At 54.7% G+C, this 55,070-nt stretch overlaps 1 protein-coding gene across 2 annotated transcripts; it reads right to left on the bottom strand.

The window, feature by feature from the left end:
* Window positions 1-3,380: 3,380 nt before the first annotated feature.
* On the bottom strand, window positions 3,381-34,201 carry COL2A1 (collagen type II alpha 1 chain). 2 transcript variants are annotated; one of them, XM_006729282.3, is made up of 54 exons: window positions 33,936-34,201; window positions 29,738-29,944; window positions 28,319-28,335; window positions 28,092-28,124; window positions 27,942-27,974; window positions 27,790-27,843; window positions 27,521-27,622; window positions 26,459-26,536; window positions 25,788-25,832; window positions 25,635-25,688; window positions 25,169-25,222; window positions 24,332-24,385; window positions 23,867-23,920; window positions 23,686-23,739; window positions 23,330-23,374; window positions 22,757-22,810; window positions 19,646-19,690; window positions 19,152-19,205; window positions 17,676-17,774; window positions 17,323-17,367; window positions 17,132-17,230; window positions 16,881-16,934; window positions 16,403-16,510; window positions 15,971-16,024; window positions 15,791-15,889; window positions 15,586-15,639; window positions 15,075-15,173; window positions 14,639-14,692; window positions 14,200-14,253; window positions 13,826-13,879; window positions 13,516-13,569; window positions 13,258-13,302; window positions 13,001-13,099; window positions 12,681-12,788; window positions 12,336-12,389; window positions 11,994-12,047; window positions 11,590-11,643; window positions 11,211-11,264; window positions 10,817-10,924; window positions 10,153-10,206; window positions 9,664-9,717; window positions 8,818-8,979; window positions 8,513-8,620; window positions 8,159-8,266; window positions 7,785-7,838; window positions 7,501-7,608; window positions 7,238-7,291; window positions 6,973-7,080; window positions 6,665-6,718; window positions 6,207-6,314; window positions 5,558-5,846; window positions 4,913-5,100; window positions 4,466-4,708; window positions 3,381-3,967 (listed from the first exon to the last, which is right to left on the bottom strand). In XM_006729282.3, the coding sequence occupies exons 1-54, from the start codon at window positions 34,018-34,020 to the stop codon at window positions 3,821-3,823; spliced, it is 4,464 nt and encodes a 1,487-aa protein (XP_006729345.1). In that variant the 5' UTR covers window positions 34,021-34,201; the 3' UTR covers window positions 3,381-3,820. The 2 variants fall into 2 exon arrangements, with proteins under 2 accessions (XP_006729345.1, XP_006729346.1); XM_006729283.3 differs by lacking the exon at window positions 29,738-29,944.
* Window positions 34,202-55,070: the final 20,869 nt, after the last annotated feature.

Below are 55,070 nucleotides of genomic sequence, written 5' to 3' on the forward strand. Positions count from 1 at the left end.
TTTCCTTAACATATATTGCATTATTTGTTTCAGAGGTACAGATCTGAGATTCAGCAGTCTTGCACAATTCACAGCGCTTACCAGAGCACATACCCTCCCCAGTGTCTATCACCCAGTCACCCCATCCACTCTGGAAAACTGTATGGAGGTTCCTCAAAAAGTTGAAAATAGAGCTACCATATGATCCAGCAATTGCACTACTGGGTATTTACCCCAAAGATACAAAAGTAGGGATCCGAAAGGGTACGTGCACCCCGATGTTTATAGCAGCAATGTCCACAATAGCCAAACTGTGGAAAGAGCCAAGATGTCCATCGACAGATGAATGGATAAAGAAGTGGTATATATATACAATGGAATATTATGCAGCCATCAAAAGGAGCCTGCTTATTTTTAAAGTTCCAGGTATTAAGCTCCTGCTGATTGTAAGAACTACAAAGTTTTGCCCGTGTGGTTTTCAAAGCCAAATGTTATGGGAATTTGTTTTCCCTTTGCGCGTTCCCCACGCCTGGGATTTCTGATGTGAGGGTCTGTTCTCTCCCGTCTCCATGCCCCTGGTGTCCCTTCCTCCCATGGACAGTCCTGTAAATCTGTTTAGCTCTGGACCACATCTTGGCCCTTTCTACCGTTTCTGATGTGGCCTCTTTACATTTAGCTATGGAGAGTCTCTTCTACTACTATTTGTGTCCTTTTCTGGGTTATTTACAGTGATGTGGGTGTTTCTAGATTATCTGTGGGACAGGGTGAGCTTAGGGTCCTCTTACTCTGCAGTCTTCCCCAGAAGTAACTGTAAGTAAAATCCTTCATCACCTTGACAGCACTCTTAACCTTCTCTCTGTGTTCCTTCACATGGTCAGAAGGGGACCCAATTTCAGAAGTTGTGATTTACCCAGGATCCTGGTGACTTGAGGAAATCTGAGCTCCAGCTCCTAGTTAAAGCCTTTAACGCCATACATTTGTATGGATATGAGGGATCTCATTTTATTTTTTTTTTAAAGATTTTATTTATTTATTTGACAGAGACACAGCGAGAGAGGGAACACAAGCAGGGGGAGTGGGAGACGGAGAAGCAGCTTCCCACCAAGCAGGGAGCCCGATGTGGGGCTCGATCCCAGCACCCTGGGATCATGACCCGAGCTGAAGGCAGATGCTTAACGACGGAGCCACCCAGGCGCCCCGAGGGATCTCATTTTAGTAAACCAGGTCTGTCCACTCAGTCCTGCTGGGGTCAAGGGAGGCTATTCTCAGCAGAGAGAACTTTTGCCTTTCCTGGGGCATCAGGGATCACAGGAATTAGTAACAAAGCTGGTTATTCTCACCTTCCCCCCTCGGCTAAGTTGGGACAAGGGAGCGGAGGTAGGTAGCACAGCACTGGCAGCCAAGGTTGTACGTTTCGCTTTGACCACCAAGGAAGCCGCTGCAGCCTTTCAGCGTGCATTCCTGGAGGGAGCTACAGGGCGGAGCCCAGTTCCACCACTCAGCTCCACCTTTGTCCAAGGAGTTTTCAGAAGCAGCTGTATACCCCACGGTTCTCCCCTTGCCCGCATCAGCTCTCTTGGCAGATGGAAGGGTTATTTTAAATTATGAGATAGCTTTTCTTTTTTTTAATTTGAATTTTATTATGTTATGTTAGTCACCATACATCATTAGTTTTTGATGTGGTGATCCACGATCCGTTGTTTTCGTATAACACCCAGTGCTCCATGCAGTTTGTGCCCTCCTTAATTTTACCCATCACCGGGCTAACCAATCCCCCCTCCCTCCCCTCTAAAACCCTCAGAGTCCATAGTCTCTCATGGTTCATCTCTCCCTCCAATTCCCCGCCCCCATTTTCCCCTTCCTTCTCCTAATGTCCTCCATGCTATTCCTTATGTTCCACAAATAAGTGAAACCATATGAAAATTGACTTCCTCTGCTTGACTTATTTCACTTAGCATAATTCCTCCAGTCCCATCCATGTTGATGTAAAAGTTGGTTATTCATCCTTTCTGATGGCTGAGTAATATTCCATTGTATATATGGACCACATCTTCTTTATCCATTCATCTGTTGAAGGGCATCTCGGCTCTTCCCACAGTTTGGCTATTGCAGACATTGCTGTGAGATGGCTTTTCTAGTTAGGTATTTTTACTTATGTTTTCATCTTACTCTTTTAGTTTGTCATGAATTAGCCCTGATAAGATAATTTTTTTTAAAGATTTTATTTATTTATTTGACAGAGAGAGAATGAGAGAGAGAGAACACATGAGAGGGGATAGGGTCAGAGGACGAAGCAGACTCCCCGCCGAGCAGGGAGCCCGATGCGGGACTCGATCCGGGGACTCCGGGATCATGACCTGAGCCGAAGGCAGTCGCTTAACCAACTGAGCCACCCAGGCGCCCCCTGATAAGATAATTTATTGAACAGTTTACACTATGAGTTGAATATTAATACAAACAAGTCCAACAAAAATGTCTTAGGTATTTCTATTTTTGTTGTTTCTTTACTGGGAAAGCCATCTACCTTCCTCTGGAGGAAGGGAGATGCAGCGACGGGAGACAGGGGCAGAGAAAGGGATGGCCCTCTGGTTTATCAGCAGTGCCAGGTATCTTTTGAAATGTGTTTTATAAATTAGTACCATTGTTGATTTTGACTGGTTTTGTGTCTCCTGCCCACTTCACACATCACCATCACCGTGCCCTCTGGTGGGGAAGGTGACCGTTTCCTCGTTGTGCCACACAGGAGTCATTGGAAAGCAAGGGACCCCTGATGGTAGGGAGAAATGGGAGGCTATCCATTCATAAGGCTGGTGTTGAGAGGAAGCTTTAAGTGCAGGCCCAGGAAGTAGAGAAGGGAGGGCCAGAAGAGGGGGCAGGAAAATGGAATAAGGGGTAGGGACAAGCATGTAACACTTCCACCTCTCCTTGACCTAAAAATCTTAGAGAAGGACACAGACGAATAGATCACCAAGACTGGCCGATTGTGTGCACTTATCACGGGTCCCTGCGGACTTGCTCCCCGCCCCACCTTCCCCACCCTCCCTCAGGAGCATCTCTGAGCTCCCCTGTCCAGGAAGAGATGGCCCACACACTGTCCCATCCCCATGCCCTAGAGTTGTGTTTTGTGTTACTCAAGAACAAGGCCATGCCTATATTTTCTGCCCCCCTTCCCAAATCTTGGCCTCTGGTCCCAGTTCCCTCCTTGGTTCCATGCAGTGCGAAGGTTACGAAAGGAGGCAAGTATGTGTTTGTGTGAGGTCACTAAACCAGGCAGCGTGACTCTAGTGTCCTCCCTCCTGGGTGAAAAGTCAATAGACGAAGGCCTTAAGGTGGCCATTTGGTCATGCCTACAGAATCAAAGAATAAGGGAAAATAAAGAACAAAAAGCACAGGTCAATATGTACTTTCCAATAATTTTTTTGTTTTTAATATCAATTGATGTTTTAAAAAATACAGAGGTGTTTGACACAGAATAGCACCATTGTGTAGGACACACACAGTTCCTGCGCCCAGCACCTGAAGGGGACTCTTCTGGCCTGGGCTGGGGACAGTCACTCAGGGGGCGTTTGACTCACACCAGTTAGTTTCCTGCCTCTGCCTCGACCCAAAGGTCTTACAGGAAGACAATAAATAAATAGAACACCGAGATTTTATTTTGCAGTCTGCCCAGTTCAGGTCTCTTAAAAAGAGAGGGGAGAAAAGTCCACACTGTGAGCGGGTGGGATGAATGGACATCAGGTCAGGTCAGCCCTTCAGTGCAGAGCCCTAGAGTGACTGGGACTGGAAAGTACTTGGGTCCTCTGGGTTGGCAATGGATTGTGTTGTTTGTGGGTTCGGGTTTTTACAAGAAGCAGACAGGCCCTATGTCCACACCGAATTCCTGCTCGGGCCCTCCTATGTCCATGGGCGCAATGTCAATGATGGGGAGGCGCGAGGTCTTCTGTGACCGGTACTCGATCAGAGTCTTGCCCCACTTACCGGTGTGTTTCTAGGGGAGAAAGAGAGGAGACACTGTCCAGCACCAGCCGCCCAGGACCCCAAAGCCTAGCCTCATAGAGCACAAAGTACAAAACGTGCTCAGGGGCTCCCCCGACCTCTCCTTGGCTTGCCAGAGCCCTCTCCACCTCAACTCCTGGCCTTGCCAGCAAAGGCCCCCTCCACGCTGCCCTCCCCTCCTGGCTCCCTCCCCCACAGCGAGCCTCTCTTCCCTCCAGCCTGGGGGCCGGCCCCCACACTCGACATGGATACACTCCTCCAAGGGTAACTGGACGTGCTGGGTAGGGCTTCTTTCCCCTGAGCCAAGGGAGGGAAGAAGACGGAACAGCACCCCTCCCTCACCTGTCACTCTGCCTGTCGTCTCTACCTAACCCCTCCCGCTCACACCTCTGAGGATCCGTCCCTTTAGACCTGACACCAGCTGTGGGCCCGCCCTCGGCCTCAGGCAGCTCATCTCTCCCGAGGCTCCCATCCCCATGCCCTGACTCACCGTGCAGCCATCCTTCAGGACAGTGTATGTGAACCGGCTGTTGCCCTCAGCCCGGATCTCCACGTCATTGGAGCCTTGGATGAGCAGGGCCTTCTTGAGGTTGCCGGCTGCTTCGTCCAGGTAGGCAATGCTGTCCTTGCAGTGGTAGGTGATATTCTGGGAGCCCTCGGTGGACAGCAGGCGTAGGAAGGTCATCTGGACGTTGGCCGTGTTGGGAGCTAGGTTGTCATCACCGTAGCTGAACTGTTCAGGCAGAGAGCAGTGGGGTGAGGCCCAGGGGCAGCATCCAGCGGGATCACAGTTCAAACTACAGTCCCTCCCCTTTCCTTCCTCTTCAGCCCCAAGGAAAACGGGTGAGAGTATGGGTGGGGTGCCATCAACTCGGAGGGAGAAAGAAGAGAAAGGCTTCAAGATGGCGTCTCTGGCCTAGGGCAGCCAGGTACTCACGTGGAAGCCACCATTGATGGTTTCCCCAAACCAGATATGTTTCTTGTCCTTGCTCTTGCTGCTCCACCAGTTCTTCTTGGGAACGTTCGCTGGGTTGGGGTAGACGCAGGTCTCGCCAGTCTCCATGTTGCAGAAAACCTTCATGGCGTCCAAGGTGCAGCCCTGGTTGGGGTCAATCCAGTAGTCTCCTGCAAGGGGAGGAGGCGACACCCCATCGGGGCTCAGACAGGCAGACACAACTGCCTGGGAGAGACAGAAAGGCCGAGGGGGATGCAAGGGGCAGAGGCACAGGTCGTGAGGGCCACGTGTGGCCAAAGGGAGGGGAGACGCAAGGACCCAGGAGCAAGGAGACCCGGGCGGGAAAGTCCAGTGCTAAACACGGGTGCAAGCCAAAGGGCAGGAGCAGGGCCTGCCTGGTGGACGGAGCTCTCCCCTGACATCACATCTGCCACGTGGCCATGGCACGACAGGAACCAGGGTTGGGCTTTCTCTGCTGTGAGATGGAGGAGTGGCCATCTGCCAGAACCTTCCAGGCCCGGCTCTGCCCTGTGCTAAGCGATGCCTCCTCCCTTGTTCTGCAGGGGCCCCGTCCGGTGGGCTGACTTCCTGCTCTCTGGGGCCAGGGGTCCTGCCTGGCAGGCTCACCGCTCTTCCATTCAGGGTGGCAGAGTTTCAGGTCCCGGCAGGTGCGAGCAGGGTTCTTGCGTGAGCCCTCGGGGCTGCGGAGGCTCTCGATCTGGTTGTTGAGGGACTTGAGGGTGGCGTCCACCTCGGCATCATGCTGTCTCAGGTCGCTGGCTGCCTGGTCAGCCCGCATGTACTGCAGGGGGTCGGGGCCCTTCTCTCTCTGACCGAGGCCAGCAAAGGCAGACATGTCGATGCCAGGGCCAGGGGGACCTGGAGGGCCAGGGGGTCCAGGGTTTCCAGGAGGGCCCTGCATCAGGAAACACAGCAATCAGCCGGGAATTGTGGGGATAGGCCCCTCCTGGGTACATCTCCACCTGCTAGAATACACTAGAGTGTCTTCTTCCAGTCCCGTGGGTGGGGGAGGGGTGCAGCAGGCCAAAGACCAAGAAAATCCTAGCACCTTCCCTACTTCTGCATCAGCCCCTCTCTTCTGTGTCCCAATACCAAGCATGGGCCCTTTGAACCTCCTGGGAAGACCCAGGATAAAGGATGCCATCATCATTAGCTGCAGGCTGATGCCCTGAAAGAGGCCCTTGGCCCCAGAGCACGCGAGCCTCCCGGATGCTGGGGACAGGCCAGACCGCAGGGAAGGAGTCAGGACACTTACCGCAGGGCCAGTTTCGCCTGAACGTCCACGGGGACCAGGGGGTCCAATGGGGCCAGGGATTCCATTAGCACCATCTTTGCCGGAGGGACCGACAGGGCCAGGAGGACCCTGCGGGCCAGGAGAGAAGAGCCATCACGGAAGGGGCGGTCGGGAGTGGCCGCTCAGGGGACCGTCCTGACATGAAGCCCCGCAGCTTCATGCTTCTCTGTCACAGAGCCCAGCCCGGTCTCTGCCTCGCGGCTCTCCTACCATCCTAAGCTCCTCCTTGTCAAATCCATTCCCAGGGGGCCCCTCTGACAGCCGGGGGCTGTTGTCATGTTCACCCAGCCTGTGGACTCAGGTGTTTTTCTGGTCCCGGTCACCCCGAGCCAGTCCTACCTCCGCTGCCGGGTGAGGCCCCCTGAGCCCGAGGCTTCCCTCCCCGTTCCCTGAGGAAGGGCTCACTCCAGCTCACTTACTCTAGGGCCAGAAGGACCAGCAGGACCAGAAGCACCTTGGTCTCCAGAAGGACCCTGTGCAAAAGGAAGAGGCGAAGGTCAGAGGTCAGCACGGACAGGGCCCCATCTTCCAGGGTGGGAGGCCTTCTTGAATATACATATGACATGTCCTACTCCCATTCCCTTCCCACTTCCTCAGGGTCGGAGGGAGGAGCAAGTCCTGAAAATTTCCTAGGAGGATCCCAAGTTGACTTAGCAGCCTGGGACACCCGAGCGGGCTCTGAGCAACGGGAGGCCCTGGGGAGCCATGCATAGACGGCAACACTCACAGGAGGACCAGGCAGACCCTGCAGACCGGTGAAGCCACGGTGTCCCTTCAGTCCCCTCTCGCCAGCTTCCCCAGCTTCTCCTTTGTCACCCCGGGGGCCTTGAGGGCCCTGGGAACAAGACAGACACAGGCCAGGTCAGGTTGGCCAGGGCGAGAGCACGCTGCTGGCCTCACCTGAGCCACGGAGTCCCGGGATCCACAGGGTCCCCACTGGCCTCCACACCTGCCCCTGTTGGGAGCCCCACAGAGGACACGCAGATACTCACTGGGATTCCCCGGGCTCCTGCCGGTCCTGCGGGACCCATGGGGCCTTGTGCGCCCTGTGAGGGGGAGTGTGGGGACAGCGTCAGAGCAGAGCCAGGACAGGGAGGGCCCTCCTCTGCATCTGATCCAGGCTGGGCACCGAGGTTGCTGCTCCCACAGCCCAGAGACCGCCAGGGCCCGGGGACCAGGCCGACGGTGGGTGAGCTCCTAGCTCACTTGGCCACCCTCCTCCACTCCCAGCTTTTACTGAATTAAGGATACTCACAGCTTCTCCTCGGTCTCCCTGCTTTCCAGTTGGGCCAGCGGGGCCGGGAGAGCCAGGGGCCCCGGGGGCTCCGGGGGCGCCCACGGCACCAGTCTCACCACGATCACCCTGTCAGGAGAGAGGACTCAGGCTTAGAGAGAAATGTTCCAGAAGAGACCTGGAGAAAATGTCCTTCCCAACTGAGACAAGAACTCTGACCCCAACCTGCCACCCCAGGCTGAGCTGTTAGGCCCGACAGAATGTCCTTCCTGTCCCACTGCACACAGAGACACCCCGATATTCACCTTGACTCCAGCCGCGCCATCTCTGCCAGGGGGGCCGTCAGCACCAGGGCTTCCCTGGGCAAGGGGAGACAAGATGCCATGAGAGCTGCCCCTGCCCGTCTCCCACACTGCTCGTCCACCCTGCCCTCAGGAGCCCCAGGCTTGCGCCCTTCCATCCAGCTGCAGCTCCGGAAGCTCCCCAAGCTTCCTTCTGCCTTCCTCCCCGTGACCGGTTCTGAGTCTCCGCGCCCTCCCTCCCCCATCACAACCTTCCCATCCCAGCCAGCCACTTGGGCCTATCAGCCCATCCTGCCATCCCCTCCTCTGGGGCACCAGGACTGGGCCGGTCCGCCTCGCCCTGGTAAGGGCCACCCACCACAGGTCCCGCTGCTCACCTCTCGTCCAGGTTCGCCAGCAGGACCGGTCAGGCCAGGAGGACCCACGGGGCCGGGAGGACCTCGGTCTCCAGATGCACCAGGAGCTCCCTGCTTGCCGGGCTCACCCTGGAAAGACAGCGACAGGGACAATGAGTGTGCATGCCTAAGAATCCCAGCCCCAGACCTGCTGAGCCTTTCCAGAGAAAGGGCTGTCAGAGGGAGAGTTCGGAGGGTGCGGAGTGGGTGGAAGCCTCAGAGAGCGGCAGTGTTTCTGCGGAGGCCAGGCCACCGCACCAAGAGCATGGCATGCAGAGCCCTGGCCTGAGCCAGACTGGGCCCGGCTCCCCAGAGGACGGGGTGTCCTTCACTCACCGATGGGCCTGGCAAGCCAGGAAATCCTCTCTCACCACGCTGCCCAGGTAGACCGACGATGCCCCTCTGACCAGCCAGACCTTGGGGACCTGGGGGACCATCGGGGCCCTAAGAGAAGGGAGGCAGGGGTGAGAGCGTGAGCTCAGAGCTCGAAAGGCCCAGCCAGCCACACCCAGCCTGGTGGCCGCTCGCTCACCAACCCCAGCCCTCTCCCCACCCCAACAGCATCCCCTCCCAAGCGGCCCCTTCACCGTGGGCTCTGTGAGCTCCGAAGACCCCCTGGCCCAGGGCCGTGACAGACTTACAGAGGGTCCGTCCTCTCCAGGCTCCCCCTTCTCGCCGGGGGGTCCGGCAGGACCTTGGAGACCAGGGTCACCGGCACGGCCAGGGGGGCCACTGTCTCCTCGAGCGCCTTTGGGACCATCTTTTCCAGAAGGACCAGGGGGCCCCGGGGGCCCAGGGTTTCCCTAGAAGAGCAAATGCAAGAAATGAGGATTCCTCTCACCCTGCTCCATCCAGGCTGCCAAAGCCGTTGTGGCCCCAGGGACCGGGGCTCCGTCCACAGGAAGGACAGCCTGACCCCCGCCCCGGTGCACCTCTTCCATCCTCTCTCTCCCCTGGGGGAGCTGTGAGCAGCCAGCCCTGCCTTCTTCCGCCCTGCATTTGCCTTTTCTGATCTACTTCTTCTCCTGCCGGCTTCCTCTCGGCTCCATCCTACTGTTCTCGAGGAACCGCTCAAACCTGGCCCCTCTGACCCTCTGCACTCGGGGGCGGTCAGCTGGGTGACTTTCCACCACCTCTCCTCCCTCCACGGCAAACTCCCGAGGGGCGAGATGCAGAATTTGTACAGGCCGGGAACACAGGACGTGCTCAAGAAACGGGGCAAGGCAATTGTGCCCGCCTGTCCGGCCCCCTGAGCGTTCAAGCCCAAGTCAGCAGGGAGGGTTGCGCTTGGCCAACAAGAGGGCCACAGCCCCTGCTCCCAGCTGTTTGAAAGGAGAACAGGTCCCCGTGATCAGTTAACTACTACTCGTCCCAGGAGGGGGATCGGGTCCGAAGGGATGGGAGCCAGCCTGTTGGAGGTGCCAGACCAGCCGTCCGTGCCTCTCTTGCCAGGAGGGTGGGAGGAACCAGCCCGGGATGTCACTTACATTGGAGCCTGGGGGTCCGACGCGGCCAGCAGCTCCAGGGAATCCAGTGGCTCCCTGTGTGAGGGGAAGAGCGGCCGTGAGTCCCTCAGGGGGCCCGAGAATCCGAGGGGGGCGGGGGTCTCCGAGGCCGGTGCCGAAAGGGGCAAGGAGAGCTAGCGAGGGGGGGAAGGGCCCATGGGGTCTGGCCCTCGGTCAGGAAGCTGTAGCTTCCCTGCCTCCAGCTCCGGCAGGGGGCTGTCCCCAGCCAGAGACGTCCCAGGACCACAGCACGCCAGCAGCGAGAGCCCCTCCCCCAGTGGCTGTGGGCTGGGCTTAGGCTGGGGGCAAAAGCAACGCTGGGAGAGAAGGAGGCGAGTCGATCCCAGAACACCAGCGCGGGAGCCTCTGGCCAGGCCTTCTTTGTGAGCTGAGGCCAGAGTGGAGGCACAAGAAGCTGCCGCCCCCACAGTACCCTCCACCCCACCTGGTAGGAAAGGGGACCTCACTCACCGGGGGGCCTTGAGCACCTCGGGCTCCTTTAGGACCAGTCACACCAGTAGGACCCTGGGAAGGAAGGAGGGAGGGACCCAGCGAGGCCCGGTCACCCAGAGGAGGGCTATGGGCTTCTGGGCATAGGGCCTGTTTGACACCCACCCCCAACAATGGACTCCCGAGAGCTAGGTTTTCAAAGATGTAACCTTCTTGGCACTAAAATCCCAGCCTGGAGAAGCCGTCACAGAGGGGCCTGTGCCACCCCTGCCACGAGAGACTCACGTTCTAGGAGACCTCAGGGAGGAAAGGCCCATCGGGCATCTGCAGAGCTGGACCAATGTCTCCCCAGTCCCCCCCCCAGGAGCCTGGCTGCTCTGTCCCAGGCTCTCTGTCCTCAGCCTGCACCCTGTGTCTGCTGGCCCCACACCCCAGCCCCAAGACAATGAAAGTCAATTTAGCTACTTTAGAACCTTTGTCCCCCAGTAGAGCTTCCTCCCCACGGCCTCTTCTTTCTGCGGCTGGGGTGGTGTCTGCCAGGCCGAGAGGCTGAAACTCGGCGGAGGTGGGGGGCGCTACACACCACAGGCCTGCTGGCCATTCTCTACCTGTCCACACCCCTCCCCTGGCACCCAGCCATCCCTGCCCATGGGAACAGTTCCTGGGGGAGCTCACTGCTACTCACCTGAGGCCCAGGAGCTCCAGAGGGGCCCTGAGGACCTGGGGCACCAGCATCACCTTTCTGGCCAGCCTCTCCTTGCTCGCCCTTGGCACCTGGCTGGCCATCAGCACCCTGTCCCAGGGAGGAGGCGGAGGAATGAGAGTCAAGCCGAATACTCCAGGTTCTTCCAAAAGGGCCAGAGGCTCTGGGTGGGTGGGTGGGTGAGCGACTGTGTGTCCACCCTGGCCTGAAGGCTGCTCTAAGATGGGTCTGTGAGGTCAGTGTGGAGGTGCAAGGGGAGAAGGAAGAGGCCACTCCCGTCTTTAAATTCTGTCCCTCCCGCGCCCAAAGGCTGGGAGGTGCCGCCAGGTTTCGAGCTGGCCTGAGTGGAGGGCTGGGAAGGAGGGTAGACACTCACGGGAGGCCCTGCAAATCCAGCGGGCCCAGGGGGTCCAGTCTCTCCGCGTTCACCCTGTGAGAGAAGAGGCCCAGGAGAGGTAAGGCCCCACGGCCGTCTGCTTCTGTCCCCTCCGGTAAGCCAGAGCCCTCTGGCCCAGCCCTTGCCCAGCCTCCCCAGAGGGAGGACCCCCAAAAGTAGCCTCCGGGAAGCCCTGTCCTAAAGACAAGGGGCCCAAGTCAGAAAGCCTCTCTTGGTCAGAGGATCTAGCAACCCGAAGGCCCTCCACCTTGACCATACCATGGGGAGGACAAGCCTTCTCCCTTCCTTTCTCATCCCTCCTCGCACCCCCACACCCAAAGGGCCAGGCTGAGGGCCCGGTTCCGGGGCAGATACTCACTGGGGCACCGCGAGCACCAGCAGTTCCTGCAGGACCGGGAGGTCCAACTTCTCCCTAAGGCGGGGAGGGGGGACAAGAGCCATGGATAAGGGATGGGGGTCCAGGTGGGGCCCTTCAAGAGCCAAGTGCATGCAGGAGGCCTCACAAGGGAGGGCCTGTTTTCTCCTTGTTGCTTCAGGCCCGCCTTCCTGGGGCCTCTGCTGAGCGCAGGTCTACCGCCCGCCCCGCGCCCCACAGTGGCTCCGCTGCCCGGGGCACACAGCCAGAGACTCTGCTCTTAAGAAGACTCCCACCCCTCACTGCTTGCAGCCCCCCGTGGGCAGGAGGGTACCAGGTGTTAAGTGAGGAGGAGAGACCGCAGTCTTTGGCGTGATGGGGGAGGCGAGCCAGAGAGAGGAGCTCACCTTCTCACCGTTGGCACCAGCGGGCCCAGGGGGGCCAATGGGACCAGTCAGGCCCTGGGGAGAAGACACAAAGGTGAGGGAGACAGAAGAGTTGACCAGGACTTGGAGCCCAGCAGGGAGTCTAGGACCTCACACCCGGTGGACCCTGGCACACCCTCCCCAGGCCCCCAGAACGCCCCCACCCTGCAGCCCCGGTTTTGTTGGGAGAGTGCCCAGAGCTGCCCAGTCTGCACAACTGAGGTAGGACCAGGGGCTGCACTCACACACCGCCCTCCTGTCCCCAGAGTGCAGGGCTGGAGACCCATGGGGCCGCCAGGGTGCCTGCACCCAGCATTCACTTACTCGTCCACCGTCCTTCCCGGGGGCTCCCTCAGGGCCTTTCTCGCCAACATCACCCTGGGGGATAGAGCAGACGGGCCACCTCAGGAGGGTACTCCCGCTCAGTCCCACCCTCACTGAGGCCCTGGGCAGAGCTCAGCCCCCAGCCCGACAGGATCTGCTGTGGGCTCAGGGTGAGAGAGAGGACTGAGATGGAGGGAAGGGGGGAGGGTGTCACTAGAGGGCAAAGAGAAGGCCAGAGGGGTCTCCAAGGTCCTCAAGAGGGTTAACGAGGGACCTCCCCAGCCAGGTGCCGTAGGGAGGCGGGAGGGGTGAGTGTGGAGGAGGCGCGGCCAAGCCGGTACTCACCCTGTCTCCCTTGGGCCCTGCGATGCCTGCCGCTCCCCTCTCTCCGGGCATGCCCTGCAGACCTGGAGGGCCCTGAGCCCCAGGGGGGCCAGCCGGGCCAGATGCGCCCTGCGGGGGAGGGGAGGGAGTCTGTGGTGGGCAGCACCTGCCCAGGACCCCAGCGCCCAAGCCCCTCCTCAGGCAGACCTCCTTGCCGTCTTGTCTTCGAACGTCTGCCCTCCTCCTATCTTCATTCCTCCTGAGCCCCTCCTGCCCCCCACCCTGCCTCCCCTAGCAGGGCCTCCCGGGCTGGCCCCCACAACCCCAACAGCCTCACTTACTTTGGGACCATCCGTGCCAGGAGTGCCGGGGAGGCCACGGGGACCCTGGAGGCCCTGGGCCCCGGGAGAGCCACGTTCTCCTGGGAAACCTCGTTCGCCCTGTCGCAGAGACACCATGGAGCAATCAGATGAGAGAGAGGGGGCAGAGGCCCCGGGAAAAGCAGGGGCGTGGCGGGCAGAGCACTACGGAGTGCACTTGCAGAACGGCACAGGGAGAGGGCAGGCCCGGGGGGCCACCAGAAATGGCCAACACTCACCCTGGGACCCACGAGGCCGGGGGCTCCAGCCTCACCGGGGACACCCTGGGGAACAAAGAAGGATATGTGAGAGAGGGAAGCTTTTCTGTCCCCCAGCCAGGGGGGAGCAGCCCTCGCACTGGACTGGAGGCTGAGCTGGGATGTGGCCCCAGACATTCCCGGCCTCCTGGGGCCCCAGGAGCTCTCCTGCCCTTGCCTCCTGGGCAGCAGAAGAGATCTTCCCTTCTAAACTGCAGGTTCAAAGAGCCCCGTACTCACCTGGTCACCTGGTTTTCCACCTTCACCTGGGGGACCAGGAGGGCCAGGAAGTCCCTAGAGGGCAAAGTGACATGCATTAGCCAAGGAGTGAGTCCACTGCCTCAGCCCTCCAGGGAGCCCCAGCATGGGGACCGTAGGGAAGCCTCGTCCCCCTGTCCCCCTCGGGAGTCTGCACAACCGAGGTAGGACCAGGGGCTGCACTCACACACTGCCCTCCTGTCCCCAGAGTGCAGGGCTGGAGACCCATGGGGCTCCCACAGAGCCCTGGGCATGGAAAGAACTGAAGAGAGGGCCCAGTCCAGCCACCTACCTGGAACCCAGATGGCCCAGGAGCACCCTGTTCGCCTCGTTCACCAGCAGGTCCCTGCAGAGGGAAACAAAGGTGACCTGAGCCAGTGCTGCAGAGAATCGGAAAGCCTTGGCCAGAGGGGACTGCGGTGGCAGCAGGAGGGCTGCCCAGACACCTTCCTGCACTGCCCACAAAAGCTTCCCTCGCTATTCTCCCACCGATGATCTGCACCCCTGAAACAGTGGGGGGGGTCCACACTGCCCTGGCTGAGGGTGGGTCTGGTGTCCCAGAGGAGCCCAGATCCTCATCATGCTAGGTGGGCCTGAGGTGCCTTGGCCTCCGTGCCACCACCCCATGCCCACAGGGCCACCTGGAGAGGCTAGGCAGGTACTTACAGCTGGTCCGGGGGGTCCTGCAGCACCTGTCTCACCATCTTTGCCAGGAAGACCCTAGAGGAGGGAGGAAAGGGTGATGGCGTGACACACATCCTTCAGTTCCGCAGACCCCAGCGCTGAGCAGGTACACTTGGTGGCCCAGAGATTCCAGACCTCCATGATTCCCCAACCCAAATTCCCTTTCTACCCCCTTCTTTCCCTGGGCCCCTTCTTTTCCCAGTCTTTCTCAGCATGGGACTCTTCCTCCTCTCCCTGGACTGCTGACCAACAGCAGCTGGAAGTCTCCCTGTGTGGACCCCCAAAGGGCCCAGAGCAGCGGGACCCCAGCCAGAGGAACCCCCACTGCTGACTAGGACCCCGGGAGCAGGCCGAGGGACGGAGCTCCCCTTGCACGTGTCCAGCTAGCACCAACATGCAGACAGTGAGGCAGGCTACTTACTCTCAGGCCAGGAGCACCAGGCAGTCCCTTCTCCCCAGCCTTGCCAGGCTCACCCTGGAGGAAAGAGGGCAGGACCATGAAGAGGGTTTGGGGTGGGGGGGCTAGAGCGGGCTGGGGAGACTGGGGCTCGGGGCCATAGCCTGATGGGCAGCAAAAGCTCAAGCCGAGTATCTGCACCCTCTCGTGCTCGGGAGTGAGACAGCACTGCCCCATGGAACGATGTCATGGCTGAGGCCCTGAAGCTCTCAGGAACCTCAGGTTTCCCCAGATCACATGCACTCCTGCAGGACACGGAGGCCCAAGCTGCCCATGGCACCAGGGCTCCTGCTCCTAACTGCCCATGGGTTAACTCTACTCAGGAGCCGGTCCTTTCTCTAGGGCCGAGGAGGGAGGTCGCACTGTGTGCAAGGAAATGGAAGGGCAGGTTGTGACTTACATTGGCACCTTTGGGGCCAGGGAAACCCATGACGCCAGGCTGCCCACGAGCACCCTGAGGACCTGGAGGACCAGGGCGGCCATCTTCACCGGGGGCTCCCTGAAACAGAGGACGCCATAGTCAGAACGTAGACACTCCGACCACATTCGTGCATCCAGCATCTACCAAGTGCCCACTGTGCTGGCGGGCACACGGCACGTGGGGTTGATCAAGGTCTCAACCAGCAGCCCACACCACACACACGGACCCTGGCAGCAACAAGGCGCAGCTTAAACGAGGAGCGTAGCCCCTAACAGTGCACGCCAGGCTTTGTCGTCCTCCAAGGAAAGGCCCCAAAGCACAAAGGCACACGAGGATGGCATTTGCAGAGCTCCACACCTGGCCTGATGCCCACCATCTGCCCCCTCCCCAATCCTCAAAATGCACGAGCTACCCCCACCCAAACCCCCATCTCGTCCTACTTGCCTCCCCAGGGATATCCCCTCCCAACTACCCCAGATGGGAGACTTACAGAAGGACCAACTTTGCCTTGAGGACCAGCATCACCAGGGCGACCAGTGAGACCCTTCGTTCAGGAGAGAGAGAGGATGGGTGTCAGGGAAGGCCCCAGGTCCTCTCAATCCTGGCCGCACAGGGCTGGAGGGAGCAGGTGGGGAAGGGCACGAGGACTTGGCTCAGAGCTGGAAGTCAAGAGCAAAAGCAGCTTGGCTACTTACCCGGGCTCCAGGAAGGCCAGGCTCTCCAGGACGGCCAGGGTCACCGTTGGCTCCTTTGGGACCAGCAAGGCCGCTGGGCCCTCGCTCTCCAGGGGCTCCCTACACAAGGGGAGGCAGGGAGTCAGCAGGAGGCCATTTGACCAGCAATGCAGGCGCCCCAGCCCCTCTTCCCCCACTCACCTTTGGACCTGCTAGACCATCCTGACCTGGGAAACCACGGTTGCCAGGAGCACCCTAGAAGGAAGGGGGAGGAGGACAGGTAGTGAGTTAGAATGGCCCCTGACCCAGCCATACAGAGAGCCTCGCCCCGCTTCAGGAGATCAATCCCACCAACCCACAAACCACCATTTCTGTAGGTGGGTAGCTATGCCGGCAAGATTCTGAGAGATTAACTTCTCGGGCCTGTCCTGGGGCGTAGCTCAAACTGTTTCATGCCATCCTGGGGGTGGGGGGCACAAATAAGGAGGGCTCCCTGTCCCCACAGCAGTGAGTGGAGAAGAGAGGAATCGGATACTCAGGCCACAGGACTTGGCCAGAACACAGAGCCGCAAAGACTCAACTTCCACGTCCAGGACACACCCCACAGAAAGTGGGAACTCCCAGCCCACTTACTCTCTCTCCAGGGGGACCGACGGGCCCAGCACCACCAGGCTCTCCACGGGCACCTCTTTTGCCTTCTTCACCAGCAGGACCAGGGGCTCCTTGGGGGCCAGCAGGGCCCTGAGAAGCAGCACAAAAGAGAAACAGGGTGAGTCTTCACCTGGCGCTGGGTCCGTCCCTGGCCTGGCAAGGGAGGGAGAGGCCTTGGCTATTGTTTTAGGGCTGGGGACTGGGGAAGAGGGGCCATAAAGGATCGGCCCAGGGAGAGCAGACGTGGCCCAGTGGGAAGAGAGAGGGTGGAAAGTTGAAACTGTTCAAATTGGTCAAACCAAAGACGCGAGCTTAAGCTGCATCAGCTTCTCAATCTGTTATGTCCCCTCCTCCAGGCACAACCTGAGGAGGCCCCAGATTAGGGGACAGGGCTACAGAGGAGCAGGGCAATGGGCTGGGGGATGGCTCTGGGCCCGAGACCTGGCGGGCAGATACTCACAGGTTCTCCTTTGGGGCCTTGTTCACCTTTGAAGCCAGCAATACCAGGCTCGCCCTTGGGAAAAGAGAGAGGCATGTTCTCACACTAAGTTCTCTCCATGGACCCTGCCCACCTCCAGACACCCTTAAAGGCAGCCCCTTCCTTCCCCCGCCTCCCCCCCGCAAGGACGCCAGTGTGAGCGCAGGAAGGAGGGATGGCAGGGTTTGACTCCAGGGGTATTGGTGGGACTTGGGGTTCACCCTGGGCCTTACCGTCTGACCTTTCGGGCCCAGAGGCCCAGTTGCACCTTGAGGGCCAGGTGGACCACGGGGCCCAGGGAAGCCGGGGGCACCAGCAATGCCAGGAGCACCCTGTCAGCATGAGTAGAAGAGAGGCGCATCAGGAGACGGAGCAAGGAGGGACTGACCCACCTGCACGAGCCAAGTCCCAGGGCCACACTCACAGCAGATCCTTTGGCTCCAGGAATTCCATCAGTTCCGGGGTTACCCTGAAAAAGAAGATGATGTCATTATAAACTAAGAAGCAAAGAATAAGCCCCAGCCGCCCCCCAGCGCTCCCAGGCTGCAGATCCAAGGGCTGTCCATTGCAGACATGGCCCTGCTGGACGTTTCAAGGGGAGGACGAGGTTGGAGGGAGAGGTGTCCCTAGAGCTCAGGATGCAAGTGCTGGGCCAAAATGAAGGTTTGGTGGGTGGGGTTCTGCTTGGGGCCCCACTTCTCTCAGAAATAGACAGAGTCAAGAGCAGCCGGGGCCACAGAACCCAGGTGCTTCAGGCCAAAGGGAAGCTGCACTTACAGAGGCACCAGCCGGCCCGGGGGACCCAGGAGTACCAGGTTCGCCGCGAGGACCTTGAGCACCCTCGGGACCGCGAGCACCAGTGGGGCCAGCTTCACCCTGGGCAGAGACGGAGGGATGGAATGAGAAGACGGGGGGCACAGACCTCTCGCGGGCCAGCCACAGGCACGCACCAGCAGGCTGAGACACACACGCACCCACCGTGTGCAGGCGTGTTCCCCGCGCGTTCCCACAGGCACCGACCTGACGACCTCGTCCTCCCGCCTCCTGCGCTCGCTGTGTCCCCTCGACACCGTAACCGCGCCCCCCCCCCCCCCCCCGGGCAGATGCACGCCTCTGTGGGCCCCATCAGCGCCCCTCGGAAAGGCCCTGCTGGGGGCTCCTGCCCGCAGCGGGCAGCGCCGTGGGCTGATGGGCGGGCAACCGAGGTGGGCAGCCTTTACCTCCCCCGCGTCCACCTAGTGCTTTTCCTGAGGAAACGGAGGCCCTGGGACAGTTCGGCTCCCGGCACCCCTCCACTCGTATCAGGCTGTGGCCCGGGCCGGCTTGAAACGAGCCAGGCAGCCAGGGTAAAAGCAAGCTGGGCCGCGGCCCGATTCTCCTCGGCTTCTGGCAGCCCCCGCAAGCCCCCCAAATGGCCTCTGCTTGTACTCTCCCTGTTTTCCTGAAAGGCACAAGCAGCTCGGCTCTGGGCTGTGTGGCCCGCAGAGGGCCCTGGGGAGGCCGCTGAGCCGGAGGCCGGGCAGGGCCTGCTCAGGTTTCTCCTCGGAGCGCTCTCGCTTCACTTCTGTAGTTATTATTTCTAAAGGTCAGGCCCCCTCACCTTCCGCTGTCCCTCCTCACAATGGGTCTCCTTCACCCAGCTCCCAGGGGCCTCAGACACTGTCTGGTTGCCACGGAAACCCCCGGGAGGGGAAAGGCAACCTGATGCCAGTGACCACACGGAGGCTCCTTATTCATCTCGGGAGAGAATTCCCGGGGAACGTGTGCACCGGAATCCCCGCTTGGGCCACGGGGGCCTTTCCCTGAACCGGCTGGCCTCCCCCTGGCCCCTGTTAACCCTCGGAAGCACTCTGTTAGCACTGCTGGGCCGCGCCGAGCCCCCCAGCTGAAGCAGGGCCCAGGGGAAGCTCGGAGCCATCTCCCTGCCCCCGTCCTCCGGCTCTCCTCCGGGGCTAGAGGCTGCGGAGCTTTGCCTTCTTCCCTTCGGGTCCTGGTCCTCTGCTCCCTCCCAGATCTCTGGTGTCTCCCTGTCATTTTCTGCCTCCCCCCCAATCTCAAGCTGGAACTGTACCCCCAGCTCTGCATCCTGCCGGCTTACTTTCCCTTCCAGCCAGGAGCTGTGAAACGCCTGGCCCTTCCTTGCCTCCATGGAGAGCAGCAGTGGGTGGGGGTGGGAGACACCCCTCAGAAGGGAAGGGGGGACTGTCTGGGGGGCAGTCAGCAAGAACAGGGGAAAAGGGGCAGGGCACATACCTTGGCCCCGGGAGCACCAGGGAAGCCAGGACCGCCAGCGGGACCCACGGGACCCTGGAGGAAGGAAGGAGGGGGAAAGTGAATGCCGTTTCTGGGTAGTATTTCTCCAGCCCCCAGAGTGAGCCACCCCCACACCTCACACTCCTCCCCACCTTTGTACCGATTTGACTTGCATCCCTTGTGGCTCAAAGTCCCTGGATGAAAACTGTCCCCACGGCCAGTGTCCCTGAGCCTGGCTTCCCAAGGCAAAGCATCTAACTGCATATATGGTGAGAAGCAGATGATTCTTTGACCTCCCTATCTGTCCCTCCTCAAAAAAATGCCCAAAGCGTGGCTAAGAAAAATGACCCATCACTTCAAAGCTTGTTATCAACATACTAGGGTAACAGGGAGAAAGCGTTCCTGCTCCTCCGCCTTGGAAGGCCCACCCTGCCCGCTCCGCTGTGCTGCTGAACAGGGCTCAGGAGAACACACCACGGGTAAAAGGCACTTACCGGAGGGCCTGCGGGGCCTGGTTGGCCGTCGTTGCCCCGGGCACCCTGTGAGAGGGGAGAAGGAAGCAGGCACGGTGAGAAGCCCCGCACGGCCAGGCCCTCCCGGTCAGCAGTCCACCCCACAGAAAACTCGGGCAGCGCTGGGCCCCCGGGGCCCCAGGGAGGAGGGCGAGGGTGGCCTGGCGCCAGGGCAGGACAGCCCCACAGGCAGGAACAGCCAGGAACCCCTCCGTGGTGGCTGCAAGGAAGCGCGCTGCCGGGCAGCAGTGGGCAAAGCTTGGGTGATTTCCTCGCTATTCCATCATTTCTGAAATTTTCATTTAGACCCCAAATATCCCCAACTCCAAGGCCAAGTTATCACTTAAAGACTCAGTGAACTGAGCCAAAGAAAAATGAAAGAGCCAAGCAGCAAACCTAACTCAATTCCTCCCACCTGCTCGCAGTGGGAAACACTTTCGGGGGGCTTGGTTAACCTCCTTAGTTAAGGCTTGGTTAAGGCCTCTCCTTGGTTAACTCCAGGATGCCTCCGGGCTCCGCCCCCTTCCCACCCCCTCCAGACAACCAGGAAACACAGATGCCCACAGGATGCACAGGATGTCTGCCTCTGGCCAGGAAGAAGCCCTGTGAGGGGGACACGGCACTGGGCAGAGCCTGAGGACCACATCTGAGCTCATGCCCCTGAGAGTCCTTTACACTGTAAGACAAGGCTGCTAGTTCTTTCTCTCTAGGACTAATTTTTTGTGTGTCTTTTTGGTAAAGATTTATTTATTTATTTGAGAGAGAGAGACCACACGTGAGTGGGGGGAGGGTCAGAGGGAGAGAATCTTCAAGCAGACTCCTCGCTCAGCGAGGAGCCTGACATGAGGCTCGATCTCATGACCCATGAGATCATGGTCTGAGCCAAAACCAGGAGTCAGATGCTTAGCCGACTGAGCCACCCAGGAGCCCCTAGGACTAGTTTTGAGGGTTTTTCCCCCCCAGGTTTGTGGTGAGCATTCCCCAGTTTCTCTCTCAAAGCCCCTCAGGACCTAGAGAAATTTTACCCAAACTCCAGGAACCATTAGGCCGCACGGAGCTAGGCCTGGCCCCTGGTCCTTGGCAGGGGACCAGAGCCAGCCAGAAGGCGACCTTTCCCAAGGTGAGTCCCGCCCGCCTGCCTCTACCTTTTCTGGGGTGCTGAAGAAGGATGCTTTCGGGGGAGCTCAGGTTTTAAAAAAGACTCAAATCTTCTTCCTGGCTATGGTCCATTTCTCCTGACAGAGACTCTCCAGATGGGCATTAAACAGGAAAGCAAGAGGAGACTGGACAGAAAAAAATGTCAGAGGGCACATAAAGCCTCAGCATTGGCCAGAGCCCCTTCTGGGCCAGGCTGGCTGCTTCGGGAAACTCTGGAGCCCCTCCCTCCAGCGGCTGGCCAGAGAAGAGGCCTGGGGCCCAGCATGGGCAAAGGGGAGCTGAGCACTGCTCCAGGAGGCCTGCACTGGGCTGGCGTCCGAGGCTCTGCCTGCAGCACGGCTGGGAGAGGGCACCGTCTGGCCCAAGGGGGCACGTGACCACAGCGGGCAGAGGCCAACCCAGCCCAGGCCTGGGCCCAGCCTTGACAGCAGGCCTGCACTTGGAACGATGTGACGTTGTCAACTTTCTATGCCAGATCCTATGCGAGGCCTGCCAGCCGGACTACTGTGGGGACAGGAACCAGCAAGGAGGAGCAGGAAGCAGGGCCTGCTGTGGCCAGGAAGGAGGAAGAACAGGGATGCAGCTCATCTTTGCTCCTCACAGGGTGCAACCACCGTGGCTTCGAGCCTGGCCAAAAAGCTACAAGCCAGGTCCGAATAATCCGCCGAAATAGCAGTGTTTCTTGGCAGCCCCAGCCCTCTCTAATCCCCTCACACAAAGTGACTCCAGGACAAAGCCCTTCAGCAGCCCTGGCTGACAAATGGGGGTCAAGGCTGCCTGTTATGTCACTGATCTGCTTTTGAGGGAAATTTCTGCCAAACAGATACATTATCTGGAAAGCTGCAGAGTGAGTGAAGCTGATTTACTTAGGCCAGCCTCGCAAGGGCCTGTGAGGAGGGGCCTCAGCGCTTGGGTGGCTGGGGTATGAGCTCAACAGAAAGCATAATCTTTCTTAAACACAGCTTTCATCACATCACCCGCCTGACCGAGCGCCTGCAAGTGCTCTCTACCGCTGAGGGGTCAGAGCTAAACACCTGCATGCTCCTCTGGCTGCAAATGCCCTGCAGATCCCCACGCCCTTCCCTGCCCCCATCAGCAAGAGGCCACCAGACTCTGAGGCTGCCGAGCATGGCTTTAAGCAATTTAACCTTTCTGGGCCTCAGTTTCTTCTTCTCTAAAATGGGGAGAATAGGGGCGCCTGGGTGGCTTAGTCAGTTAGGCATCCGCCTTCAGCTCAGGTCATGATCTCAGGGTCCTGGGATCGAGCCCTGCCTCTGGTGGGGTTGGGCTCCCTGCTCAGCGGGGAGCCTGTTCCTCCGTCTCCCTCTGCCCCTCCCCCTGCTCATGCTCGCTCTCTCAAATAAATAAATAAAATCCTTAAAAAAATAAAATAAAATGGGGAGAATAGACTCTACTGCACAGGACTTGAGGGAAGATTAGATGAGATGAAGCACATGAGGTATCGACCCTAGGAAGTGCCTGAGCCACGGCGGCCACGTACCGCCAGCCACAGCAGCGACGTCAAGTATAAAGGCCCTATGAGGTGACACGAGACTGTGAACACTCTTCTAGAGCATCATCTCAACACCAGAAAGTAGCACGGCACTGTAGCCAATTGAAGTCTGTCCCTAACTTCAAACTGGACTGACTGGGAGTGCGTGGGGGCTGTGAGGGGATGACCGGAATAATCCCAGCTGCTAAGGGAGAGCCCCGCCCCCACCAACCAACCCGTCCACAGTCCACCCCAGTCCTTCAACTGTGCAGACCGGGCCTGGGAATTCGTGACAGGCACACTCAGAATCCATCCCCGCAGGATGACAATACGCTCTACACCTCCCAGGGTGGCTTGGAGGGTCAAGGATAGCCCTATGTGAAAGTGTCTTGTAAACTCCGAAGTATGGGCCAAATGGCGGCTTTGGCCTTGTCATTACTCACTGCAGCACCAGCAGGGCCAGTCCGTCCTCGCTCACCGGGCAGGCCGCGGGGACCCTGGAACACGCCAGAACACAAGCATGAGCTGGCTCAATGACACTCTGCCAGTCCTCCCCAGACACGAGAGCGGGGAGCACGCACATGCCCAGGAGGCAGAGGTGTGGCTGCCGCTGAGCCTGCCTTGCCACTCGTCCACGTCTCCCCACATCACATCCAAGGTGTTTCTGCCCAGGCAGAACCACCAATGCTCCCGTTGCTACTGGGAGCCTTGTCACCGGCACGTCCCGCTTCGTGCCACAGATGAACCCCCGCAAATGTTGAGAAGAGACGGAATTTTTTAAAACTGAAACGCATCTTAACATAGGGCTATGTCAAGGAAATGCTGGGGCAACTTGAACAAATCATCTATTCGATAAATTTACCTTTTCGATCTAATCATAACCAGATCAGATCTGCAAAGCTGAATATCTACTTTGCCCGAAGGGAGCGGTTTCTATAGCAGAGCCATCTGCTAGGCTTTAGGAGCTGCCTGAAGAGTGTCTGGAGGCCCTCCCAGGGGGTGGTATTCATACTCACCATTGGGCCTGGAGAACCATTCTCACCCGGTGAACCACTCTCTCCCTGGGAAAAAGATGCACAGGGTCAGTGAGCAGGTCCCCATTGGCAGCCCCCAGAAAACTCCCAAGGAAGAAGCCAAAAGCTCTGGTCAACTCAGCTAGCACCGAGACCCCCCAAACTTCAGTTCTGCCAGGGACAACTCCCTGAGCTCTCCCAGCCTGCCGTTCTTCCAGCAGGATGTAGGACTGGGTGTTCCCAACCAAAGCTGACCTGATGTGCTAACTCATTGGCTTAATAGGATCTCCTTGACTGGAAAGAAAGGTGTCTCATCATCTCCCTCTGTCCCCCATCCCCATGTGCTCCTCGGTCCTTACCTTCACACCTGGAGCACCAGCTTCTCCCTTAGCACCATCTAGACCTGGGTAGCCCTAGAGGACAAGAGAAAACGTTCCATCACACTTCTGGGAAACCCTATTAGGAAGATTCATGCCCCCAAATGCTTTTCTCTCCCCTGGGCAATAACTTCCTTCCAACACCCTTGTCCATGATACTTACTCTGTGACCCTTGACACCAGGAAGGCCTGGGGTTCCCGGGAAGCCTCGAGCACCCTGCAGTGCAGAGAGGAGATGTTCAAGGCGCAGAGCAGAGGGCTGAGTCAAGGCTGCCCTGCTCTGCTAGAGAACCTTCCGGAGCCAGCTCCCTCAGGCCGGCAGGGCAGTCAGGAGCCCAGCACTTAGGCAGCTCTTGCAGTAGATCCCAGAGCCCCCCCTTACCATGCTTCGCCCCATCCTATGCAAAATGGGTGTAAACAACAGCTGCCCAGCATCCCCCCGTGCCCCCGTGGGCCTGTGTGAGGATCCTACACATCAGCATGAGGGCGGAGGTGTGTAGGGGCTGTTGGAATTCCATTCTAGAAGTGAGCTAGCTGAACTAGACGCGCTGGGTGTGAGGCCACTGCCTCAGCTGCAAAGGAGGGAGACTCGGAACAAGGTTTGAGGCTGGCGGGGGGGGCGCTCTACCTGAGGGCCAGGGGGGCCTCTTTCACCAGATTTTCCAGGCTTTCCAGCTTCGCCCTGAAGGGAGAGAGATGTGTTTCAGCTTCAGCAGAAGACAAGTTAGCGTAGTGGGCACGCTCCAGATCGCATCTCTCCTCCCCATCTTCTATGCCTTTTGCCCACTGCTTATTCATCTCCCTCACCTCCTTGGGATTCCGGACTTTGAATGCCTTTCCTGGGTCATGACGTATTCTTTCGGACAGCTGCACTTTGCATGGGCAAGCTCCTCCATCCCGACCAGCCTGCAGCTTCCCCAGGGGACTCTCCTCTCTCCCCTCCGAGGCTCTGCAGACTGGGCTACGCTACCTTACCCGGCGAGACTTTCACTGTCTAATGTGATTCATAAGAACAGCTCAAGAGCCAACTCTTATCTTTTCACTTCGTTTGCATCCTTTGCAGACATCCTGACTCAGGCTGCGCTTTTCCTAGCTCATTTACAATTAAGATAATGTTGGGCTGTTGAGCGTCTTCCTTTTGTTTTCCCTTCTCAACATCTTTCCCCCTGTGTTTTCCCTCTCTTTCTCCCGTTTCTCAATTTCCCTTCCTGGAGCTAATGATGTTTTAATCATTTCCCTTCCCAGTGGGTCCAAAGCAGTCCCCAGGCACTCGTAAGCTAAGCTGCAAGTGGGAATGTAGATGGTAGACAGAGTCTGTGGCTCTGATTGACCAGTCCTGCCCCTAAGGACACTTCCACCCTGGGCCAGGCTGAGGGCGCTTCTGCATCACTGCCCCAGTACGCACATCCTCCCCACACCCTTTCAAAGGACGCAGCAACTCATTCGACTACTCAGGGATACTCACATCATCACCAGGTTTTCCAGGGGGGCCAGGAGGACCACGGGGACCCATGGGACCCTACAAACGAAGTAAGAAAGTTTAAGAGATGGTTGGAGGGGGATGATACCTAATCAGTGGACAAAACTTCGGGATTGTAGCCTTTGGAATCTAAGTTCTTCCATAAGGAAGAAAGATGGGGGTGGGGATGGGGAAGCCCACTTTGTGCTGAGAGAAAGCAAGAGTGCAGAGCTGATTATCCTGGAAGGCAGCACAGGCCAAGGGTGACCCAGAAAGGGGACTGTTGTGACAGAGCTCTGGTGGTCCTTGCCACCTGGGCTTCTCTGGGAGAGATCCCGGCAGAGCTAAGTGGCATCTCGGGGCCCTCCACTGGGAAAGCTCTGGGCAGTCTTGGTGTCTGCGTGCTACATCACTGGAGACACCCTCCCCCCCCCCCCGCCTGGGGGGAGGGCGGGCCCATGCAGGTACTCACGGAGACACCGGGTTCTCCGGGTTCACCAGGGTTGCCCTGAAATCCTTGAGGTCCCTAAAAAGTAACATGAGGACACCAGGTTAAGCCCACAGACTGACACGAGAGAGCTTGAACACGTCTGCACTGCACGGAGCGGAAAGACCCAGTACTTACGGGAGCACCAGCAGGGCCTGGAGGTCCTCGAGGTCCCATTGGGCCCTGCGGCAAACAGAAGAGGAGGGGGTTCACTGGAAATGCTTCACCAGTGGCCGCCAGCGTGCCCCCGCCTCCCAGCCAGGGGCCCAGACAAAGGACAGACAGTTACTCTGTGGGCAGGGGCCCTACAGTGGCTGCTCCTTCTCATTTCCCACTCCCCACGCAACAATCTATTTATTTATAGGCACCATTTGGATAGAGAGGCTGGCCTTGCTTTCTCCTGGACCACAGCCATGTTTACTAAAGTCTGAGTTTCATTTAGCTTGTGCCAAGCTGGAGCTGCAGGCCTGAGATTTCCTGCTGGAAGTCCTGTGGGTGCTGGAGGACAGTGGCTACTATCTGCATTCTTCAGTTCTCATTCCAAGAGCAATAGCGCCTGGCCTTCCAGCCTCAGCCTAGATGTGTCTCTCCATCCTCATTCTTCTTGGTCACTCCAGCGCGTCATTAGAACTGGCATCCATCACCATTAAAAACCAAATGCTTGGGGCTAACCCCATGGGAGGTTACATAACTGATGGAGAAGAGCTGCTCTAAGCAATTATCTGTAACATGAGGTTGTCAGATTCTCTGGCTCTGCTAAGGGCCACCTCCTGCCATTTTGGCTGCAAAAAACTGGTGTCTTTCCTTACCATCGGCCCTTGCATCACTCCCATCTGGGCGCCACCAGCCTTCTCATCAAATCCTCCAGCCATCTGGGCAGCAAAGTTCTGCAAATAAACCCAACAACATTAGGAGCTTGAGAGGCCCCAGGTTGTTCCTTCTCAACTAGGTAAGCTATAAATTGGGATAGAAAAAAAAAAAAAGCCCTCTATTTTAGATAAACTCTAATTGTTGGAGACTAACCTAGCATTGAACAGAATTGCCAATGATTCCTGAAAAATCGTTCTGGAAATGTGTTACGAGATGCCAGTGGCATAATCATTTCCCTGGAAGATAAAATGCTATTTGGAGGAGTATCAGTTACCCGCATTTCATTGCACAGAATTATTTTTTAAATTCTAAAATAGTAAATACATTGTTCAACCTACATTGAGAAATAGAACTAAAACATCACTTTAAAGTTTGTTTTTTTTTATTTGATTCCCAGGAATTTACTGCCCGGCAAAAGACTAAAATCAGCAGCCTTAAAATATTTCAGCAAGGGAAGGCGTAGGCATATGCAAGCCTCTTAAGTTTAAGAACTTATAACCTAGCAAGCATCAAAACGGCAAACGTGCAAAAAACTGGACAATAATATGATCCGTTGACTGGCTTAATTCCAAAAATGACTTTCGCCACACACCTTCACTCAGTGGGCCTCTTTCATGAGAATGAATAGTAGCTTGGAATGGACCTGGCAAGGACCGGGATTAAATGTTTTCCAAGGACAGTGGTCACTCTGCTTCCAGGTAACTACAAGCGCCCGGTCATCCTCTCCCTCGGCCCCCACGCCCACGCCCAGGAATCAACCGCACAGCACAGATGCCTGGAAGCCAGGTACCTGAAGACTTTCTTTGCAGAAACCCGGTGAGTGAAAAAAGTCATCCCTGAATGCCACGGTCTCAGGCCTAATATGTGACTCCACTAAATTACAGGCCTGGGGAGAAGCCCGTGGACAGGCTGTGGGAGCCGGCCAGGTAAGTGTGAGTAGCAATTTAGAAGCCACAGTTCTGGAAGGACAGCCTGAAGGGAGGGGACAGAAGGATACTTACTCCACCAAGGCCAGGGGGACCAGGGGGGCCAGGAGGACCAGGGGGGCCAGGATTTCCAGGGGTCCCAGGCTCTCCATCTCTGCCACGAGGTCCAGGGGCACCCTTGGCAGAAAGAGAAAGGGGCACCCAAGTGAAGCAGGGCTGATGCAAGAACCACCCAGCCACAGGCTGTCCCTGAGGTGGTGGTCACGCACATGGGGGGAGGGGAAGACGTTCAGAGGACCTGGGGAGGCCACGGGGGGGGGGTCGGGGAGCATTTCTCAACTCACTTTTTCACCTTTGTCACCACGATCACCTCTGGGTCCTTGTTCACCTGCTGGTCCCTGAAGGTGAGGAAAATGTTGAGATGATGGCAAGGCCGGGGGCCTGCAGATCAGTTACTTGAGGAAGAGATGGAGGAAGGGATTTCTCCCTTTCTTACCTGAGGCCCAGGAGGTCCTTTAGGTCCTACAATCTGTGGAGAGAGACAGAGAGAGAGAGAGACGCACAGGATGGCGTATTAGAGGGAGTCCAAGGAGCTGACCCAGTTAGAGCAGGAGAGGCAACTGGTATGAGAATAATGTGTACTTACATCCTTGATGTCTCCAGGTTCTCCTTTCTGTCCCTGAAACAGGGCACAATGTGAGAATGGAGCCACACAAGCCCACCAAGCCCCGAGCACAAAAACCCTGCCCGCAGCCCAAGCATTGAGGTATCCCCTAAAACAGCCCTCTGCTTCTGCCTACCAACCACAGGCTGGGCGCGCATAACACTGCTTCTGAAGAAAGCCCAAAAACAGGAAGAAGAAAAAGCCCTTACCTTTGGTCCTGGTTGCCCTGCAAATGGAAAAAGAGAAGAATGAAAAATTGTGAGATGAAGAAGTACGAGTTCTTGTTGCGCAAACACTCTTTAACAGAACAAACAAGGACACAACCCCGGAAGGGGACAGCTTCCTGTCCCCTCTGCTGGGATGTTAGGGTCACTGGGGTCCTGGGGTTGCTGAGGTCCCTTGAGGAAGGGAGCTGACCCAGACTTTGTTATGGAAGAAGCAGTCAGCATGCAAAAGAATGGAGCAGGGCCTACGAAGCGATCTAATTAGCTCCAAGATAGGAAGCACCAAAAGCTGGCGGGAGGTCCAAGTCTCTTCTCTCTCCACAGAGTAGGAAGCCCTTCCCGCAGCCCGAGCCCTCCCGGAAGAGGAGTTAGGTGGTCAGAGGGGTCTTACGTTCAAGCTGGGTATCCTCGAAGCAAGCACATGAACACAGCAGGGCAGGGGAGTTAGGGCATTGCAACCAGGGCCATCCCAAATCAGTGAGCCCGCCCCCCTCTGTAGCAGCAAAGTGCGGAGGCAATCAACACTTCCTGCACGCGGGCCTCAGAAATGACCCGGAAATCTGGACCAGAAAAGCAGGTCACCAGTGTTGGCGAAGTGCTAAGGAAAGGCAACTCCTTGCTTCACTTTCCACTTTCTTCTCCTTTGGAGTAGGAGGGGGACAGTGAGGGCCACCCAAGGGGCCTAGGCATGTGACCCCCCCCCCATGTGACAGGGAGATGGGGCCTGTGTCCAAGTGCTGGGGAGGGGTCACAGACACACCACGCAGCACTGGTTCTGGCTGGGAGTCAATAAACTGCACCGGAATGCAGCCTGCGGGGTCCTCGCCCAGCCCCACCTCCCAGCACCCAGCTCCGCCTTCTTTTATTAACTCGCATCTTAATTGGCAGTTAACTCCAAAAGAGGTAAACACAAAAGGAAACTGCCAGGGAGGGTCCATATTTCAAAGAGGGAGCCTGCCCTCTGTCTCCCCACTAGCCGGCAGAGATTTCTCCCCACTGAAGACCAGATATTTAGCGGCCTTCTACAGAGAAGATGAGCTGTGGGTCATAGAGGAGTTCGTCTGGAGTCGGGCCCACAGAGCTTGTGCTCTCCATCGTGGCTCCCAGTGATTGGCAGAGATGATTCCAGAGAGGGTACCTCTGTGGAATCACATCTGTCCTTCCAGATGTCGGAAGTGTATCTGGGAGGAGGTTTGGGATGAGGAAGGACCCCTCTAAGTGTCTCAGGCTCATTCAGGGTCAACCTGCAAGCAAGAAGTGGCCTTTCCTTTTGGCCTCCGCTGCTGGGGTCCCATGGATAACCAGTCCCTGTGCTTCGCAGAGAGGACCAGCATCCATGGGAGGGCATGTGCTGCACCTGCGAGTAATTTATTTATGTGGAACAGGAAATAAATAAATTACGACCACTGGCCGTGGCGAGGTCAGTTGAGCAGATGGGGCAGCACTCTCCGAAGGGGGTCTCGGGGCTGAGGCAGTCTTTCATGTCTTCACAGATTATGTCGTCACAGAGCACGGTCCCAGTGTCACAGACACAGATCCGGCAGGGCTCGGGCTTCCACACATCCTTATCATTATACCTCTGCCCGTCCTGCACACAGCTGCCGGCCTTCTCTGCACCAACGGCCCAGCAGGGGAAGCAGGGGGAGCGAAGGGAGGGAGGGGGTGGGGAGCCAGAAGAGAAAAAGAGAAAGAGGTTGCAGTCAACGTGACATCATTCAAATGCTGAAGAATGCGGGCTCCGGCCACCCGAACATGGAGGACTTGAAAATTATTTTTCTAAGCCATTCTTCAAGTTACCTTTATCGAGCACCTTGCATTATGCTCTCTATTCACCACTGAAAATCCAGACCCAGCAGTGAAGGGGAGGGGCGGGGCTACTGCAGCATATTCTCTTCCGGCATCTAGCCTGGGGCAGAGGTGAAGGGGCAGGGGCAAGCTGGAGTGGGAGCAGGGGGTGAGACCCCAAATGGGAACTCAGGAATGCAAAGACAGAGGAGAGGAGAAAACAGAGACACCCCCCCTCCACCCCAGCACAGGTACAGAGGCCTTGTTTCTGCCTTCCTCTAGGAATTATGGGATTTGCTAAATACAACTGACAGGTAAAATGCAGAAGGCATGTAGAAAATTCTACCCACAAAAATTAGAATCTATAAACGGCCAGACTCCAAAAGTGTATATATGGGGTGGGAGTGGTGAAAGGAGGAGCTGTTAGAATCAGGATTATGTCCTATTATTTAAATCCTATTAGAATCAGGACCAATTCGGGGAGGAGGATAGGCCGATTCAGACAATAAATACACTTGGGACCCCAGCAGCCTAACAGAATGCTTGGGCGGCAGGAAGGGCCAAGGGACACCCCCTCCAGCCCCCAAACTCCCCCACTCGTGCTGACCTCCAGCCGTTCCCGTCCCTGGAGAGACCCTAACTTCATCCGAAGACACCTCAATATGGGGGGTGGGGAGGGCGCAGGGTGTTTGAACGCCTGGCCTGGGCTAAGATGAACCAGTCCAGGCCTGTCCTCGTCCAAGAAGGCAGACCAAGAACGGCACGGACCAGTCCCTCTCCACTAGCGCCCTGCCGTCTGGAATTCACCCTGCAAACGAAACCTGTGCTGACAAGAGCGCTCCCGAGAGCGCCAAGGGCTGGGGAGCCCGCACCACGTGCTAGGGAGCGCCCAGCGCTGTTTTTCTCATCAAAATCCCCAAAGCAGTGGCAGCTGCAGGGGATGAATAATAGGAAAGAGCCACAAACCAGGTGGGCGGAGAAAGAAATGGGCCTGCCTGGGGCTCTTGAAGGAGGCTCTGAAAATCTAAAGATAAACCTTTTTTTTTTTTTTTCCTTTGCCACCAGTAGGAACCCGCTCAGCCTTTAGGCCAGATAATCCCGGCGAGGGTAGGGGGATCCCAGGGTGTACACGTGTCCCAGCGCGGGGACACGCCCACCGCTAAAATAGCTGGAACTGCAGAAAGCGGGCGGTGGGGCAGGGGAGGGGGAAGAAGGAGAGGTTCATGGTGTCCCGTCCGGACTAAGGAAAAGCCCACTCTCACCCAAGAGGGCTCAGGGTGGAAAAAAGAAAATGCCGGGAGAAGGGGGTGCACCCGAATGCGGATCGGATTTCGCTGGGAAGGGCGGCCCAGGGATGCGCGGGGGCGGGGCCAGGCGGCGCGGGCTGTGGGAGCCGCTGGGTGACTCTCCCGGCTGCAGCTCTGGACGCGGCTCGCCCACAGACCCTGGGAGGGTGAAAAGTAGGATTAAATGACTGCCCCAGAAAGGAGCCAGCCCCGTAACCGGATCCCCTAGGTGTGGACGGAGGAGCCCAGCGCCTCCATAATTGCTGTTCCAAACGGCTGCCGATAGCATCCCGGCGCGCCTGATCCGGTTCCCCTCGTTACCGCACGCGGTATAAAGTGCTCCTTTGTAGCAGGCCAATTAAAAAGTTACCTCTTTCGGGGAACTGTTTTTGCTCCGCCGCCGCTGTGCGCAGGGCTGGAGCCCGGGAGGCGACGGCGGGCGGGCACAGGGGGGCATTGTGGAGAGGGGGTCGGGGAGTCCGGGGGAACCCACCGGACCTCGCCTCTCATGAATGGGGCTTTTCTCGAGCGCACACAGAGCCCGATTCACAGGTCTCCGCAAGGAACCAGTTTAAATAAATACGGGCAGCATTTCAGCCCCATCTGGAAGCCATCGCTGCCAATCTCCCAACGCAAACAAGCCTCACAAAGGAGGATTGAGGTCTCTCCCCACAGCCGAGGGGCACTTTCGGAGGCGAGGGCTGTGAAATGCAGATGTGGGTCAAAGACGCCGCCTCCAGTGAGTTTCTCCAACTCGTGGACAGATGGGAGGAGGGGCGTGCCCGAGCTCTAGGGTTCTGACATCCCTGACGTCCACGCAGACCGTGCCTTTCCCCCACGTCACTTCTCTGGGTCCACTGATCCGGGGGAGGGGATGCGCCAGGGAGCAAAGTCAACCGCCCCGATGCACTCCCCCCTGGAGAGAAGGAAGATCTGGGCCCAAGAAACTGTGGAATTCACTCACTCCCGGGAAAGCTGCAGCGGTGAGAGCGCTCTGCCACTGAAGTGAGTGCTTCTAATACCAGATGGAGAATTTGGGAATTATTTTAAGGTCACTTAGCTAATTTCACTGTGCACTAAGTTTCCGTAACGGGTGTCCGTGCGAAATGAAGACAAAAATATAGTCAGTCCCAGCCGGGATCACTTATAGACACACCGTATTCCAACAAGTGCCCGGGAGTGCGCGGCCAATTCAGCGCAGCGCCCGACGACTGGCCAGAATCTCCTGCCCCCGCCTCAAAGCCGCTCTAATGAAGGGAAAGTCCTCCTGGGCCCAGAGCCTTCGCAGGAGAGACCAAACAGAGCCTGGTCGGCAGAGGGATTGTGACTCCCCCCCAGCCCCCGCCCCCCAAAAAAAGTTTCCTCTGCGATTGATTTACAATCTGTAACATACAAAGACAGGGCTGGAATCCCAGCCATCGGAAACATGCCCAAACACGTGGGGAAAAAAAAAAGTCCTCTCTACCTAATACACTTTCCAGGCTTCGTTTGTCCTGAATATAATCCCAGACAGTGGGACTTTACCAAAGGAGGCGATGGAAAGGTGCGATCCGAACCACCTTTGGACTAGACTGTAAAACTGCTATCTCTAACTATATTCGGTTGAAATTGTTACAGCAGTCGACCAACTGTGCCCCCCTCCCCTGCCACACAGACACAGACCCACAGCCCGCAGCCTGGCTCAGCGAGCTCCAGAAACTTAGAAGAGTAACTCATTGTAGTACCTCCGGGGTTTGGAGGGGAAGACCGCGGGGAGGGGGCGCTATTTTCTGGGGCGTTTGAAAAGCACAGTCTGGTTGGAATGTTATCGCCTTTCAGATGGCCTCTCCGACGGGAAGTTTCTGCACCCGTTAGAGGCCGGGCGAAAGCCGAGATGAGAATGAGGGCTGCACCTTGCTCCTGCGCCAGCCGGGAGGGGGAGGAAACTGCCAGAGGCGCTGAGGTCTCAGAGCGCCTCTCCGAAGCGTCTTTGTGGCCTCGGATTTCAGCCCACCAGTTTCAGAGCATCTCCTTTGTCTAACTCCCCTTTGAACCCTCCAGCCACCAACCCCTGGACAAGATTGCGAGGTCAGCCCTTTGGCCCTTCCTCACTCCTTCGCTAGTGCCGGTTCCAACTTCTAAGATCGATGGGCCAAGACCTGTTTTTGCTGAACTCCGAGTGCTTCGAGGAGGTGAGTTGTGGGCGTGTGCGCCTGCCTAATTATCAAAGCTGGTGGAAGAGAGTGCGCTTAAATCTGTGCTCAAACATCTCGAACCCCCGACACTTTGCACGTTTCAAATTCCTGCGCAACGTAGAGACCTGCAAATGCCTCCAGCTGCGACCCGCACCGGAGGACTCTCAGGCAGAGCCCCTAACTTGCAGAACTCCGCTAGGTGAGCTCCTGCGCATCTTGCACCCAAGTCTCGGCGCGCCGTGACCCCGGGAGCCACTCTAACCCGGACACACCGGCTCCAGAGCGGGAGAGGGCGCGGGGGGAGGGTGCGGAGGGAAGACACAGAAGGGTGGCAGGCAGGGGCGTTGGGCGACTTACGGACATCCTGGCCGTGACATCGAAGGACAGCGGCGACGAGCAGCGTCAGCAGCACCAGCGTCTGGGGAGCCCCGAAGCGGATCATGGCTCACCGCGGGGCCTGGCAGAGCCGGCCCGAGCGGAGCGCAGCGAGGCGGCAGGAGCACGGCGTGGGTCCGGGTCTCTACCGCGCCCTCATGCAGGAGGCCTTTGGAGCAGGAGGAGGAGGCAGGAGACCCGGCAGCCCAGCAGCGCTCTGCGTCTTCTCCCGTCCGCCGAGCCCGTTATATGCGCCCGGCCCGCCTCGAGACTGGCGAACTCGCCCAAACCGCGGGCCGCCCCCGGCCCCCCGCGGGGCTGTAACCTGAGACCCCGCCCCCGGAGCCGGCCTGGGCCCAGCCAGAGCCCGCACCTGCCTGGACCGGACCCCCCTCTCCGCTAGCCCTGCTTCCCGCCCCCCACCCCCACCCCTAGTGTGCTGAGTGGCCTGATCGGGCGGGGCGCAGAGACGGCTGCTGTCCTCCCCCCAACCCAGAGCTGCGGCGCTGCCCCCTCCGACCACAGGCGGGAAGGGGGGCCTCCGGCCCCTCCCCTCGGAGTTCTGCCCGGATCGGAGGGGCGGGGGGTGTTTGCAGAGGCGCAGGCCGCGAGCCCTAGACCGTGGACGGAAAAGACTTGGGAGGGAGCGGGCAAAGTGGTAGAAAGGAGCAGCGGTGGAGGGTTAGGGGGGCTCCGCGTTGGGACCTTGGGCGGAGGGCAGGAAGGAGGGCACACGGGGAGCTCGCGATGGTATCTGGAATCCTAAATCTTGGAGCCAGTCAGGCAGGACCAGGTTTGGGGAGTTGCCCCGACCTATCTTCTGGCCACTTCCCGGAGTACCTGGCCCCTGGCTCCCACCTGAAGATTCAGAACAACAGCCCCAAACCCATCCCCCATCCAGCTTTGAGAAGAACGAGCCTCATCTGGAGCCTTGGCAGACATTGGCCGGAGCCAATCGCCAGGAAAGGGGCCGGTGTGTTACCGCACAGAGGGAGACCTGTGTGAAGGTGTGGGGGCGGGGGCAGGCCCCGGGAAGGGGGCTCGAGCAGCCACAGAGGACGGAGGGAGCCGAGACTAAACCGTGCATGCTGCCCAGGTGGGGGACTGTCTAGTTCCAGGCTCAGACGTGGTGTCTGCTCTTCCTGGCCAGGGTCCGGGAGTCCCGGGGGGAGTGGGCACTGCTGCCCCAGATTGAGCAGTTCTGGCCAGGGATGGTTGGTCACTGCTGCAGCCCTGTCCAGGGAGCCAGGAGGCTGCTCCAGCTGGACGGAGTTCTGTGAGCCAGGGGAGAAGCCAGACTTTCCTAGTTGGCCCCCTGGCCCTCTGCTGCTTCCCCTCACCTCACCTTCCCCGGTGAGCGCCCTGGGGCACCTTAGCCCGCCCGCTGCCTTCTTCCCGGGGCTCAGCCATGCTCTTCTCTAGGCTCCTGGTGTCTCCATTGATCCTAGAGAGGAAAGGACCCCAAATAGACCTTCTTCCTCTTGAGGTGATGGTCTTCTCTCCCTGAGGACTGTCAGGCCCCTCAAAGAATTTTAGGAAAAGCACAAACTTCCATGAAACTTGGACTTTGGGGTCTGACTTGACCAGATCTGCCCTTCCCGGCAGTGGAGTTTCTGCTGCACTTTCCTGTCGGGAGTTGAGGGCACTGAGAAGAAGCTACTTCTACCCCCCAGGCTTGCGGCTGCCCCACAGGGAGTTCGGGGCTTCTCCTCCCTCTCTCCAATCCCTCGTGCTTTGAAGCTTCTCAGAGTAGAGCCCGGAATTCCAAGCGTGCAGAACTTCTGTGCACGTGTGCTGGCCAGAAAGAGAAAGACGTCTCATTGTTTAAAGAGATGCCTCCATGTTTTGTGCAGCCTGGATGGAGGTGGGTGAAGGATCGAACCACTGCTTCCAAGTGCTCTGCCGGCCATGGGCCTGCCTTCGCTCTTTTCCCAACCTCCTGTACAAGGCCCGGCATGAAGCTCTGAGCCTTCCCTCAGCCCCAGCCTCTGCCAGGAGAAAGCAGGGCTCAGGCCTGCAGTGTCCCGGGCCCTCCTTGGGGTCATGGGTCCTGTCTTCCACCCCACACATTTCTCAAGACCCCCCCAGTGCAAGCCCCCCTGAGAAGCCTTCTCTGTTATCTCTAGAACACAGCATCTCCCTGCCTTTCTGAATCCCTCTGGCATTTGTAGCCTGTATCCAGTTTAATATTCTATGCTGCTTACTTTTTGTGTGTGGTTTTCTTTTTTTCTTTTCTTTCTTTTTTTTTTTTTTTTTTACCTTTGTGTTCATTGGTCTTATCTTAGCAATGAGCCCGGGAGCCCCGCTGGGGACAAGAACAGTGCCTCGCACCATGTCAGCCCACAGGAAGACTTAGGTAAACCCCAATGGACTAGTGCATGTCGATGCAAAATATGATTTCTTTTATGATACAAGCAGTACATAGGCAGCCCCACAAAGCTAGGCAGTCATTGGGTTGACCTCGAATACAAGTGACCATTAAAATTCAACCAAAAAAAAAAAAGTTTTGGTGAAAGCACTAAAATATATGAAAAAAAATCAAAGCCTATTTCAAGGCGATCTAGTTTGGTAGGCAGCTAAGTGCTACATCCTTCGGAGTTAAGCTGCTCTAGATTTCATTCCCTAACTCTGTGATTCCTCTTTGCCAGTAAACTCTTTCTACATATAAGAGTTCTGGATTCTTTCCAGTAATCATGGTTCATCTGTGAATACAATTTTGTTCTCCACCCCCTGTGGGGGAAAACAAAAGTTTTTTAATCAGAGATGAGAATTGACCAAAGCAAAATAAAATTTAAAATTTAAATCGACAAAGCCAAAATAAATTATGGAAATTATTTAAATTCTAAAGTCAACTAAACACCAATATTAGTATTTTACCCATCTGTGAATCCAAACAGCTATCATTTAAACACCTCTAATTTGTTGGGGCGCCTGGGTGGCTCAGTCATTAAGCGTCTGCCTTCGGCTCAGGTCATGATCCCAGGGTCCTGGGATAGAGCCCCACATCGGGCTCCCTGCTCGGCGGGAAGCCTGCTTCTCCCTCTCCCACTCCCCCTGCTTCTGTTCCTGCTCTTGCTAACTCTCTCTCTGTCAAATAAATAAATAAAATCTTAAAAAAAAATAAAAATAAATAATAAATAAATAAATAAATAAAAACCTCTTATTTGTGACTCAGACTAGAATTAAACCTGTATGTGACCAAAAAAAAAAAAGATCACGGATTTGGAGATTACTTATCCAGCAATCTCACTACCCAGAACATAGCCAAGAAGCTGAAAAGAAGAGGAAATAAACCAGTGAGCAGGAGAAGAAGCACCGCTCAGAATTCTGAGCAGCCAGGATTCAGGTCATGTACTAAAGCACATGCATTTTATGCATCCTAGAGTCCCTTTTGCTCGGTGTCTATTGACTCATAGTTTAGTATTCTATTAACAGGTAATGTCATCTGACCTCACCAGTTAGATGCAGAAACATAGAGGTAAGATAGGAGAGCAGTTGTGGGATGAAAACACAATAAGGGGGTGCCTGGGTGGCTCAGTCGGTTAAGCGTCTGCCTTTGGCTCAGGTCATGGTCTCAGGGTCCTGGAATCGAGCCCCGCGTCGGGCTCTCTGCTCAGCGGGAAGTCTGCTTCTCCCTCTCCCACTCCCCCTGCTTGTGTTCCCTCTCTCGCTGTGTCTCTCTCTGTCAAATAAATAAAATATTAAAAAAAAAAAACACACAATAAGAACAGCAAGAAGGGACAAGAAGAGAGGAGACAGAAAAGCAATATGAAGTTGACACAGTGAATAAAAAACATGGTAGCCCAGGGCCAATAGGGTTGGGGTCAAATGCTCTGTGATCCTCAGTGGTTCCAGGGAGTATCCTGGTTTATAGCATCTGCTGCAGTCCTGTGGTTCGTAAAGATGAACTTAAATGTCCAATAAAATGTTCATTGCAGTTTAATACGGTCTCTTTGGAGAAGCAGGGAAATGTGCATTACATTTTAGGAAAGTCTCCATTAAACTTAATGAAAACAAGCGTTTGTTCACTTCACATTAAAAATCTTCTATCCCAGCAGCGCTAAATAGATGAGCAGGCACCGAGACGTGCAGAACTGGACTCGGTGGAAGAAGGGCATCGATGACTGAGGACGAAGCCCCCACGTGGCCTCATCACCCACTCATACCTTGAGAATAGCGCATGCCTCACTGTAGGGAGAACATTGAGCAATCAGACATAATCTGTGCATCTACTCCAGATCCGATCGACTCAATGAGACAGATGGATTCAACCAGTCATTTTGTATTGTGAAAAGAACTGTTCCACTGTGTTTTCCTTTTTAGGGGGATATTAAATTTAGACTTCTGTAGACACAGACTTACTGGGCAAGATATTTGTAGGTAGACTGTAAAGAAAAGATCTTTCTCTTCCTCTGCACAAATTCTGTTTAAAAATAGTGATAAAGTGAGGAAGGATTCACATTCCAGAGAGGTAAACCCAGCCCAAATATGGCAGGTGGTGAATGCACACACTTCACTCGGCCTCCAGCCACACTTCCCCCAGACGGCCGTGGTGGAGGGAGAGCGGGTCGGCTCACTCAGTGGCATTCAGCTTCTGTTGGTTGGGCTCAGTTCAGACATCCTTTCAAGATGTGTTTATGTTTTCCTTTGGCATTTTTGGGGCAGAGTAACAGAATCAGGACTGTCCAGGATAGGGTTGCCAGATTTATGGTGTACATTCCTTCGCATAGGAACATAAATGTGTTACTATGTATTCTCAAACACAAACAGCATCAAGAATCCCATTCACTCCCCTGGATCCTGTCTCAGCACCCTGAGAATCCAGCTTAGCACTCACACTGAACACCTAACTGCCGTATGAAATGGGGAGACAGAGGGGATTAAGAGACTGCCTTTGAGTTTGTAAGGGAAACAAAAACAGACTGTGAAAAATGCTGTAAGGAAGGTACCCTCCTAAAAAAAGGAAAGAAAAGAAACCACAGAGAGAGAGAGAGAAAGAAAGAAAGCAAGAACAGCTTTCTGGAGGCCACAGCAAGCTGGGGAAGGCTTCCTGGGAGAAGTGAGCCTCGGGGATGGGTGGGGTTTTGAAATGCACAGGGATGGCGAGAGCACAAGATGGCTCCCATGACATGGCCAACAGGCCCATGACCCAGAAGACAGGCAAGGGGCCCAGAGCAGTTTGGAGTCAGCCACGGGGCCCCCTGGGAATGAGACGTGGACCCATGGATGAGATCAAGGCCAAACACAGAGGCTGCCATGAACACCACTGGTTGTCACTGAGTCTGGCTCAGACCTGCCTTTCTTACTTCTCCTTTTTCCCTCTTTGGCTTCTCTCCTACTAGATAGGCTTTTGGGAGAAAAAGAGAAAGATGTCTGGGTTTTTTAAAGACTTACTTTTTAAAAAAACATAGAAATGATCTTCCCATTTCACCTTTTTTTTTTAACAAAAGCCTTTCATACAAAATCTTGCATTTTCTTAAAGTGCATGGCATTTGGGCTTTAAGGAACATGCGCCTCTCTCATCAGCTCTTGATGGTGCTGGGGTGAAGGCAAATGCATAAAGGCCTCCATGCAGAGATGGCCAAGCACTCCCAGCAGAGGCCGTGTGGGAAGCAGTCGGTTCCACATCAGAAGGTTGTCCAGCCACAGCCCGTCTCCAAGAGCCAGAGAGCATTTGCTCTGGGCACACGTCAAGCAATGGCCCAGTGCAGGGGCTCCAGGGTCACCCTTTGAGGGGCCAAAACCCTGCCAGACACATGGAAGTGGCTGGCTTCTGCCTCCCGTCTCTCTCCCTCCCTCGAACCCTGCACTTACATACAGCCAGGACAGTGGAGTTGTGCCCTTAGTCATTCGTTCATCGTTCATTCGTCTGTTCCTCAAACTAGCAGAGAAATCCTATGTGAATCTCTTCTCAGACCTCCTTGAGAGCAGGGCCCATAACTTAGACATTTCGAGTCTCCGTAGCACAGTGCTGGAAGTGTGGTCCATGGACAAGCAGTGCCCACCTACCCTGGGAACTTGTTAGAAAAGCAGGATCTACTAAATCAGAATTGGCATCTTACCCAGATCTCCAGATCACTCATGCCCAGTAAGGATGGTCAAGTGCTGGCCTGCATATTGGTGGCTGGCTAGCTATTTGTGGCCCTAGCTAACGGGGTGGTGTGGTCTGCAGTTACAGAGGGCTGGGATCACACGTGACTGCCTCTGCAGGCATGGCGGGGGGGGCGGCGGGGGGAGACGCTGAGTTAAGGGGTGGTGGAATGGAGAAACGAGTTGAGGGAACGGGATGGACAGAAGGTTGTAGGGGAGGCATGACCCGAAAAGCCTGCTGCTGGGGGTGTGAGTGTGTGAACTCTCAAAGGACCTCTCCTGAAGTAGGTGGGAGGCCACTTTTCCTATGTTCCATCTCCCCGATAGGAAATGGGATCAGCGCGAGGCAGAGACCGGGCTCCGTGGGGACAGTGTCAGGACAGAGCGGGGAGCCGAGTGGAGGCTGATGTCCTACGTCTTTCTCAAAAGCCCCTCAGCCCTGCCTCTCCGGGCCTGCTCACCCATGAACTTTTCTGGGGTGGGAAGTATCATGGGAAGCAAGGAGCCATACGGGGATGCTTCCGGGCCTGTCAAGGGCACGTTCACCTTCAGAGAAAGTCAGGTGCCTGGAAACCAAGTTTGTTCTACCCCTGTGGGTGGGATGGGCCTGCCCTCCAGGAAGTCCCTGAAAAGCTCAAGGGAACGTGTGGTAAGCTTCTTGTGGGCTCCCCTGCCAAAAACAACCTCTGGAGGGAGTAGGACAGTGTGTACTGCCCTCTCCACGCTGCAAACCCAACGAGAGTACCTTGTCTGACCTGCCCACGGCACCTGTCCAGGGGGGCAGGAACACCACTCTATTCTGCATGCCCGCACCCCGCTGCAGCCTGCAGGCCTGCTCCTCGGCTCACACCCACCCACTGCCCTCCGCACCCCTCCCTGGCAGACGCTTCTGGACGGCACCCCCCTGGCTCTGTCCTCCTTCCTGTCCCCTCCCCGTTCCTTGTCTCGCCAGCATTCCTTCAGCTCTGCTGGGCTAAGCACCGACAGTGCACTAGGCACCGCTAAGTGGTGTGGGGGACACAGAGAGAGATCTATCCAGTATGGATCCGATCCTCAAGGACATTACCCCCTCGGAGGAGATGCTCACGTAAGAAGCCAAACTAAGAAGTCAATAAGTTCTAATGTGTTGTGATGAGGTACGATGCAGCACGTCTGGAAGCACTCTGTTCTGGCCTTTAACTGGGAGTAGCTCTTCTTCTTCTTCTTTTTTGTCATCTATTTTTTAAATTTTTTTATTTTTTTATTACGTTCAGTTAGCTGCTGGATAGCACCTCGTTCGTTTTTGATGTAGTGTTCAGTGGTTCATCGGTTACGTGAACACCCAGCGCTCATCACAACACGTGCGGTCCTTAATGCTTCTGGACACAGCCTTGGGCAGGGAGGACAGCTTGGCCACACGTGTGCCACGGTGTTACTGATCTCGTTACGATCTCCAGAGATCTGCCTTCTTCCACACCCCCCTGCACCCCCGACTGTAAGCTTCTTCCTCTAGCAGTATAGTTCTGTGACAGGCGAGGCCCCCCCAGTGGCCTTTGCCCCTTGTCGCATGGGAGCCCGGCCCTGGAGTCCTCGGCCGGCGGTACAAGCATTTCCTTCTCCTGCGAACGAGAGTAAGGAATCCCACCTGTGTTGTCAGCTGCGCCGGCCTGTCAAGATGCCAGTCTAGCGTCCTCCTCGAAGTACCTAGAAACACACACATCCTTCCTGCTGTCTTGGGGAAACATAAGAAGAAACGAGGGTTGTCCTTCAACTTGTTCACGTTCAACATGGCAAGGGCACTTCCTAGCTTTTCCCCCTGAGCGAATCACTCAGCTTCCCTGAACCTCCTCTATAAAACAAGGATAACAGCAATCTGCTCCCGGGCTCACTGTCAGGATAAATGAGGTAACGGATGTGGAGCATCCGCAGGGTACACAGGGTACGTTACAGAGGAGGCTCGGAGTCGTGTTTCTTATCCTCGGCACTGCTTTTCTTGGTCACCACCCTAGTTACTGACCCTTGTCCCATCTGCCTGCCACATCATAAAAAAACAACCGCACTTCTCTGTTTTTCATTGAGTCCCATTAACATGTTTGTCTTTTTCCTGTTATGTTTCCACGACTTTGGTTGACAACTGATGGAATCTAGGCCGATCGATGAATATCCTGGAATTTGAAGCTTTCAGTTGAAGACATTTTAATTATTTTAAAATTGGGAACGCAAGCTCTGGGTGCACAGTCTTTCCATACTACCTGAAGAGCATCCTTGGCGCGGGGGATACAGGGACCTGATCCTTGGGCATAGTTTTTCCCTAAGAAGGAGAACGCGAGCTTGTCACATTGTCCTGAAGACAGGGAAGACGAGAATAGCAACTGACCTTCTCAACAGTTATCAGGTTAAACAAAAACACACGTTTAATTGAACTGTGGAAAGATAAAGATTTGGGGGAAACCACCTGCAAGGCTTTTTGATCCGGTTTGATGAGCAGTTTGAGAGGATCTAACTCAAAGACATGAGAGGGAGAAGCTGCTTCTTCCCAGGTCAGGATAGCACCAGTGTGGTATTTCCCAGACCGGGAGAACAATTCAAAATAAATGAAAAAGATGCTTCATCATATCTAGGTGTTTCTGCCTTCAAATCTTGCTTGGAATTGTGTAGTTTTATTTCTAAATTACTTATTCTGATTCTCTGTGATCTTTATACTTAACTGCATTAACAAAGGGTCTTATTTTGTCTGGGAAGATAGACTTAAAAAAAAAAACAACAACAAAAACCTGCATGGGCCAGATTATTCAAACTGTCCACAGATAAAACCAAGTGTCCACCTGGTGGCAGAGGGTTGCAATTGCAGGCAAAGTGCCCAGGAACCCAGAGCGCGACTTGGCAGGTGCACCTAACAGCGAATGTCACAACACTCTACTCTTCCGTAAGGGTTGTAAATACCCAGCATTCTCCTTGTGAACTCAGTTACTGTCTTGACGCTTGGTGAGCACCTACTGAATGCTTTTTAAATGACAGCACTTTGCAGACGTTAGATTGCCCTAATATTAATGCCTGTGAGTGTCTGTCCAGTCTGGTGTGTTTGTTCTTGGCATTAAACTAAAGGGCAGGGATTACTTTTGTCTAGCACAAATTCTCAATAGAGATTACACTGAATGGTGATAACTCTGGGATAGTCGTCTAGCCTGAGAACTGGTAAAAACATGATCCAGGCCAGGGTAGGGAGAAAGAAAGGAAACTTTGAGAAATGCTGGTGCATATAAGTTCATGTGTTTATTAAGAGCGGACTTTTTACCACTTTGGTGCCTTGGGCTGCATGGTTTGCAAAGGTGCAGGGTGGGGGGTGGTGGTGTATCCGTAGGCTCACAAAGGGCGCTACCCTTCCCTACTTCGCCAGCTTGGAAACATTCCCTGTGGTTGTGGTGCTCTTTGCGTCTCCTTTCTTTATGCATGGTGAGTTACTCATTAAAGATGTTGCTTTAACGCTGAGATATGTGAGGTGGGGGAGAGGGGCTAGTCATCCCAGAAGGAGTGTGTGCAAGGTGAATCCCGCAGTAGGATGTGGTGAGTGGGAGTGAGAAGGCAAGAAAAAAGCAATTTCATTACCATCTTTTCCAGCAAACATTTCAAGAACACCTATATGATGTATTATACTAGAGACACAGATTTATGCAATCTTCTCTTTCTTCTTTTGAATGGCTTATACATTCTTGCAAATCTCTTGGGCATGCAGCAGTGAAAAGAATATTGGCTTTGGAGTCAGGAATTCTAAACTTTACACTGATCTGTGCATCTAACTTGCTGTGTGATCTTGATCCAATTGCTTTACTCTTTGGGCCTCAGATGTTTCATCTGGAAAATGGGGTGGCTGAGTGCAGTTTTGTGATGAGGGGCACTAGCTTCAGTTTGTTTGACTCTCTCCTTTACCCTGATCCTAGCAGAATTTAGTTTTACTATCATTGACCCATCAGTTGAATCTGAAAATCAACCACCATGAAGCTAAATAAGAGATCAACTGGCTGAAAGTTTTCCCACCCAGTGTGGCTAAATCAGAGGGAAGCTCCTCTGCCTCTGGGACTCAGGACCCCTCTCCCAGCCCCACTTATCGCCTGGGTCTGTGTCCGTTGCCCAAGGAGAGGCAGAGGGGTTACCTAGAGGAAGCAGACTGTCTCCAGGCACTCTCCTTTCCCCAAGGCCCAAGAAAAAAGGCCTTGAGAGAGAGGCCATGTCCAGATTTGTCTCCTCTGAATTGGGCTCAGAAGATGAAGAGTCCCATTCACTGCACCTGTGCATCTCAGTGTAATGACTAATGATGACAGGTGCTCTGACAGAGATCACCTGGGGCCCTGCATTTTCTTGCCTGATTCATGGGCCAGGCAGGGGTAGGGAAGGGTTCCCAGTGCAACCTGGTCATTAACCTCTGCCATGCCCATTGAGCTGTCCTGGATACAACTCTACAAGAATGTTAACTGATGGGGCGCCTGGGTGGCTCAGTCGGTTAAGCGTCTGCCTTCAGCTCAGGTCATGATCCCAGAGTCCTGGGATCCAGCCCCATGTCAGGCTTCCTGCTCAGCAGGGAGCCTGCTTCTCCCTCTCCTCCCCACTCCTGCTCTCTCTCTCTCTCCCTCTCTCTCTCTCTCAAGTAGGCATCAGTTAATCAGTCCGTGTTTATATAGTGGTAGGTAGTCTGTTGACAAAAGCATGAGTGCTCTAACCTGAGCAAGCATTAACTGAGCACCTACTTACTATAGGTCCAGTGCACGGGCACTCTGTGAGGAGAACAAAAGAAATGTGGTCTAGTCCCTTCCATCAAGAAAGCTTCAATAACATTTCAAGAGGTAGCCATTTGAATGGGATGTCTGAGACAAAGAGATGCTCTAAGACAGAGCTACCTGATAGAACTTTCTGCGATGATGGAAATATTCTATATCTGCGCTGTTCAATATGGTAGCCACTAGCCACATGTGGCGATTGATCACTTGAAGTGTGGCTAATGCAATTGAGGAACTGGAGTTTTGAATTTATTTAATTTTAATTTTTTTAATTTTAATTAAATGGCCATAGTTATCATACTGGACCACGCATCATGTCCTTGCTACTCAGAGTGTGTTCTGGTCTGACATGCTCCCAAGTCAGAAATACAGAATTTCAGACCGCACCCCTACTGAATCAGAACCTTCCTTTTTTTTTTTTTTTTAAGATTTATTTATTTGAGAGAGAGCAGGGGGAGGGGCAGAGGGAGAGAATATCCAAGCAGACTCCTGCTGAACGCAGAGCCCAATTCGGGGCTCAATCGCACAACCCTGAGATCACGACCCGAGCCGAAACCAAGAGTTGGATGCTCAGCTGACTGAGCCACCCAGGATCCCTAGAACCTTCCTTTTAATAAGATCCTGAGGTCATCTGTTTTCTCATTAAGTTTGAGAAGCAAACTAGTTTAGGGCAGTGCTTCCCAGTTTGACTGCATCTTAGAATCACTTGCATATTGGGAAGTTGGAAAACTCCCAATGTTGTGACGCACCCCAGACAGATTAAACCAGTGTTTCTGGGGGATGACACCAAGGCACCAGTGTTCTGTCAGCCTCTGGGTGATTCCAGTGGACACCTAATGGTGAGACCAGCTGCCCTGGGGCCATGCAGCCAGCCAGGGTCACACTCTCATGGCTGGATCCCTGTGAGGGCCAGCAACTCAGCCTTAGCCTCTCAATTCACTTGTTGGGCCCTGCCGGCTGGAAAGCCAAAGGGAGGTATTCATTCCCAGCAAGTGTAAGAACTGGCTGGGGCCTATGTTTGTTTCCAGCACCTAAGTGAGATGTTCATTAGTTTTTGACAAAACCTGTCCAAATGCCACAGCACCAAGGGGTGCCGAGCCAGCCCAATGACTGAACACTGGGAAGGGCTGATTCACTTCCTCACTCTGAGGCCTGGATACCCTGGCATCCCAGTGCAGCCCCATGAAGGGAGCTATTCTTCCCGTCAAGGGTGGAGGCGGCTGGTTTTTCCAATGCAGCTCGTCTTCAGCTGCCCCTTCCTGCAGCTCAGCAAGTGCCCAAGGGTCACTGGGGCCAGAGAGAAAAGGTGGGTTTTCCTGAAGAGCCAGATTCTCATCCTGTTGATCTGAACAGGACCTGAGAGGCCCCAGCCACTTTCTAGTGATGAGTGACATTTGCAGAGATGAGTCTTCATCTCCCAGCGGCCAAAGGTTCTGGAAAAGCACATCTGAAGTCAGGCTCTGAGGACATTGGGTCCCACTAAGGCTGTCTCAAGGGATGGAGCAGCAAGCCCTGTGCGGGGCATTGATTTTCAGAGTCTCACTGAGGAATATCATCCTTAACTTGGGTGATATGGGGACGCGAATGATGCACTTAGGAAATGAGATCCCCAACTATATGACTGTTAGCTCATTTGTCTTGACATGTCCTAAGCTTTGTATCCATAACTCTTCTCATGCATTCCATGCTGACCTTAGGAGACTCAGTCAATACAAGGGTGCCCTCAGGCAGGCCATGAGAGAGCCAGCCATGATGTTTTGCCCATGTTGGGGCAAAGGAGGAGCAAGGGCCAGCACTGGGAGGGTCCCGGGACAGCCAGAGCAAGTACCTCTTGCTCTCCCCTCCACGTCCACATCCACCTCCACGTCTACCTGCAGGTTAGCAAGCGTCTTGCAGATATCCAGATTATCCTTAGAAAGCTTTGTTAGCCAGCAGGCCCCTAGACCACAAGTGACATCTGAATGAGGCTCTCTCTGTGCTTTGACAGGATATGAGCCCATTTCCTGGGGAAGACCAGAAAGGAGGCAGGGGGAGGATTTTCTCCCCTCATGGCTGCATAGGTGAAGTTGTGCCTAGCAGAGAGAAAGCTGGCCAAAGGTTAGCACCTCCAGCTTTCTCAACTCTATTGCTACCCTGTCGTCTCTCAAAGACATGTCACCCACCTGCAATGTCTGGGCTGTGCAATTAGCACTTTGCTAAGTGCTCCCTAATTCTTCAATGGCACTTCATTAGCATGTCCTAAAGCATCAGGGCCCAGCAGGCTACTTGGAGGCCAAATAGTCCAACCCTCTTGACTTAGAGATGGGGAAAACAGGGCCTAGAGAGCAGTGCTGTGAGCCATATTGGAGCCTAAAGCTAAAGGAGAAATCATTCCATATCTATTGAAAAGTTTGATATTTTGTTCATCATGGATGACTTAAAAGTGTCTTTATCTTAATTGCTGAGCTTTTTGGTGCCCCTTAAAGCTTACACCAAGTTGAGTGCCTCACTCCAGGCCTGGCCCTCACAGGAAGGGTGGAGAGTTGCTCAAGGTAACACTAGCTTTGACCAGAGGCCAAAGGAGAACTTGGGTCTTCCAAATCCGAGAACTTCCTTCTTTTCTGTTGGCTTCAAGAGCAAAGTCCTAGCTCTCCAAATAAGTGGAGAGTTTTGGTGGGCAGGGAGCTGAATTGGTAGAATAATAACACACTTGCAAGGTTAGTGCCCAGCCAGGGAAGTAATATTTGAAAATTCAAGACACTGCAAAATCATTCCCTAAATATGGGATTGTTATTGATGGTAGTGTCAAAATATTGTTACTGCAGTGAGATAATAAGAGTATAGGGACACATGCCAACATGTGGACCAGGTCCCCAGCCCACCGCTCTCTTACCTATACTACTTTCCAAGTGAGGAAGCCCCCTCCATTCTTTCCAAACCCAGGCTGATGACGTTCTTCAAGAGTTCTGTTACTCACCCCATGCTCCCAGCATAGAGCAGAGCCTTAGGTACATGAAGAATGAACAAGAGTCAACAGCTGAGCACAGAGGATCACCTCTTCTTTCTGCGTGATGGCTGCATGATGTGGCACATTCCTCTGTATGGATGCGCCATGACGCACCAGCCGCTCATTGATGGACATTCAGTTGCTTCTTTTTGTTCTCTCCTTCCCTCTCCTGCTGTCCCCTTTCCCTCTCCATCTCTCTTTTTCTCTCCCCCTAACGTTGTGGCTGCGGATAAGCCCCTTTTTATCTCCAGGGTTCTGCATTGCAGAGGTATGTAATACACAGTTTTCTCAGATAGAGTACACGTTTCCTGCCCAGAATCAATGCTGTTGTGGTTCATGTCCTCTATCTAGAGGGTCAACAGTGCCCCACTCGAAGGGAAAGCCTGTAAACCCAAATGTATGGAAATCCTGGTTTGGTGGGGAGCGTTTACAGAGAACTCATTCCCTAAAGTCTCGGTGAGCATGGCTGCCGGCAGAGCCCATAAAGGAGAAAGAAAGGAGAGCCGTCTTACCATGAACCAAGTTGGGTCAGCTTTGCTTTGGTCACAGAGAAAGGGAAGTACACTTGGTCTTTCTTCTCTCCCTTTATTGTGTCATTCCCACCACTCTCCTTCTTAAAGAAAAAAACCACAATTTTAATACCATTTCTAATAGGCAATTCATTCCCATGATTCAAAATTTCAAAGGTACAGAAAGTAGTCTCCTTCCAGCCACTTACTTCCCCTCCCAGAGGGAACCAACTTCACCGGTTCTCAGGTCCCATCCAGAGACGCTCCAAGCAAACCCAAACAACTGCCTATAACATCTCCCACTCCCGTTACAAATGGTAGAAATCATCCCTCCCCTCTCTTAGCACAAATGGGAATATACTCCATACACTGGTCTTCACACGGGACTTGATTTTTTGTATCTTGGAGATGATTCCTTATCAACCCATTGAAAGCATTCTCACTGTTTTGATGGTGGTTTAGTACTCCATTGTATGGCTTACCACAATTTGTTTAACCAGTTTCCTTTTGATGGACATTTGGGCTCTTTCTAGTCTTTTGCTGAAGTAATGCTGCAGTAATATTTGTACATATGTCATTTTGCACACGCACACATTTATCTGTAGGATTATTTCCTAGAAGCAGAATTGCTGGGTCAAAATTGATGTGCATTAAAGAGTTTGACAGGTGTTGCTAAGTTCCCTTCAACAGAGCACATGCCATTCCGTCCAGCAGCTTGTGGGTGCCTGTGGGACCACACCTTCCCCAGGTGCTCCTGCCGTGGTTTGTTAACGGAGAACTCTCACAATAGCCACAGTACGGTCACTAACCTTTCTTTGCCAGCCCAAAAAGTGAAAAATGGTGTCTGTGTGGTTTTGATTTGCATTTCTCTTATTAAGACTCGGTTTGGTTTTGTTTTGTTTTCTAGGACTTCCTTGTTCATACGCTTAGCCCAGTTTTCTCTTGTATATTTGTATTTGGGATAGCATCTGATTTGTGTGCATTCTTTGTTCAGAACGTCAGACCTTGTCTGTGTTAGGAGTGGCAAGTACATTTTGTCTTTTGACTTTGCCTAGGGTGATTTTGTTTGTTTGTTTGCCATGCCAAACTTTTTATTTTTATCATCAACTTTATCATGATTTTATGACTTCTGGTTTCACTCGTAGATTTCAAAATCCTTCCAGAGGTCTTTTAGATTTTGATGTTTGACATTTAAACTTTTAATTCACATGCAGTTCATTTCATTTTAAGGTGTGAAGGATGAATCTGACTTTATTTTCTCCCCCAAGTGTCTACCCAGGATATTTATTGAGAAGTCTGTCTTTCCTCATTGGTTGAACTGCCATCTCTACAGGTCGTAAGTTCCAGAGTTTGTGCCTGTCTGGGCTCCTCCTCTGCTGCCTCACCGGCCTAGGTACCCGTGTACCAGCCCCGGGCCCTCTCTTTTCCTTTAGGTGCCACTTGGACTTGACTTCAGGTCCCTGGGTTTGCAGACACTGGACTGGGATGCGGTGGGGGTGGAGAATAGCAAAAGGGTTGGATAACATCAGAAAACTTCTAGGCTTTCTTCAAAGCCTCTCCACACCTAAAATGGTTTTGCTCTCGCACTCCCTCTCTAAAGAAAAACAAAAAGAGAACAAAGAAGTTCTTTTCCTCATTAAAAAATTTGACTATTTGTCCAGCCTGGAGGGTACCCCCTTTTTTCTGTGCACTCTGCTGTTCTCAGGGGAGAGGGGCCTTCCATTCCAAGTCTAGGAGCTTGGGGAGGCCTGGAAGCAGGTCTTTGACCACCGTGTGGCTTCTCCCACAGACTCCTCGAGCCTCAAACCCAGCACTCACTGGTGGAGTGTAAATTGAGCTGGTCTTTATCTTAGAGACGTGACTACAGCCCTGAGACAAACACATTAACAGCCACTAAAAGACTAAACTAATACTGGCCAATAAACAAATCCCCAGGAAAGATTATGCAGAAGTGTCCTCCCTCCCTCCCTCAGGCTCCCGCTCCCTCAGACCTCGGCTCCTCCCCATCGTGCTCCCCCACCAGACCAGACCATACACCCCTCGCCAGCGGCCACCCTGCCTTGGGCCCCTTTTCTAACCCAGCACGGTCCCCATGCACTCAGTAAATAACTCCTGCAAATAACATTAAGTGCACAAATCTCCTTAGAAGGAACAGCTAATAGTTCCAAGCTATCAAAAGGAAAAGTTCTCCTTTGGAGGTAGGAATCATCCTATATACCAGAGGTTTTCGATTTAAGGTCTTCAGATCTGCCTCAGAGGTTCCCTGAACCCCTGCAGTGATTTGCAAAATTTATAGGTAAGTCTGAGGGGGGCACTTTTTTTATGTAGTGGGAGAGGAGGGTCCTTGGTGTTCCTAAGAGACCAATACTTTAAAAAAATATCTAGTTATCTACGGATATAATGATACCTGGAATTTGCTTCAAAACATTCCAGTTGGAGTGCAGGGAGTGGGTGGGGTAGGTGTAGTTACAGATGAAACAAGATTGGCCAAGAGTTGATCATTGTTAAAGCTATTGATGGGCGCTTGGGAGTTTATTTTATTATTGTCTCATGAAAGAGGGAGGAAGGAAGGAGGGAAGGAAGGAGGGAAGGAAGGAAGGAAGGAAGGAAGGAAGGGAGGAAGGGGGGAAGGAAGGAAGGGAGGAAGGAGGGAAGGGAGGAAGGAAGGAAGGAGGGAGGAAGGAAGGAGGAAGGAAGGAAGGAAGGGAGGGAGGGAGGAAGGAAGGAAGGGAGGGAGGAAGGAAGGAGGGAAGGGAGGAAGGAAGGAGGAAGGAAGGAAGGAAGGAAGGGAGGGAGGGAGGAAGGAAGGAAGGAAGGGAGGGAGGGAGGGAGGAAGGAAGGAAGGAAGGAGGACGGAAGGAAGGAAGGAAGGAAGGAAACCCCTGTTACAGACTAATGGAAAAAACCAGGCGGCCCACAGTGTACAGCTGCGCTCTCACAATTCCAGCTTACAGGAAGCACTTCTGCCCTGATGAGTGTTTGGGAGCCTGGAAATGTGTGGATGCAGAAGCGTGTGCCCTTCACTCTTCCCTCCAGCCCGTCTGCTCAGCATGGCCCAGGGAGTGGGACCGGGGTCCCTGCGGCCGTCTTCGTCGGTCAGCACCCCCGGGTCCGCCCCCCCTCCCCCCCCCCGCCGCAGGCTGCGCTGGGGCAGGGAGCGGGTCATCCGAGGCCCTTGGCTCCCCACCCGGGCCCAGGTAGATGGAGCCCCAGGGGCCTGAGAGCGGTGGTGCAGAAGGGGGCTGTGGCCGCCCCGTCTGGATGTGCTCGGAGTAGAAAATTCACAAATTCCAAGCTCGGCTCCCAAAGCAAACCTCCCCGGCCCAGGTGGCTGCGCCCTGACAGCGACAGCTCCGCGGGGCCGCCAAGCGGGAGGCTTTGAAAACCGGCTTGGGTTTGGGTTGTGAAAGCACCAATGTTTGCGGTGTTTGCCCAGCAGAGAAGGAGCATATTTTCTCCCTTCCAAATGCAAACTCGAAAGATGCTCCACGGTTTCTCTTCAGACTTTCCACAGGAAACATAAATAAGGAAGAAAAATGACGGTAGGCGCGGAGACCCGCCGTGGAATGCCAGCCCCGAGGGCGAAAGCGCTGCTGGGACAGGCGCCCTCTGTCCTTCGGTGACGCCCTCCAGAGCCCGGGCGCGCTCCTGTCCTCCGAGCAGCCTTCCAGGCCGAGGCCGAGGGAGCCACGGGACCAGTTCTCAGGCCTGACGCCCCGCCGGTCCTCGGCCGGGCCCACGGGTGGCGGGGGCCGGGGCCGGGCGGCCGGGGAGAACCTTTCGCTGCCTAGCTGTCTGGCTTCTGTCCCGCTTGTGTCCACGCAGAACAAACGCGGTGCGCCAAGCCCAGGGGCCCGGCCGCGCTGTGAGGCAGATGCTGAATCGGAGCGGGAGGTGTGGACGCGGCTTCCCGGGAGCCTGAGGCCCCCCGGTCGGCCGGCCCTCCCCGTCTTAGGCTCCATCTTGCGGGAAGGACATCCCACCCCTGGTCTGTGGGCTCTGCCCTCAGGGAGCTTATAATCTGTTCGCAATCAAAAAATAAGAGCGGCCCTAAGGCAGTGTTTGAGAGCACACTGTTAAAATAAAACGTAGAGACCAATCTTGAACATTCCCTAAGCAGACGGAACCAATTTACTGACGCGAGCAAAGCTGAATGCAGCTTATTTTGCAGAACCCAACTTGACTTGAATTTCTTGCTTGTGCCTCTGGAACCTCTGGAAATCCTAGGCAAAGAACTGTCTTCCCAAGGCTGATAGGAGGTAAGCGCTGACCAATTCCCTATCTTAAGAAAACTCTGATATCGTAAGAAAAAAAAGAAAAGAAAATTCTAATATTGTAGCCAATCACCGTGAAGAATAAGTCCCTGCTTTCTCACTCTATATGCTGCTTTATAACAATATATCCCAGAGCCTCACTCCACACTTTGGTTCTATCATTTCCGGCTCGCCATCTGTCTTTTTGGTGCGTGCACAGTAAATGTTTACTAAATACTACTTTGGTGATTCCTTGGTTTTACTTGGGCTATTTCTGAACTTCCAGCAACACACATATGCATTGACTGACCCAGGGTTTGAATAATCTTAATGGACTTTTTTTTGTGCACAGAGGATCAGAGTAACTCTTTTTCATGGGTTATAAATACCAGCTGACTGCTTCCGTGTTGGGAGTCTGTGAAAATTGTGTATTTCCAGATCAGCTGGGCCCGACAAGAAATAGAGGACTGAAGTCAGTTTAGCCAGTTCTGCGGAAGTTAATGAAACACGCTGATTGATTCATTATGAGCTGCGGTGGCTTAAGTGTTTGTTTGGGCCAAAGCTGGAATACTTCAAGGCCGCCATTTCTGTCTCTTGACATCGTGAAATATTTTCCTGTCCTTTAACTTTCTCTCTTTGGATAAACCCAACAAGCCCATTGTGCATCTACAATTAAAAAAAAAAAAAGACATAATATCAATTCCTAGAGCCCTGTGATAAGTCAACTAAACAAAGCAAGGACACCACTGGAAGATGCTTCTGAGATCACGCTTCCAACCAGAGTTAGAACTTGGCTTTGATGTACCAAATTCAGAGAAAGACCACAGAAACCATTTCTATTTCAGCTGAGGTTTATTTATTCTGTTCATCTGAAGCTAGAGCCAATAAGCTAAATAATTTTCGACGGCTAAAAAGGTTTCCCAGATGAGAATAATCGGTCCCATCTCAGAAAGGCCAACCGAGCTGCAGCCCGGCGTGCTGGACTCCTGAGCGGAGCCAGTTCCGAGAGGGGTTTCCCTCGCGATGTTTCCAAGAGCGGAGGCCCCCGCTGAGACTGGCTCTGAGAAGAGACGCAGGGCAGGAAAGGGAAGGCGGTGTGCTGACGAGGCCAAGGAGGTGTGGTGCAGTAGAAGCTGTCGGGGTGCAGGTGGTGCAGAGCGCGGGCTCTGGGGTCACACGGGTCTGGGTCCGAAGGGCTACCCGGGCTCTGCCATCCAACAGCTGTGCAACGTGATGCGCTGACATGTTTCCTGACCTATGAAAGTGGCACAATACTATAGCACCTGCTTATAAAGTGATGGTGAGGATGAGATAAGACAAAATGTGGAAAAGAACTCACAGGCAGCTCTCAGCCAATGGAAGCCATTCCAATCACGCAAACAGGAAGAACGAGGGGACAAGTCGGGGCTGGCGAGAGGGGACACAGTGGGAGGGGTGCCAAAGCCTGACACTGGAGACCGCAGCTCCCCCCCACCCCCGCCCCCAGCCCCGTCTCCAGCCACCTGGGATAGCACAGCTCCCAGTCCAGACAGGCGGCACACGTGTTTATTGAGAAACCATCCACAACAGTTATTGGAAACTTTACATTTGCAGCCTGGTCTCTGCACACCGCCTAGCTGCCGTGGCTCGCAACAAGGCCTCATTCACTTCCCCAGGCAGCTCCCCCGCTGCCCCACCCCCTCCGTCGCACGCCCACTGGGCCCGGGGTGCACAGGCCCCCCTGGTGCCTGGTCTCCTCCCCTCCCCTGGCTCTGCATGATTTCTGACTTGCTTTCTCCAAATGTGAAATCTTTGCATGAGGTCATTTCAACTGGGGAGGGAGCGAGGGGAGGGTCACCAAGGCAATATTTCCAAAGTGCAGAGGTCCCTGGGGTGAATTTGGGCGGAATCTGGATAAATGTTTTTCATCTTAATAGTTACATATTTATTGTTAAATGTATTTATTGTAATGTGATTGGACGAAAAGGTAGAATATCCATCCCCTGATACAGAGTTTTCAGTTCAAGTAAACTTGAGTAAAGCAAAAGAGAATGAGAGAGTTGATTTAAGGAAACTATTATATGAATAATAGCCTAGGTGGTCCTCAGACCTGACAGATAGTTCTGGGAACGCTGCACACTTGCTCTCAGCTCTCACCTACAGTTTCCTGGACATGCCAGTCTGACGGACATGGTTTTTTTTTTTTTAACATTTTCAAAAAATTTTATTTTATTATATTAGTCACCATACAATACATCATTAGTTTTTGATGTAGTGATCCACGATCCACTGTTTTCGTATAACACCCAGTGCTCCATGCAGTACGTGCCCTCAATACCCATCACCGGGCTAGCCCATCCCCCCACCCCCGTCCCCTCTGGAACCCTCAGTTTGTTTCTCAGAGTCCATAGTAGTCTCTCATGGTTTGTCTCTCCTTCCGATTCCCCCCCTTCATTTTTCCCTTCCTTCTCTTAATGTCCTCCATGCTATTCCTTATGTTCCACAAATAAGTGAAACCATACGATAATTGACTTTCTCTGCTTGACTTA

Source organism: Leptonychotes weddellii, chromosome 5 (genome assembly GCF_054177405.1).
Source record: "Leptonychotes weddellii isolate Sample4059 chromosome 5, ASM5417740v2, whole genome shotgun sequence".
In the NCBI taxonomy this organism is placed as follows: Eukaryota; Metazoa; Chordata; class Mammalia; order Carnivora; family Phocidae; genus Leptonychotes; species Leptonychotes weddellii.

Excerpts from the sequence above, each read along its gene's own strand:
- COL2A1 (XM_006729282.3), bottom strand. The coding sequence starts at position 34,020 with ATGATCCGCTTCGGGGCTCCCCAGACGCTGGTGCTGCTGACGCTGCTC. Across the intron at positions 26,537-27,520 it reads GTCCCCCTGGCCTTGGTGGA|AACTTTGCTGCCCAGATGGC; the intron begins GTAAGTATCCTT and ends GTTTATTTGCAG. Across the intron at positions 8,980-9,663 it reads TCGGACCCCCAGGCTCCAAT|GGAAACCCTGGGCCCCCGGG; the intron begins GTAAGTGACATC and ends TTGCTCTTCTAG.